We start from the raw sequence: 60,948 nt of genomic DNA on the forward strand, positions 1-60,948 counted from the left end.
GGTTGGAAAGGAGGAGGGGGCAGTGGTCCGAGAGGGATGAGGACAGGGCATGTAGCACATGATTCTCGAACATGAGGTCCCAAGCAGCATTGCAGAAAGCCCGATCCAAACGCACAAGAGTAGGGGTCTCCCTTTCGTTGCTCCAAGTAAACCTCCGGTTCTGCAACTTCAGCTCCTTAAGCTGACAGTTGATGAGGGCTCTTCTGAAGAGACCCATCAGGCGGAAGTCCAGGTTGTTGTTGTTCTTATCCTCCGCTTGGTAGATAAGGTTGAAATCCCCAATGATGAGCCATTTTGAGTCGTCAGAAGGCTTGGCAGCGATAGCTTCTGAGAGAAAGGCTTCTTTCTCGGCGTGATCTGTAGGGCCGTAGACCGTAGTGAGCTTGAAGGAGGTACCACATGCGCGAATGGAGACGCTACCCAAGATCAAGTAAGTGCCGAGGTGAACGTTGGAGACCTCTACATGATCCTCGTTCCAGAGTAAGAGGATGCCGCCCCGGGTGCCGATGGCCGAACTGTGAGCGAAGGAGCGAAGACTAAGACCGCCGATATAAGAAGCCGTTTGTTGATCGATGTGGTCGAGCTTGGTCTCTTGGATGCAAGCGATATGACAGCGAGTATCGGCGAGGAAGGCGTGGACGGTGTCTTTGCGACCTTGGTCGTTTAGCCGGCGGGTATTCCAGTCAACGATGGAGAGATCAGGTCCGATCATAGTGACAACAACCAAGGTGAGGTGATAGCTTAACAGACGAACACAGAAACTTGTCCACAAAGTGATAAAGACGACGAAACGCAGCAGGAAAGCAAGGAACTAAACAGTCACGTCCTGGGCATCTAGCTCGCACCCTCCTGGACCTCCCATGGCAATGAGCGACTCGTCCGCTTCGGTCATGCTGCGGATGTTGAGCTTGAAGAGCTTGGCTAGAGCTTCAATCGCCTTGTCCGGAAGCGTGGTGCTGAACTTGTCGACGTAAGCCTTCCTCGCATCCAGCAGAGGGACTCCTTCAGTAGCAACACCCATCTTGGTGTTCAGGACATGGACGGCCTTATCCATGGCGTGCATTTTTGGCTTGTTGATCAAACGGGCACTACGCCTGGTAATAGAAGTGGGCTGCACCTTGGGCAGCTTAGGCGTCAGCAGTGCAGGCGCAGGGCACGGCAGGAGAGGTGCCTGAGGGCGCACAAAAAGGTTGTTGCCGGGGGTTGGAGCGCGTTCTTCGGCCACGGGGTCGCCAAGGACCTGCCTGGCCTCGTCCTCAGCGACGTCCCCAGTGGCGTCTTCCCAAGACTCCGGCACCACAGCCGGTGAGAGCAGCGTAGACCGAGCCGCGTGTAGGAGTGGCGAGGCGGGGAGCGCTGCCGAGTCGTCCATCACGTCTTCCAGCCAAGCGCTGGGGAGGGGAGGCTCGATGTGCGCTTGTGGTGGGGGCGAGGCGAGCCGCGAGAAGCCCATGGTGAAGGCCGGCGGCAACACCTTGATAGCGGGCGTCCAGTCCGTGCAAGCCGCGTCACATGCAATGACGGAGGAGAGATTCATCCACGCCGGGGAGTCTCCGGCCAGGCTGCTAGGAGCAGAATTGCGCTGCTCGGTGATGTGGCGACGGTGACCAACATGGTGGCCAGAGGAACGACCCGAACTGCGGCCATGGGAGCGACCCCTCCCTCCGTCACGGTGATGGCCCGCAGACTTGGCGCGGGAGGAGCGAGAGGAGTTGCGACGTGAGGACTCGCGGCGAGGTCCCCAGCGTTCCTCGTCATCGTCGTCTTCCCGGTGGTCGCAGCGAGATCCGTGCCATGAGCGGCTGCGACGACGATCCTTCGTCTCCACAGAGCGTGAACGGCGTCGTTCCGTGGCCCTGGAGAGGGAGCGATGAGACGCGCGTCGTTCTTCCTCCCGTGGCCGTGCGTGAAGCGGTTTGTCATGCTCGTCACGAGCGACAGAGGGGGCCCGCCCAAAACGATCTTCGTCGTCGTGGCGTCTATGGTAGGCTGGGCTGACTTAGCCCAAAGCTGGGATGGGGGCCGGAAGGATGGAACCCGAGCCCTCACCAACGGGCCGGCCGTCAATGGTGCCCAGGTTGCATTGCGGCAGGGAGTGCGAAACGGGCCTGAAGTTGGTGAGCGGCTCACCGCCGTCCAAGACCGGAGCTCCAGTGAAATCCTCCACGCGGTCGACATGGAGTAGGACGCGGAACGAGACGCCTCTCTTCCATTGATCAGGGCGATCCTCCTCGATGCGGACCTTGGAGGAGAGGCCACCCGCACCCTTGTTCACCAGCGTGCACCACAGCACCTTGGGGATGCGATGAGGAGAAGGCGTCCATGCCCAAAGGCCGAAGGAGGAGGTATCCTCCATGGTGGTGAAGCCGTCGTCGAGGCGTTGGACCGCGCACTTGCGGCCCACGAGTTGGTCCACCACTTCCGGCCTCCAAGCGAAAGGAGGGAGGCCGTCTACGACCACGTGGACGCGGAAGTGGAGGTCGGCGTTGTAGGCGTGAGAGACGGCGCGCCACGGCCGGAAGTGGATGTCGAGGCCGTCGAGCTTGAAGTTGCAACGCTCCGTACGCATGACCTCGTCGCGCAGCTCGGCGGAGGAGAACTTCACGAGATACTGCTCCGGGAAGTGAGAGCTCACCATCAGTTCCGACGCCCGCAGGCGGAACTTGCGGCGGAAGACATCGTCGACATCGGTGCGGTCCGTCCCCGACGGCGCAGCGATAACCTACGCCACGATGGCGGTGCTCTCCAAGTCCAGGCGCTCGCGGTCGAGGTCGTATGAAGTCGCGATGTAGCAAGTGTCCTCCTCCTCGCGCGTGGAAGGGAGGCCGAGGAAGGACATGGTCGCCGAAGGTGGAGAGGACGCGCACGGCTGCCGCGTCCTGCTAGCTGGAGGAGGGTGCTGCTTGGAGCGACGGCTTCGTGGGCGGGAGCAAGAGGCGACCAGGTGGCTAGAAGAGGTGCAGCGGAAGCAAACCTTAGCCCCAGCCTTTGTAGACGAAGGAGATGGAGGGCCGGCGCCTCGAGCAGAGGAGAAGAGACGACGGCGGCTCCCTCTGAGTGGGGCAGCGACCCTTCGGGCCTCACGTCGCGTGCGGCGGGACATAACTGTAGTCCATCCATCTTAGAGGAGGTGGGCCTCCTGGGAGCTGTCGGACGTCGATGGAGGCAGGTTGAACCGCACAGCTTTGCGCGGGCCTTTCCGCGCCGGAGCCCCTGGAGCAGAAGGGGCACGGAGGATCCCACCGGAGCGGTAGATGACGCCGGGGTGGGCGACGAGACCGCGCGGCACCAGGCGGGCACAGAAGCGCAGATGGCATGCATCGCGCTCCCAGCGCGACGGCTCGTCGAGAGGGATGCGCCCGGCGATCACACTCCGGAGCCGATGAGGTGCCCAGCCATCGCCCGCCGGCGGTCGGAGGCCAACCGAAGGAGCAGACACAGAAGATCTTGGACCGGGGTGACTCGAGGTCGGAGAAGACGAGGGACCCAAAAAAGTTGGAGAGACACCTGGTGGGAGGAAGGGCGGAGGAGGAGGGAGGTGGTGTGGCATAGGAGCAGTGCTGGGAGAGGCGCCGGGGGAGAGCAGCAGCGGGGCGCCGCCGCGCCGTGCGAGCGAGTCGGAGGAGCGTCGAGCTCCAACGGTCATATTTCCTCCTCGTTTTCAGATAACATCCGGTTTACCACTGCCACATACGTGCACTACTTCATGTATGGATCAGTTTGCACGTGCATGCATGCATTGGAGGTCAAGCAGACGCGTATCCATGCATGGCTGAATAACCACATACTCATGTACATGTATGTATTTGGTATTCATACACCAGCCGGCAAGCGCAAATACGTATCCGAATACCCAAACATGACCCAACAAGCTGGCAGGTGCTATCCAACAACGTTTTCGCGGTGCCGCTTTCTTTCTTCCAGAGAAGAAAGAAAGGCGATCTCACCTCCTACCATCAAGGCGCCTTCCTCCGCCGCCGTCCTCCGGCGGCTCCCCTCCGCTGACGACCTCGGTCGTTGGTGGTGAGGGGGGTCGCCAGATCCACGCGTGTCGATTGTTTTGTTTTTTAGGTTTTGGGTTGTTGATCGTCATGGCTTCGGCCGTGGTGATGGCAGCGCCGACTAATAAATCTTCAAATCCTTCCCCAATGAGGTGAGGTGATCCGCTTTTAGGGTGGATTTGGAAACCAGACTGTTCATGTAAGGATGGTGCAGCGGCGGCGGTATCCTCGCGGTGGGCATGTGTCCTCGGGCTCCGCCGTTGCGACGGCGTTCACTTCAGCGCTGGCGTGGAGCTTGGGAGGTAGTTCAGGAGCGGATGCAGATTGTGGTCGGCATTGACGGCATCTGGAAGATGGTGGATCTGGGTTCGTGGTTTGTGGCAGGCGGGTATGGTTTCCTCCTCTAACGTCTTAGTTGGTCCGAAGTGCCAGATCTGCAGTTTGACGGCGTGTCCGGGGTGTTGCCCCGGTCTGATTCGTTCAACGGCAATGGCTTCGCCTTTATTAGCGAGCCACCTTGGAGGTCCGTAAAGCTGCATATCAGCGATGGAGCCGCGTCGAGCTCGGGTGTGGAGGTGATCCGTCATTTTCTCCTTTGGTGGCTGCTATGTTGGTGCCAGAGGCAGGTGACGGGTGTTGGTGTCAAGCTTAGAGGATTCTTCAGTCTTGTTTGTAATTTTACTTCTTGGCTGGTGTTCCTGTGTGCAAAGGGTAGCATTCTGCTGTTTTTAGTTTTATCAGGTCGGTATATACATGGCTTGTACTATGATTCTTATGATATAAATAAGACACGTATTATCATGAAAAAAAAGCTGATGATCATTGATTGATGGATTTCTGATGCTATATAATACATAGCACGATTCTTTTGCGGCACGTTCGGCTGATGAACCTTCCAACCGGTAGCCAGCTAGCTGGATTTGGCAAGCGTGTACACGCACGATATTATGTTTCTTTGGTTGGAGCAGACTTGTGAGCCAAGAAGAGCTATCGAGAAGATAAGGAAACTGAACGAAACGAAAATATAGAAATTAACTGTTCTAAAAAAAAGAATATATAGAAATTAACTTGTTTCTTGGCAAAGAACACCGGAGGACGCGTGCGGCCAAGCCTACGCTCAGCCCGATATCAAGCCTATATAAAAGCAACGGCACCCACGCCGCAGGAGGGAGACGCACACGCACGACCGGGCAAAGCCCTCGCCCTCGTTCACGCACGCACGCATCAGTTTCATGACGGTGTTGGTGTGTTTGTATTCCATGGTGGGTGTTGATGTGTTTGTTCCAAAAATCTACATCAGTCCTGTGGTAAATCATGATCGTCACATGTCTAGTGCCAACGAGGCTAGACAAAATTATGGCTGGGCGACGGCGAGGCCAGGTCACTATATTCCATCAATCTTATCTATCTATCTATCTATCTATTTATCTATACGTATACTAATTAGGCACTTCCTAGAAATTCTCACATTAATTAAAAAAATAGAGCCGTTAATCTGGTGGGGCCAAATTATTACGGTCTAGATTAGCCCATATAGAAGAAAAAATATATTTAATTTGGTAACGTCTAAGATTAAATAAAGAGTCCTTCTCATACGGCTGAGATTAAATAAAGAGCCCTTCCATTACAGCCTCATCCATGTAAGTCACGTATGGCTCATCCTGTGTTTTTAAATTCCCACATTAATTAAAAAATTAGAGCCGTTAATCTGGTGGGGCCAAATTATTACGGTCTAGATTAGCCCATATAGAAGAACAAAAATAAACCATTTATTCAAATTATTACCGTCTAGATTAGCCCATATAGAAGAAAAAAATATATTTAATTTGGTAACGTCTAAGATTAAATAAAGAGTCCTTCTCATACGGCTGAGATTAAATAAAAAGCCCTACGGCCTCATCCATGTAAGTCACGTATGGCTCATCCTGTGTTTTTAAATTCCCACATTAATTAAAAAATTAGAGCCGTTAATCTGGTGGGGCCAAATTATTACGGTCTAGATTAGCCCATATAGAAGAACAAAAATAAACCATTTATTCAAATTATTACCGTCTAGATTAGCCCATATAGAAGAAAAAAAATATTTAATTTGGTAACGTCCAAGACTAAATAAAGAGTCCTTCCAATACGGGTGAGATTAAATAAAGAGCCCTTCCATTACGGCCTCATCCATGTAAGTCACGTATGGCTCATCCTGCGTTTTTTAAATAAAGAGTCCCTATCATGTACGACATCATCCCATGTAAATCATATACGCCACATCGTATTTTTTTTCATCATGCAACTAAAACGAATGACCCAACACTTCTAATAAATCTAGACCAAGTAAAAAAACTACACGTCAGAATACAAAGATGCGTCCAATATATGGCATAGTCGTCGAACACAAAGATATGCACCCCGCCGCCGGAAGCTGCTATTGGTTGCTGTTCTACCGTTTCTCACCACCGCCACAAAAGTTCTGGCACAACCGTCAAACACATGGATGCGCTGCGCCTTGCCGCGGAAAGCTGCTTCTGGTTGCCGTTTCGCAGTTCCACACCGTCGTCACCAAGTTCTATCACCGTGAGCTTAGCTGCTCGCCTGATGGAGTTTCCGCTTTGCCGCTGCAGCCAGACGAGTTATTACGTGTATATATGCACTGATCCATGCATTTTTTAAGCTTTTTGTGGTCTGCTTACTGACACAGTGTTCGAGCCCCCAAATAGAGAAAGAGGGCTATGTGAAGTGAAGAGAAGTCTTCTACGGCCAGGAGCAACTCAGAGCAGCATATTAAATGGATTGCTTCAGGCCTCCCTAAAAAAATGTTTGTTTCAGGAAGAATTTAATCAAACACGAGAAAGGAATACTGCCAATTGGACTAGAGGCATGCAGCAACCAATCAGAGCAAAGAAAATAACAGCAAAGAATAATTTGTTGGATTTGTACAGCTTTCATGGAAGAGTAATTCGATGTTGCCGAGTTAAAATCTAATTAGACATTAGTTGTAAAGTAGATTGTGAGAACCGTGCCAAGTATTTAGCTATAATTTTAATGTTAAATCTATGATTAATTAGTGCATAACCACTAATTAAGATTATTGTAAAAGTTGACAGTTTGATTTTAACAATAAATTTGTAGTATGCTTTCCAGTAGTATAAAATATGTTTGATTTTGAATTAGGGTTTGGAAGCTACAATGGAAATCCTTTTTCTCTTGCTACAGTTTTGAATAATAATATATTTCCTATCAGTTTCAAGGAAGAATTACATTGTGTTAGAAGGATCAAAGTTCTAGATATTTTCCGCTAGATATCATGGTGGATATCATTTTCTACTAATAGTTAAACATACGAGGAGATACAAAATAAATAGTACAAGATCATGCTTAACTCCGTGTGCTGGTGTGTAACAAAAGTTGGTGCTATGTTTGTTTGACAATCTTTGAATAGTTTCTTAAGTGAGTTTGTCTCAAAGGTTTGGACAATGGAAGTGTGAGGTTATTCCTTTTGCTGATCCCAGGTTTAAGCCAAGTGCATGAAGGGTTTTCCATATGCTTGAGGCCCCGTGAAGAAATACCACGTTGTTAGGGTCGTGGAGGCCAAGTGGTACATGACGTTCACGTACAAGGCCGTGTTCAAGGTAACGCTGATGGACATCATTTTATTAGACATGTTGCAATATTGACAAGCACATGAACTGGCTTAGTACACTCCAACATGCAAATTAGGACACTCAATTATGCCCCAAAAAGGACGCTCGACATACAATAAAAAATACCACTTTCACATTGTTTTGATGCCTCTCTCATAGTATGGTCTACATTTTCTCTCAGGGAAAAAGTGCAATACATGTAAGTCGAGGTATGTACTCATTGTTGCTCAACAGTTTCCATAGCTGTGGCCTTCATTGATATGCATTTGCCACAAAAGAAAGTATATACATTAACTGATTGGAGGCACCATACGAATCATTACGTTAATCCACATCATTAGAAATATTGTAACCGTTTGATATATATAATTAATCTATCTTAACCCTACGATTTACGTTGTTGTGGTAAAAGGTAAAGAAAACCTGACATGATCGGAAAGGACACTACCTCATATCTGTGCATAAAAACAACTTGACTCGATCCAGTCCGTCCTATCAGGCGAACAACGATTTCTCAAACAGAAAAAAAAAACAGATGAAGAGTATCCTCCACAAAAAAAGAAGATAAATAATGTCCTTTCTTGACAGTCACCCACGTACGTATCTTGTTGACTGGAAAGTCACGTGCATGTTTCATGGACTCTCCCGATTGATTTTGAAAGAGAAAAATAAACACAATGCTAGACTCCTTCCCCCTCGACTCATGCCTAATCGATGGGTCGTCGTTAGATGCCGATCTCTCCTATCTTCCTCGCCCAACAGAGGTAATAAGGAAAATCGCGAGTCCCAGCGTTGATTACTGATCGCCAATCTCCATGATTTGACCTCTTCCTCTCTCACGCACTTAGGTTGTTTTTTTAGAAATGAAGGAGGACCCCGGACATGCATGCAGCCACTTTATTAATTATTCACATAATACCTTACAAAGTCATATAACAGTAAGACTAAAGCCACCGTCTAGGCAACATCTGTCGCTACTCCTATCCAGTTGATGTAGGGATGCTAATAGTCTGGGCCTAATACCAAACAGACCTCGCAGCCAAACCTAACATCTAAGACCTGAGGTCCCAACCAGGACACCTGCCGGGTATGGGGCACCCACCAGTCCGGCGCACTCCTCAACCTGGACGCCTGCCGGGTATGAGACCGCCGCAGCCACCTGCCACCAATCCCTCTTCAGAGCTGTACTGTTGAATCTACCGTGCCAGGTCTCTCTGCCATCGACGCCACCACGGCGCCAGACAGCGTCGTCCTCCTGTGCGAGTCCATCCTCGTACATCGGGTGCCGAGTCTCCACTGCGCCACGCCGCCGAGATCCGCCGTCATCAATTTGTAGGATGAATCACTGCTCCACCAAGAAAGCCGCCAACTGGACCCTCGATCCCGTGTACGCCTCCAAGAATGACGCCCCCAAGGAGGAAACGACACCAACGCGCCGCTGTCATCCGATCTACTGATCTAGGGTTTCCCCCGGAGGTAGCAGATAGCCGTCTTGAACTTCTCCTTGGTGATGCCTTCAAGAAGGAAACGCCGCATAACAACGCCGTCACCGCCGGCCTTGCCCAGGTTTTCACCCAGATCTGAACAGAGGACCTCCATCAAGCAACTTGTACACGAACCGCTGCCATCGCTGCTGGGGACTGGACGGAGAATCCAGGCCGCCGCCGCCTGACTGGCCATGGCACCACCATGGTGCCTAGGCCGACGTCATCAGGCCCACCATGCCCGCCTATAGACGCTCACCAGATCCGCTGGCCCGCCGAAGCCCATCTGGGTACGGCGAGATCTGCGATCTGGGCCGCCGCTACAGGGGCTCCTCTGCCACGGTATCGCGCCTGCGCTGACGCCAATGTCACACTCGCCGCCGGGAATCCGCCGCTCCACGCCGCCGGTGCCCCGCAGTTCGGTGCGCCGCCGCCGCCAGGGGAAGACGCGGCCACCACGCGAGGGGGAAAGCCTCGCCGCCGCATCACTGGCCAGGCTACGGGCGTGGCCTCCGGCGGCGGCAGGGAAGAGAGGACGAGGGAGGAGGCCTTTGGGCCGGCGGCGGCAGATTGCCCCCCGTGTCTCCTAGGTTAGGCGACACGGGGGCAGGGGGTGTATGTCGATTAAGCTAAGCTTGTATGTCGCCTGTCTCGAAGGCAAGTCGTGGTCAATATCAATATCAATAAATGGTCAATCAAAATCTCTTTCTGCAGCACGATGGAGCGACAAGCGGTAGATGTTTTCCTCTATGCAAATATACTTTGATGATTTGATCAATGATGATTCCGGTGGCATAATCCACGAAGCAAAGGCAAGATTCAATTTCTTTGTTTTGCTAATATGCTAAGGTCAATTCCATGAATGTTGATTCATGCTGTGCGATTAAGCGAGCAGCAGAGGGCGTTCTTCCTATTCCCCAGGAGGTGCCACACTGATGCTTTTGCAAAAACTTTTTCCTATCCTTCTACAGACGGGAGACATACTGCTTGGCTCCTTCTATCCAATATCTGCTAGGGCATATCACTAAATTTGAGGTTACATAATTGGCTTTGTATACAGCCACTGAAACCAATAAATTTTTATCTGAACTCTCTGGATTCCATTACTATCGTTCCAAATTTCCAATCAGTGTTTGGTGGATCCTATTCAATTCCTACCTTAGGTTATTATGTTGTACTGATTTTTTTTGTCAGGGTGTTATTTCCTTTCTTGCAGTTATCAGTGTTCCTGTAAGAGTTGACTATATGATGTCGTTTTCTCAAGCTTGCGTTGATTTTCTATTCGCTTCTTGACAAAATATTCCCACCGAAGCAAAGATTTTGTTCTATCAGGGATGCAGCATGGATTTGTTGGAGAAATTTATGCAAGAGTCTTGAATTCCATGATGTTGCACTGATCATATGCTGGAGCCCACTGATTAGTAGCGATGAAATTGTTAGAGGTAGAGATCTGTGTGAGAAGTTACACGATGTGAGCATCAAGTGTGAGAGACGGCAAGGATATGTGTATCATGTGCACTTTTAAAATGTATTGGCTGCATGCTTAGTTACAAAAATAAGATGCCGATTTCAGAAGGGCTTTAGTATATGTATATGTGCTTCAAGATTTCAGAGGTTGTTAATATTCATTTTCTTTCCGTGTGTCCAAAATACAAAGACGAGTCGCTAAAGAAGAACGATGGCTGCACACAAGGGCGAAGACTGTACGTGTCTGCATGTGGTCAATTGGGCAACATGAGGTTTTCCTCAACGGACGATGACGAAATAAAAACGGACGATGACGGGATATTTTTTTTAAAAGGGATCACCCCGGCCTCTGCATCAGAATGATGCATACAGCCAACTTAATTAATAAGAAAATAGGTTCAACACAAGTCTTGATATCTCAAACGAAAGAACAAAAAAAATGCTCACAAAGAGTAGGATAAAAAAGGTAAAGCCATAACCGGCTGGCATAAGAAAGACAGGAAAACTAATTGTCTATCTTATTACATGACCGTCATCCAAACCGGTTGAAAATATCCCATGCTACCATCTTCCATCGGATAGATCCAGTAACCAAACGCTCTCTGGCTTCTGTCGGAGTGAGTAGTGACCACATACGGATTAACGCAGTGGCTCGGAAGATAATCTTCAAAAAAATGAATATTTGTTGTTCTGTTAAAGACCAAATCATTTCTGCAGTTCCAGACTGCCCAAAATAAAGCACATACTCCTACGCGAATGTGTCTCGCTATTTCGGACTCTATCCCGTCGAGCCACGTCCCAAATAACGTGCTGACAGTATTTGGAGAAGTAATGTTAAAGGCTATGTGAACCGTCCGCCATAATTTTTTTGCCAACGGGCAGTCAAGAAAGAGGTGTTTGATGGATTCATCCCGATCACAAAAACTACATCTTGTAGATCCTGTCCAGTTGCATTTTGTCAGGTTATCCTTAGTTAAAATGACTTGTTTATGTACAAACCACATAAACACTTTAACTTTCAAAGGTACTTTGACATTCCAAACATGTTTCGAACTAGGAATGAAGTTAGAATTGATAACATCCAGATACATGGATTTAACCGTAAACTCTCCAGTCCTAGTAAGCTTTCAGCACAACTGATCGGGCTGTTGAGAAAGCTGAACATCCATCAGTCTACTCACAAGATGGAGCCAGGCTTCCCAACGGTTTCCGGTTAGCGTCCTCCTGAGGTGAATATTGAGAGGGATGGACTGAAGTACTATCACAACGAAAGCGTCTCTTCGTTGAACAATGCTATAAAGGGAAGGATATTGAAGCACGAGGGTTGTTTCCCCTAGCCATGTATCCTCCCAGAATCTCGTAGTGGTACCGTTTCCGACTATAAATTTTGTCCTATTAAAAAAAACTGATTTAACTCTCATCAGTCCTTTAAAAAAAAGGCGAGTCAGTCGGCCTCACCGTCTCCTGGGACAAAGTTTTGGAATGAAGGTACTTACTAAGCAGAATCTGCGTCCATGTGGCCTCCGTCTCAACGGATAACTTATACAGCCACTTACTGAAAAGACATCTGTTTTTCACCTCAAGATTTTCAATACCCAGACCCCCCTGGTCTTTGGGTCTACAAATAATATCACATTTGGCGAGTCTGTACTTTCGCTTCAGTTCATCACTCTGCCAGAAGAAGCGGGATCGATAGAAGTCCAGCCTTTTCCGAACTCCAACTGGTATCTCGAAAAAGGACAAGAGAAACATGGGCATACTCGTGAGCACCGAATTAATAAGAATTAATCGGCCTCCGTATGACATCAGCTTGCCCTTCCAGCAGCTTAGTTTCTTCTCAAATCGATCCTCAATACACTTCCATTCTCTGTTTGTCAGCTTACGATGGTGAATTGGTATACCCAAATACGTGAAAGGTAAAGCCCCCAATTCGCACCCGATGAAACGCTCGGTGGCTCTATACAATTTAAATACCACCTTGGGTAACACAAAATTAACGAATTGACAAAAAGGGTGACGTATGAAAAACTATGAAAGCTTTTGTCCTTTAATATTATTAGGTAAAGATCTCTATGTTTGGTTGGCAAGTGGCAAAACTAGCTAGTACCAGTCACCCAAGCTGCACTCGTGTACGTGAGCGTGCCACATATGGAAACGAGCGCTGCTATGCGAACGCCAATATTGCGGTTGCGGCCGACACGATGCAGCCACCATCGGATGCAGTTGGCCAGCACTCCTGCCGCGTTCGATTCGAGTGTTGTGTGCATATCGGCCTAGAAACGTTGTGTGCATGGCAGTTTCGTATGGAGTATGGAGTACTCATTATGGTTTAGTACGAGGAAGGCTTTGATGAGATCAAAGGAGAGTCTCGTGTCGCGGAATCAGTAGCCGAAGTATGCTGCTTCACCGCCATCTTTCAGGACTCCACTAGGGCTTGGACTTCATGCGTAGTTATCGTCGAAGCCTCGAAAACGACGATCGCCAACGCGGATCCACTGGACTTCCTGGCCCTGGGCACCGGAGATGGCAGAGGCGGGAGATCAAGACTTCCGAATAGAGACGACGAAGGTGTGGGAGGTCGGGGCGTTGGACGACAAGTGCTGGTCAAGCAGGGCAAAGCCCTATGTATCGACCTCGCCTCACATTGACTTTGTTTCTTGCTCTCGTGTAGAGCGACAAATGGAGGACGTGAACAATAAGCTACTGACCCGACCCTTGCATTCTTAATTACATGAATGGACCTCTGGGAAAATTTAAGCAAAGCTAAACAAGCTATTCGTGAAACTCGCGTGCACGTCTATTAAGCTCATTAATTCTAACGAGCTAGAATTACTGCTAAGGTCAATTCAATAATTAACCAGCACTAGCTGAAGCATGCCGAGCAGCTGAGCGCTCGTTCAGGTTGCGAGCAAAAAGCTTTTGATGACGGTCCACACTATATTACTAGTTGTGATATACCACTCCTAGTTGCATAATATATTTGTGTAATTTACATCTATTATGCTGGAAAATGTACTACTCCCTTCGTTTCATAATGTAGTGCGTATAATTTTTTAAAAAAGTTAAACTTTGCAAACTTTAATTGAGTTTATAGAGAAAATTATTTATATCTACAATAGTAAATATATAAAATATGAAACTACATTCTATGATTAATCTAATGATATACATTTGAAATTGTAGATGTAAATATTTTTCTCCACAAACTTGGTCAAAGTTTGTGAGGTTTGACTTTTCAAAAAATCTGTATACACTACATTATGGGACGGCGAGAGTAATACATTGTGAAAATATAGTTTTTTCTTTAATTATCTGCCATGTTTTTTATTGATAAGGGTTTAACATCGTGGGGTACAAATAAGATAATGAAAAAAATAGTACTCCTGCTGAAAACTGCAGACAGCAAACAGGAGCTAATCTGCTTTCTTTATGGGCCAAGTTTGAACATTTGGGCCCATTCATGGCAGTGGTCCATTTAGGCAATACTACGCAGCCGGCCGCCACGTGTTGCGCACTAGGCGCTTCCTTTGAAAAAAATTTCCGCACGCATTTTTTGCTTTTAAACGGTCTTTTCCAGGTTTTTTTTATGTTTTGGTTTTTCACCGGTCTTCCTTAACATTTGGACCAAAAAAAGTTCGAAAAAAAAACTTGCGCGAAAAAAATCGTTTTCTTATTTTTTTTCCTTTCGCGAGAGTCACGGTTTTGCTTCCACGAGAGGCACAGTTTTGCTTTCGCGAGAGTCACGGCTGTGCCTCTCGAAAATGGGAAAAAAAGGTGTTTTTAGTTTTTTTCCTTCCGTGAGAGTCACGGTTTTGCTTCCGCGAGAGGCACGGTTTTGGTTTCGCGAGAGTCACGGCGTGCCTCTTTCAGAAAGGGAAAAAACCCGTGCTCCCGATTCGGTTTTTTCGTCTGGTTTTTTCATGAAAAAAAGTTCGTCAAAACCTATAAACACGGGGTCTAGTTTTGAAGATCTCGACACGAGGAATCCAACGGTGGAAACAGTTCAAGATTTGGACTCACGGTTTAAGAGATAAAACATTTTAAATAAACGGATCTATGAAAAAAGAGAAAACTACCAGGTTGCGACAAGCAAGGTTTTGGTTACCAGTCGAAATTTCAAGATTTCCCATGGTTACCGCGTATTTTCGTGCCCCTGGGTAAATCCCCATACCAAGCAAAAAATACCAATTTTTTGAATTTTTTAAATTTGAACGCTCGATTTATAGTAAAGTACATAGCATCTAATTAATGCCATGAGAGTTGGTTCTGACGTGTTGGTAGCAACCTAGTTTCTGTTTTGAAAGGTCTCTGGTTCGAATGTTTGTTCATTCACTTATTTGAATTTAAAATTCAACTATAAAATTCGTTCGAAATATTCTCGGTATTTCTTGGTAACCGTGGTAACCACATTTACCAATCCCCCTCGGTAAAATTGGCTCATTCGGTAACCAAAACCTTGGCGACAAGTGATGCCCATGTAGCGCGCCACTTGTCGCAACCTGGAAAGGTGGGATTGATCTTTGCAATGAGTACACCTCAATTAGTGATTTCGGCCGCGTGCTAGCTACATTTCAACGGTGTACCCTATTCAGCGCCCGCTGCGCCCGTTAATGTGTAAAACGCAAACCGGCGCACTCCCCACTCTGAGTTGGGCCGGCCCGTTTAGTTTTTTCTCTGTTGTCAAACTACAAAAACGGGCGTGCGTGGTGGGTTCGGGGTGAATCGTACCCTCGGTCTCCCGGTACGTGGTATGGTGGTAGACTGTAGTAACCACCCGGGGTCACAACGAGTGATGTGATTACTTCTCCCTTCTCTTTTTTTTTTTCCTTTCCTTTATTTTTTTCACAACAAGATGTAGAAACAGAGCGCACAGCACGGCTGATCGCCGGCCTGCTCCCGCGGAAAAGGATACCATGGCGATGCTTCCAGATGGTCCATAGGAGCAGCAGCCGCACCGTGCCCCAGTGAAGAGCCGGCGCCGAAGCATGTGGACGGGCCTCCCAGATGGAGTCGCAGTTCACACCGGCCTCAATACCAACGGCGCGCCAAAGGTGAGCGACACGGCAGCAATCAAAAAGGAGGTGATTTGTTGTTTCAGAGGCCCTGCAGCAAAGCTCACACCTGTCCTCATGCCGGATATGCTTCTTGAGCAGATTCGCCTTGGAGTGGACACGGTCACGAGCCACCAGCCACCCGAACAGACGAACCCGCGGTGTCGCAGCAGTCCGCCATATAGACTCATGCACAGGACATCGCTCGCCGGTGAAGGTAAGCAGCCTGTACACCGAGGAGGAAACAACATTACCATCAACAGACCTGATGAGGGGGCGGTCGTCATCAACTCCGGCCGTAAGGCAGGGGGGGGGGGGGGGGGGACGCAGCCAGGAAGCATGGCCAGCTCTTGCGCTGCGACGGCCGAAAGGCGAGGGGCCAGGTGGTCACGGAACCCATCTCTGCACATAGCAGCAGCAGTGGCACCGGCGTCGCGTGCATGTGAGAAAAGCGCAGGGAACCGCCTGTTCAGAGGGCCGCCGTCGGCGCACCAGTTGTCAAGCCAGAAGGCTGTCCGAGCCCGTCCCCGGGTGTGACGCAAGATAGGTCGCGGTAGAGGGCGAGCAGCGTCGCTAGAGTTCTCCAGACGGCCGACGCGAGGGCGCGTTTGTCGTCCACGCTGTGGTATTCTCGCCAGAACCACACCGCCCAGGCTGAACTGCGGGGCTGGTGGAGTCGATGCAGAAGCTTGACAAGCAGACTGGCATTTTGGGCTGCCAGGTCGCGCACCCCAAGGCCTCCGGCATCCTTTGGCCGGCGCACGTCCTTCCAAGCGACGAGACAGCGGGCGCCCGAGCAGGATGACTCCCCTGACCAGAAGAAAGCCCACCGTAGCCTGTCAATATCCTCCCTGACACCAACCGGCAGGAGCAGCGCGGACATGGCATAAGCAGGGAGGCTGGTGATGACCGCATTGACGAGGATGAGTCTGCCGGCGGGGGAGAGCAGCGGCGCCTTCCAGCCAGCAAGATACTTGTCCACTTTGAGGATGAGCGGCTTGAAATCCATCCTTCCGAGCTTACGGGTGGATAGAGGCAAGCCAAGGTAGCTTTGCGGGAAGGAGGCGACCTCGCATCCAAGGGCAGAGACGGCGAGCTGAGCACCTTCCTCGGTCATGTGCAGGGGGGCAACGGTACTTTTGGCGAAATTGATCTTGAGCCCAGTGGCGTACGTTGGAGAAGAGGTCGAGGGCCAGACGCAGCTGGGTTGCGTCCCCCGGGGTGCCTCTCACCAAGATTAGCGTGTCGTCCGCGTATTGCAGGACGAGGCACGACATGTCATCGCGGAGGGGGTGGTGCAGCTTGTCTTCGCGACACATTCGCTGAATGAGGCGTTGCAGCACATCAGCCACCAGGATGAAAAGGTAGGGGGACAAGGGGTCTCCTTGGCGCAGGCCTTGCTGGCAAGAGATCCACTTCCCAGGGACACCATTTAGGAGCACCGCCGAGCGGGCAGACTCCAGCGTCGCCTCAACCCAACCAATCCAGCGTTGCGAGAAGCCACGGGCTGCAAGGATGTCGAAAAGGCTGCTCCAAATCACCGAGTCGAAGGCCTTTGCGAAGTCCAGCTTCACCACAAGGGTCGGAGCCTTGCGTTTGTGGCAGACTTGGGTGATCTCAGACGCATAGAAGAAATTTTCAGCGATGCATCTCCCTTTGATGAACCCAGTCTGATCGAGTTCTTAATACTTTTCGTGCTACAACAATTGACTATTGCCTAGTTGCTACAGTGAAGCCCCGGGTGCGGCAGTGAAGCCCCGGTTGCCTGAACCGGCGCATAAAGCGCTGTATAGGAGCTACCCAATTCAGGAGTATCCCTAGAAAACAATAATTGCACCGTGTGTTCTATAAAAGCTACAATTCCGCCGCTGCCAACACCTAGCTCCACCTCCACGTGGGAGAGTGGCCAGCTGCCGATGGACTTGCCGCCCATCCCGACGATCTCCTGTTGGAGGTCTTCCTCCGCCTCTTCAACCGAGACGATCTCGTGTATGCCTCTGCCGCCTGAGCCTCCTCCCGTCCCCTCGTTGCCGACCTCTCCTTCCTTCGGCGATTTCGCATGCTCCACCCTGTCGACCCGCCTTACCCCTCCGCATTGGCCGCCACTGCGGTCGCCCTTGCCGCCGACTTCCCTTCCGGCTTCCTCCCTGCCCCAGCCCACGTGTGGGCTGTACGGGACGTCCGCGGTGGTCATTGGATTATATTATTCAAATCTTTAAATAGCCAAAATGGCTGATTTGCCAGGCACCACACCATGGAAAACAGTGTTCGACGGTTTAAGATTCTTATCTGTCAACCCTATACGACGGATGGTGTTATAATATAAGATGTTGATACTGCTGCCTCCGTCCATGAGCACCTTAGTGAACTTATAACCTCCAACCTGAGGCGCCACCACCAACGCCAAATGACCCGGATTGTCAACCCGGGGAGGGTGATCCTCTCGGCTCCAGACAATAGGCTGCTCAGACCATCGCAAATAACGAGGCACTGCCGGTTCAACCGAGCTCACCGCTCGTTTATGAAGCTTCTGATCGCGTTTGCATAAGCTGATGGTGAAAACGTGGTACTGTCCACTATTCAACTGCTTTGGGTGACTTTGGTACCCTGGATGTTGCTGCTGCGGTCCTTGTTGGTTATAACCACCCTGGTTGCTCTGATTGCCTTGATTGCCATGTCCACCCTGATTGCCTTGGAATCCTGAACCGGAGTTGCCTCCTCCATAACCTGGCCCATAGGACCCGGATCGTGAACCGCCGGATGGCCCATGATCATTCCGGAAGAAATCTGAATTTTTGAATTCTCTCATGATATAACAATCTTTCCAGAGGTGCGTGGCCGGTTTGTCCTGCGTTCCATGCTTCGGGCAGGGCTGGTTCAATAGGTAATTCAGGCGCTCCGGATTAGGACTGGGCTCTGCCCTTCTTGGGGACGGCTTTTCTTTACGACGCTGACCATTACCCTGTGTATTGGTGTTAGCCACAAAATCTGAATTATGATCTGCTTTCCGCTTACCATTATTATTGTGGCCCGTCAGGTTATGCTCCTGCCCCTTGGCGTTGCCGCTCTTCTTTCCCTTCCCCGGTTTGTCATCGTCAGACTCGGGGTCCTTGGTACTATCAGAATCAGCATACTTAACCAGACCAGCCATAAGTGTTCCCATGTCATTGCAGTGACGCTTGAGCTGTCCCAACTTCAACCTATCAGAATCAGCATACTTATCAGAATCCATGACTCGTGTTCCCATGGCTATCAGAATATTTCGTGCGAGCTGTGCCTAATTACACCGCTGATGTGCCTCCCGAGTCATGGATTGAGAGTTAAGAGATGGCTATGGAGATGTTAGATGTGGATGAAGCGGCCTGCGCGAAATATTTCGCTATGATGCTGGATGGAACAGCTCACACGTGGTTGAAAAGCTTACCAGTTAATTCCATTGGGACATGGACTGAGTTAAAAGCCCGGTTTATAGCAAACTTCAAAGACATGTGCAAGCAACCTATGTCAATTGTGGACTTGGCCGCCTGTGTCCAGGGAGAAGGCGAGTCAACAACCCGTTGGGTGTGCCGGGTTTCAGAGATCTTACATTCTTCGGATCGCATCAATGCCGACTCGGCGATTATAACGTTGGAGGGGAATTGTCGATTTCAGCCTTTAAAGTTGAAGTTGGGACGACTCAAGCGTCACTGCAATGACATGGGAACACTTATGGCTGGTCTGGTTAAGTATGCTGATTCTGATAGTACCAAGGATCCCGAGTCTGACGATGACAAACAGGGGAAGGGAAAGAAGAGCGGCAACGCCAAGGGGCAGCAGCATAACCCGACGGGCCACAATAATAATGGTAAGCGGAAAGCAGATCATAATTTAGATTTTGTGGCTAACACCAATACACAGGGTAATGGTCAGCGTCGTAAAGGAAAGCCGCCCCCAAGAAGGGCAGAGCCCAGTCCTAATCCGGAGCGCCTGAATTACCTGTTGAACCAGCCCTGCCCGAAGCATGAAACGCAGGACAAACCGGTCACGCACCTCTGGAAAGGTTGTTATATCATGCGAGAATTCAAAAATTCAGATTTCTTCCGGAATGATCATGGGCCATCCGGCGGTTCAGGATCCGGGTCCTATAGGCCGGGTTATGGAGGAGGCAACTCCGGTTCAGGATTCCAAGGCAATCAGGGTGGACATGGCAATCAAGGCAATCAGAGCAACCAGGGTGGTTATAACCAACAAGGACCGCAGCAGCAACAGTCAGGGTACCAAAGTCACCCAAAGCAGTTGAATAGTGGACAGTACCACGTTTTCACCACCAGCTTATGCAAACGCGATCAGAAGCTTCATAAACGAGCGGTGAACTCGGTTGAACCGGCAGTGCCTCGTTATTTGCGATGGTCTGAGCAGCCTATTGTCTGGAGCCGAGAGGATCACCCTCCCCGGGTTGACAATCCGGGTCATTTGGCGTTGGTGGTGGCGCCTCAGGTTGGAGGTTATAAGTTCACTAAGGTGCTCATGGACGGAGGCAGCAGTATCAACATCTTATATTATGACACCTTCCGTCGTATGGGGTTGACAGATAAGAATCTTAAACCGTCGAAGACTGTTTTCCATGGTGTGGTGCCTGGCAAACCAGCCATGTTGGCTATTTGAAGATTTGAATAATATAATCCAATGATTTATGAGCGCATGATTCCAATGGCGCAATCCAAATATATACTGGCGACTTATAGTCGAAACGAGACCGGATTAATAAGCGCCGGATTATAACTTGATCATGTACTGACAACCTGTAGTTGAAAGCCAAGCCGGGTTAATGAACACCGTTTTAAAAACATCACAAATCTTGTCAAAAGAGAGAAAACTTAGCAAAAGGCGAATAAAAACCCTTGTAGTCGAGGCTTTTCACGGGCTGCCAGGCCCAAATGCGAGGCTTTTCATGGGCTGCCAGGCCACTGAGTTAAACCGTTTTACAAAGCCTTTTAAGATGGTCCTCAATCCTTAACCAATCGCCGGTCTATCATTGACAAGTTCAGGGTCATATGCGATTGACTTGTCAAGTTGGCGGGTCATACCAGGCTTACCTGGGCGGAGTGACTTACTTAATGAAGGCAGGTTAACCCGGGGTTTTAGGTGTTTATACCAGGCTTCCAAGCCACGGCTTGATAGCCTATTGCAAGTGTAGATTTCTTTGTTCATTGCGATAGCAAAGAATCCCCAAGCAACATTTTGAGCTGTGCTCAACGGGTGCCTATGTTTGAGTTGTTCTTGACAACACTCTTTGGCCCCTAAGTAATGGCATTGCGCCAGCCAAAAGGTGTAGCTATGGTTGAACACAACCAAGCCCCCAAGTGACTTACTGTCGTGGCTTTTGAGCCTGCCAAGAGGTGTAGCTATGGTTCGAATACAACCAAGCCCCAAGTGACTTTCTTTTGTGGCCTTGAGCCAGCCAAGAGGTGTAGCTATGGTTCAAATACGACCAAGCTCCCAAGTGACTTTCTTTTGTGGCCTTGCGTCGATCAAGAGGTGTAGCTATGGTTCGAACACGACCAAGCCCCCAAGTGATTTCTTCTGGTGGCATTTCGCCGATCAAGAGGTGTAGCTATGGTTCGAATACGACCAAGCCCCCAAGTGACCCTTCTGGTGGCATTTAGCCGATCAAGAGGTGTAGCTATGGTTCGAATATGACCAAGCCCCCAAGTGACTAATAAGATAAGCCCATAAAGCAGGATACCCATGTTTGAACCGCGCATCATGGCAACAGGTCCTCTTCGGCAACCTTTAACTTTTCGCAAGAGATAAATTCTTCTTGAACCGGGATTTTGAACCGGATATTGAGAGCTTCAGAGCTTTGTGGGAGACAGATTTTCCCTTGAACCGGATTTTAAATCGGAATCTTTCTTTTTAAGCCGGAAATTTTCTGACGGCCTTTAAATTTGCACCAATATGGCGATTTAGGGTCCTGCATTAGATAACTTTGCAAGCCGGAGTAATTTCTCTTTTAAAGAAAGCAATATATAATATAAAAATATACTGGATGGATTTCACCTGATATGTTAGGCCAGAAAATATCCACCGCGGAGTTGATGATCACCACGGGCGAGTCGGCCGCGGGAGCAGACGAATGAACCGGCCGCGGCGTTGTAAATTGATGCGGACGAGATAATAGCCCACTGCATTGGAAATGACTGGGCCGCGGGTGCGGACGATGAGTCAGTCGCGACGTTAGAAACCAGTGCGGACGGGCAAGTTGTCCTCCACGTTGTAAACCGGTGCGGACGAGTGAACTGGCCGGCCGCTCCTCAGGTAATGTGACACGGAGGAAAACGCCGTTGTAGACCGTTGCCAGTGCGTGCTTTATACCCGCAATATCACAATAATTTTACCTGTATATAAAAACACCAATATGGCAGTGTAATGGTGCTCAGAAGAATAAAAATGTATTGATAAAATATATAGAAAGGATAGCACCTGGTATTTTTTGTTGGATGAACGCGGATGCTGGTGCCATATAATACTGAATAGTATATGCATGTTGAGCTTCGCTGACGTGACGTAGCGTAACATCCATGTGACCCCTTTTTTTTCTTTTTTTTTCTCTTTTTTTTGCACTCCCTGACGCGCCTGGGAAACAGGCAGTAGAGGAAGACGATGTTCTCGGCGGTTTGTGGTTTGACCGCTCCCCAATCACATAATACACTGCAAAAATTTCCAGTGGTTTCCTGCGATGTGATCCTTGCATTGATCGGCTTGCAGCTTGTAGCAGTGGTAACACACCTGACGCCGTTTTAATCTTCTTGCACTCTAAATCTCCATCCATCAAACCGTGGCAGAGGCATCGACCACAGCTCGGCGGGTCAACACCGGGCGGTTTGAGCAGCGCTGTAGCAGAGGCAGAGGCGAGGCCAATCCGGCACGAACACCTAACTACAAGGGCACAGCGAGGCGGAGCCAAACCGACGAACGGACGACTCGGGTGCACGGGCGCAACAGCCGGCGGTAAGTCGGAGTCAAGCCCAATGAGCGGGCGGCTCGGGTGCGTGGGAGTGTGAACCGGAGGCCGGAGGTGTGCGGGCCAGTGGGCGGTTTGTCGCGCGGCGGCAATCTGCAGAAAAAAGGGCCGGCAAGGCGCGCTGAACCGGCAGCGGGTTGGTGATGGCGACCCAGAGACGGCGACTCGGTCTGGGCTCGCAGCTGTGGAGATGAGGGCGTGCGGCCGGCGGCTCAGGAACGGCTGGGGTGTAGTGCTGCACGGACGGGTCACCGGTGAAACGAAGCAGCGATCTTCTTGAACCGCCGACGGTTTGCGCGGTTGCAGAGCGGATCATGAGTGATGCGGCAAGAAAAGCTCGAACCGGCGGGCGGTTTACCGCAACGGTGAGGCGGATGGACTGTAGGGTGGTTCAACCAGGCGAGGCCCGACGGCGGTTTGAACTGACCGGGCATGCAACAGTGGAGGCGATTTGGCAAAGACGCGAAGCCCTTTGGAGGCGGCGGAAGCAGGCCGTAAGCAGCGACGGCTCAACAATTTTGAGACGAGGGGAGTAGGGCGGTTCTGAACAGCGGAACAGCAGGGCGGCTCTCAGGCATGTCCGGCGACTTATCTCTAAACGGAGTCACGGTCGGTAGAGCTAGCGGATTAACCAGGCCATTGACTCGTTGGTGACAACGACTCAGAAGAGGTGTGACCAGTGGTCGAATCCGCTCGATGCCCGGCAGCTCAGAACAGAGGTCAGGCATAACCCGGCAGGGGCGTAAACCGGAGCGGAGACACGCGGGCGTAGCCTCGTGCAGCGATGAGCTGGACCGGGTCATAGACGGCCGAAGGCAGGACGGCCGCAGGGGGAGGCGGGGCCGGCAAGGGCCTCGTGGCAGAGCCATCGGCGCGGCAGAGGAGGCGAGGCGGGATACAGCCGCGGCGGCGTGGGGCACGGAGCTGGCCGTAGCGAAAGAGGGCTGCGGTGGCTACTAGGCAGCACGGCCGGCTCACGGCGGGCACCTCAACAGGAGAGCAGAGGCCGGCGGCGGGTCGGGCGCGGGGTTGCGCGGGGACAGCCCAAGATCCTCCGGCGGCTCAGAGCAAGGTCGATGCGACCGCGGAGTCTGAATCCTTCTCCGGGTCATCGCCGTAAAATCCCCAAAACCGAGCCAAGGCGGCGGATCAGCCGAAGTGGAGCAAAGCGAGTGCCGCAAAGCAGCGAACCAGCGAGGTAGATCGGAACTCGGGGAGGCAGCTGGTGAGGCGGAAGCGCCTTGGGCCCGGCCACAGCAGGAGCAACAGCGAGGCCAGCTCGTGGTGGTGAAGGTGACCCGGTGAGGCGGCTCCGCCAAGGCCAGCAGAAGCTGCGTCGGCGGAGATCGGGCTGTAGATGTGTAAACCGCCAGACGGGTCAATTGAGGAGTGACGGACCCAGCGGCGAGGCAGAGTCAGCCCGCGGGTGCGACAAGTCCGGGTCGCCGTTATCTCTGTTTCCGATTTGTAGGAGTCTTTTTAGAAAATTCTCATCTGAGTCTTTGGCGTAGTCTTCTTTCCTTCTTTTTCTTTTGCTGTTTCGACGGTTTTGATAATTCTCATGGAGAGCCGGCGTGGCTCCGGCGGTTCACCAAACGAAACCTTCAGGATCTGATAATCTTGCCAACCGACTAGAGTCATAAACCGGCTGATAATCTGATAAACTGATAAACCGGCTGATAATCTGATTATCTGATAAACTCATAAACCGGCTGATAATCTGATAATCTCATAAACTCATAAACCGGTTGATAATCTGATAATCTCATAAACCGGCTGATAATCTGATAATCTCATAAACCGGCTGATAATCTGATAAACTGGAGTCATAAACCGCCAGACGAGTCATAAAATCTCCCATGGCTCCGGCGGTTCACCAAACGAAACCTTCAGGAGTCATAAACCGGCTGGATGAACTTCGATAAAGAAATTATGATTTTGATCAAAGCTGACGTAGGTCTTTCCAAAAACCGATTTTCCTTTATCCAGAAATTTTGTGAACTTCTCGAAACCCTAGTTAAGATCCCTCCAAGAACTCAACACCACCGTGCGCCGCGCCCCACGGTGGGCGCCAACTGTCGTGGAATTGTCACGGCAGATGTCCTAGGGTGAGGACTTAGTCATGAGGCCAGCGCATCTATGTAGTAGCTTGAGAGGGGTTGAGCGGAATCGAGAGACGCAACACAAGACGAGGATTTAGACAGCTTCGGGCCCCGGGAAACATCATCCGATAATAACCCTACATGCTGTTTGAGGCTAGATCTCGTTACGCTCATGAGGGAGTCGCCGTAAACCGGCTCTCCTCTCATTGTGTCTAGCCCTAGAGATTGTTTCTTCTTGCCTCTCTCTCTTTGGGGAGCCCTGCCCCTCCTTATATATGTTGAAGGGGCGGGTTACATGTAGAGTCCAACTTGGGTTAAGACTTAAACTATTCCGAGTTCTCCTCATGGGCTTCTTAATGTCTCGGGCTTCATAATGTCTCGGGCTTCATAATGTCTCGGGCTTCATAATGTCTCGGGCTTCATAACTCCTGGCAACCGAGTTATCGCTGTCTGCCGGGTTATGACTGGTGCCGGTTTATGATTGTCTGTCGGGTTATGACTGGTGCCGGTTTATGATTGTCTACCGGGTTATGACTGGTGCCGGTTTATGATTGTCTGCCGAGTTATCATCTGACTTAACTCCTGCCGGGTTATCATCCGACTTAACTGTCTACCTTAACCGTCAGCCGGTTTATCACCTGCCGGTTTACCATCTGTCTCAGCCACCTGTCTTGACTGTCAGCCGGTTTATCACCTGCCGGTTTACCAAGTCCCAGCCGGGTTATAACTCCAGTCGGGTCATACCGCGGGGTATATCCCCGACACGTCCACTCCGCAGTACACCTATGGGAGGCACGGAGTCCCCTTCATTGAGATGGTGGTGTGCTGCCCTTTGCACCGGCGGTATCTCTTGCTTCCCGCATTCCCCGACTACCTAGCAGCTTCAGTTGACGACCCTCTCGAGCTAAAACCGTGGCGCAAGTGTGAAACCTTATTCGCTCCTCCTGGCGACGAGGATGAGTCAGCTAGAATAGAAGAGACGTCGTTCAGAGTGATCTGCATGGCGATGTGCGAAACTAAGTTGGTCGCCTTTGTCTTCTCTTCTAGCGGTGGAGAATGGCGAGCCATTGCATCGCAGGGTGTGAGCGATTTGTTTGATGACTTGCTATCATGGGTATTGGATACTTTTCCCGACTGCCGCCAATACGGCTTTCGTTGTTTCTAGTGGTCTTTCTATGAGAGTAAACAATTGCTTGTGCTTGGTATCGGGAGGAAGAAATTCTCCATCATTTAACACCCACCTGAAGTTTGAAATTTCATCGAAAATGTCACCATAGTGGAGGCAGTGGAGGACATCATTGGGATGTTTTCACTACCACACGGGACATCTAACCTCAGTTATTTCATTAGGCGAAACAATGGTGGGAGTTCCAGTCAATGGCAAAGGGAGAAGACAATATCACTCTCACAGGGTTCTTGGTACATGGTCGCTAGTTCAACTGTGAGGCATTTGCTCCTGCTTCACGGCGGAAGCTCCCTCGTCTGAGTTGATATGCTTTGCTTTAGACATCAACATACTTCAGCTTGAGAGGGTGTGTGGTTCTAAGACTGGCTACGCATATATTAACTTCCCACCATCATTGCTATCGTCATGGACGGTATAAAATGGTAAATTTTCTGCTGCGTCTTAGAGCAACTCCAATCGGGGCGACCCAAACGGACGGCGCTTTTGTCCACCTTTTGTTCGTTTGGGTCGGCCGCCCGCCCGGCGTCCGCCCTGTTTTAGATTCGGGTCGGCAGTGCGCCCAACGCGCCAACCCATTTCATGTCCGCACGCAATTTTTAAAAAAGGCCCGCAGCCATACATCATGCCAGTGGCCATGTCGTCGCCTGAAGCTCATGCCGACACCATGCCAGCGCCGGCATACAATGGCAGCTTCAAAAACACCACACAGTTCATGCTGGCGCACTCGCCAGCGGACGGCACACTTGCCAGCACACAAAAAAGGGTGGGACTTGAGTTCGACCATGCCATCGCGGCCCCGTGGTCATGCCAGCACACCTGCCGGCATAAAAAAAGGATGGCACTCGCCTCCATAGATCACTCGTCGTCGAACTTGAGATGTTGGCCTGCATCTTCTCGAACCACGGCCTCTTCCTTGGTGACACGGTGTTTGAGATCCACCTTCATGATCTCCACCCCAGTCATCATGCTCGCAAGAGCCACTTCTTTCGCCTTGGTCTTGGCATTGGCGGCCTCGATCTCTAGCATCTTGGCTTACTTCTCCGCCTCCATCTCAAGCATCTTGGCTTGCTTCTCCGCATCCATCTCAAGCCTCCTCCTTTGGATCTCCATGAAGGCATTCATTTGTTCTTCTTTGTATGGATCTCCATGAAGGCGTTCATTTGTTCTTCTTTGTATCGCCGCCGCTCCTCCTCCCTTGAGTCCTTCTTGCTCATCATGCCCTCCATGCTTGCGATCAAGGCGTTCGACGCCACATCCCGCTTGTCCTCCTTCTTGGAGTTGGTCTTCCCCCGCGGCCGTGCCTTCTCGCCGTCCCTAACCTCCTCCACGGCATGCTTCCCTCCACACGACTTGAGGGCGGCATATTGCGCCTTGAACTTCTCCTCGTCTTTGATGACCCTAAAGCAATGGGAGAGGTTGAAGCACTTGCCATTGTGTTGGACCTTGAATGCCTCCAAAGCTTGAAATGCCTACAAATGTATTTCATGCAAGCATATTGGCAAATTGTATGCAAATGAACACGCAAGCATAAATGGAATGACACAAAAGAGGGCGGCTTGCTAGCATACCATGTCTTGCATGCCGATGCCGCTCACAGGGCGGGCCTTGACGCTCTCAAGAGTGGCACAAAACTTGTTGCACTCTTGTTGGATCACCCTCTATCGCTTTGAAATGGACACCCACCCGCGCGTGCTTACTATTTGGTACGGCGGAAACTTCTTGCGCTCATGGAACTCACGGTGGACACGAATACAAAAGGTTGATGCCTTTTGTTCGGCGCTCGTCTTGGGGTCTTGCCCAATGTCTCTCCAACACTCACAAAGAAGCATGTCCTCAGCCGCCGTGTATGCCTTGGTCCGCTTGCTCTTGCGCTTCGGCTTCGCCCCGGCGGCTTGGTTGGCGAGCTCGTCCTCGAACAAAGGCTCCCCATCGATGTCGCACTCGTCCTCTTCCTCTTGCCCGTAGTCCTCCGGAAACTCGTGGTCGAGTGGGAAGCCGTCCAGGTCCAGGCCGACCTGATCATGCATGAAGGCCGCCTGATCTTGTTCAAAGTTGGACGGCGTGAATGCCCCTCGGCTGTCCTGGATTTGTGTCTCGTCGGGATCGTAGCAAGCCCCGACGGCACCGCCAGCGGCCGGCGCACCACCCTCGAAGATGATGTTCTGCATGTAGTCGTCGTCGCCGGAGGCGGGCATTCCGTCGAACAGGTTGCGTGCGCCCGGCAGCACGTCAGCTGGCATGTGCCGCGCGCGTTTCCTCGCGCCTCCGGATGACGAGCCACCAGCCACCGGTGTGGTGTTGAGGTCGATGGGCGCGGGCGCGGGCGTGGAAGGCGCCACCAAGCTCACCTCGGGCGAGCACTCCCCGGAGAGACGGGAGGCCTGCGGGTAGACGTGGAAGCCAGGCATCAGGGTGCAAGCCGACGCGCGGGGCGAGTCGGGCAGCACCATCCGAGGAAACGCGGATGAGCCGGTGCTGGCCGCGACCACGACCGCATTGACAAGGCCGTGCTGGCTAGGGTTTAACCCTAGCATATATAGCGCCTCCCTCGTTGCCACAGCGACGTGGGCGTTGGTGACCTCCTGCTGCGCGGCGGCGGCGGCCGCCGCGATGGCTTCGTCCCTCGCGTCCGCCGCGTGCCACCGACCCTTCCTCTTGGCCGACTCCCTTGCCCGCTGTTCTGGCGTCAGCGTCTTTTTCGGCTTGGGCGCGCCGGCGGTCTTGCAGGGGGCGTGAGGCTTGCCTTTGCCGGAGGGGGCGGTCGTCATGCCGGACGAGGCGAGGGAGGCGAGGCCGGCGGCGGCGTTGAGGTCGTCCTCCATGGGGGGGGAGGGGAGCGCGCGCGGGTGGGAGGGTTTTTGGGGGGAAATGGTGGAGGCTGCCACCGACCAGCGGGCCATGGGGGGGAGGGGGAGGGAAGGCGAGCGCGCGCGTTCGTCTCGTATCCGCGCCGACGCAAATCCGGCTCAAAAATGGGCCAGGAATGTGTCGGCAGGCGGACGAAAAGCGGACGCGCGTCCATTTAGGTCGGCGCGTTGGGCCGACTTTTCTATCCGCGCCGACAAACGCCCGCGGACGAAATATGTCGCCCTGTTAGAGTTACTGTTAGTTATCTCCTTCCATCCATAGTTACCGGACATCCCGTCTGATGCTCATAGTTCGTTTTTGCGATTGGTAAGTCTTGTTACATGGTATGCTAATTTTTGTGATGACACTTTGCCGTTATGACAGCCGCCACTTCCCTTGATTGCTGATCGCATTGATCGGCTGCCTGGAGAGTCTTTTCTCAGATACATTGGTAAGGGTTATTCTATCTGGTCGGCCGATCGATCGGCGTTCTTTCTTTTGGTTTCCGTAGGTTCTGTTTGTGTCGCCCATTGTTGTTCCTCCGTTCGTCATCTACGTGCCTCTACTTCATCGTTGACGTCGGCTCCACCATCTTTTTTCGCTAATGTGGCGGCTGCTTGCGAACTCCTGTGCTGGCTCATTGGCTCGGACCATGTGGCCCACCGCCACTAAGAGCATCTATAACCGGGCATCCCAAATCGGCCTCAAACGCCCGGGCGGCCCGCCCGGCCACTGAACGGTCACGAAAATGCGACTCGGCCGGGGGCCTCAAACGAGCCTCAAATGCCCAGGCTGACCAGCACCCCTCATATCCATCCCAAATATGAGACATATATGGGGTGCCTAGGCGTGCCCGGGCACGTCCGCCACATCTGATTAACGTCGGGGTCCCACGCGGAATTTTTCGGAAACCCTCCATTCTGACGGACGTCTCCTCTGTCGTCGCAGTGTGAACATCGTATGGCGCCGCTCCGGCTATTTAAGCCGGCCGGCGTCCGCCAACCCTAGTCCATCCACCTCCTCCCTCTCTACGCCGCAACCCGAGCCCATCCACCTCCTCTCCCCCGCTCTCCCCCGCTCTCCCCAAGCTCTTCTGCATAGCCATGGTCTAGTAGAAGATCACCACCTACGCTATGCTCACACCGGAGCGCCGGTACAAGATCGCAGAGGAGATTCGGGCGAGGCGCGCCGCCCGCATCGCTGCCGAACTGCCTCCGGACTCACCGGAGCCGGAGGAGGAGGAGGAGCAGTAGCCGGAGAAGGAGTAGGGAGAGCAGCCGGAGCCGGTGGAGGTGGCAGATCCGGAGGAGGACTACGCGGAGCAGCCTGCTCCGGGCTTCAACATGGAGGATGCGGAGGCGAAGTTCACCATCGCCCATGCCCCGGAGATAGCGGTGCAGCAGGCCATCCTGGAGTCCATCCTGGATGAGGCCAATGGTGGTGTACCGCCTCAGGGGTTTTTCTAGTAGGCAAAGTACAAGCCATGCTCTTGGATCATGTCAGCATGGCCAACTATTGGCACCCCTGTCCACATCAAGGCAAAGCTCTTCTTGCGTGATGGTTCACGGGCTCGGGACGCCTCCCACTACTGGAGCCTCGCCGACGGTCTTCGGCACCTGACACTGATGCGTCCGGATCTTCAATACGTTGTGCAACAAGTGTACCTCCACATGCATGCCCCGACAAACAAGCACCCAAGCCTTATCAAGTGTATCCTTTGGTAAGTCAAGGGCATCCTCCACCATGATATGTGCATCTTGGGCTCTTTGCTCCAACATCGTTGCCTATTCGAACATCGATTAGGCCGGTTGCTTAGACACACGTCGCTCCACCAACGGATATTGTGCGTTCCTGGGCGTCTCGTTGATACCTTGGTTGTTCAAGCAGTAGGCAATTGTCTCGCGCTCTAGTGTGGAGGCAGAATATTGCGTCGTCGCTAGTGTCATCTTGGAGACCCGTTGGTTTCGCTAACTCCTCGATGAGCCACACAGTCTAGTTGCCAATGCCACTATGTGCTATTACAATAACGTATTTGTCGTGAATCCAGTGCACCACCATTGGTACCAAGCACAATGGACTCGATGTGCATCTCATCCGTGAGAAAGTTGCACTGGGTGACCTTCGCATTATGCACATTCCAACAGGCAGGCAATTTGCTAGCATCATAACAAAGCGGTTATGATTCTTGTAGCGCCCCATCATTCTTTGTATTTGTTACAATAAAAACGAGTCTCACGCCTCAATACGATCGTGTGCAACTATCTAGAGATTAGTTAGCATGTTTTCGTGTGCATGTATATATTGCCGATGTGTGTGTTGCATTTCTCTCATTCTCCTAAACTCAACACTAATTATTATTATTTTTGCGGGGTGAACTCAACACTAATTATACCTGCAAAACAAAAACTCAACACTAATTACATTGCCACCGAAGTGATCAAATTACAGATCAAATTGTCACCGAAGACTACAAAAATCACAAAATATTACAGATTTGCATCCACAATGAGCAGAAGTTGAGGAAGCACTTGTCACCACAACAGAATTGTGCTCGTTCGGTGCATAAGCAACGAACTGGATGGGAGCTTGGGAGTTAAAGAGAGGGCGTGGTATCGGTGACCCGAATGCCCCCCCCCCCCACCCCCGCGTCGTCTCCTCTGAGGCGACTCGAGGGTTGCCCTAACCGCCGCCGCCACCCTCCCTCCCCCTTCCCTACCCTCCGCCGCCGCCCGAGGTGCCCTCCGACATGCGCGCGCGACACCGATGAAGGTGGCGGCGGGGATCTGGCGGCTTCACCTGCGTGGAGGGCCTAGGCAGCCGGGGCGGCAGGCGCGCCCACGGGTGTGGGTCTTCGTCCTCGGCCGCGCGGGCGGCGAACGACGGGGGACACGGTGCATGGTCGGTGGGCTGCTCCGGTGGCCCTCTGACCTCATATCTGAAGGTTGTTTCTCCTCTTTCCTCTAGCCCGCTCACAACCTGTGCTAGCGCTGGTGCTTCTTTGCCGGTCTGTTAGTAGCTGGTTGTGGTGGTGTTCGTCGGGACCGGGAGAAATCCCTGGTTGGTGTCTCCGACCACGGCGGTGGCCAGGCCGTCGGGCGCGGCTCCCCTTCTTGAAGGCACCGCCGAGATCCCCTCTTCCCACCCCTTCCCCTCCGTTCCAAGGTTAAATCCTGTAATCCCTTGCGGATTCGGTGGCGGCGGCGCTCGGCGTCGTAACCTCCCTGGGGGCGTCGTCTGGTTAGAAGGGTGTAGGTGTGTGGTGCTAGATCCGAGGTTTGCAATTGCAGCGGGGGTCCGTGTGACAACTTGGTTTCCCCTATTCGCCGGTGCTCGGCTCCCTTGAGCCTGGGTGGAAGAGGAAAGGGTTCCCCTTCCTGGCAACAGAGCCGTGGCAGCTCAATGAGCATCAGGGCCATTTCCCTCGCATCCTGTGCATGATCTGTTTCCCTGTTGTTCGCCGCAAGCTCGATGCTTCTTCAGCTCCGATGTGTCGTTTCCTGTAGCTTACTCTCTTCTTGTTTGGACACCGGCGGTCTGTGCTTAAATGCCCAGTGAGTTATGCCCGTTGCTGCGACATGGATGCGAGCAAATGTTCTGTGTCTGCTACCCCAAGATCGTGCCTTTCCTTGTTCGAGGGTGAACTCATCCCTCGCTCAACGGTGCGGCGTCCTTCGAGCCAGGACGAGGGGGTAGGGACCCTCTTCGGCGAGGGAGAAGGATGGTGTGGTATCTTTCTGGTCCAGTGCAGGAGTTTTGGCGTGTTTGTGGCCAAGGCGGTAGGCAATGCCATTGTCGCTGTTGTTTCCTTGGGTGCCGATGTTTCGAGCTTCAAGGGCAGTCCTTTCTTCAAGCGGTTCTTCATCTCTATCTAGTTTAGGTGCTTGTAGTTTGGGATTGTGTTGTAAGCTGTATCTTAAGCACCCATGTATGTTTGGGCCACTCGTGTTTTATTTTCTGTGTATGTGGCGTTGGGCTGCACTTGTTGGCTGTAATACCTGGCCGGTTGATGGCTTTGTTAATTCAAAGCCGGGCTCATCCTCGAGCCTTCGTTCTAAAAAAAAGCTTGGGAGTTGGGTGGTGGGACACCGGACTCTTCATTGGTGATATTTGCGCCAAGGTCCTTCGAGATGTCTGAATGGCAGCAACTCCCTTCTCATTCCCCCAAATCCTCTCACAGTCTCACTCCTCGCTCCCGTGTCGTCCGTCCGTAGATTCCGAATCGGAGGCGGATGGCCGGCGGCGCGGCGGACGAGCGAAAGATCCGCATGGATCCGGCCGTTCTCGAGCACCAACCTGAGTCCCCGCCTCGTCCGCTGCCGTGGCCGCATGGTGCCCGGGAAGTTTCCTCGCTGCCAATCCCAGGGGACCTCTTGCTGGACATCTTCCACCGCATTCCCGACCCAGCCGACCTCGTCTTCACCTCCGCCACATGCGTCACATTCCGCCGCCTCATCACCGACCGCTCCTTCGTCCTTCCTCCAGCAGTACCGCAAGCTCCCCGCCCCTCCTCGGCTTCGTCAACGCAAGCCAAGGCTTCCAGCCCGCCGAGCCGCCTTACCCCTCCGCGTTAGCAGCCAGAGCCGTCGCCCTCGCCTGCGACTTCTCCTTCTCCTTCGTCCCCGCCCCTGCCCACGCTGACTGCTGGGCTGTCCGGGATATTCGCGAAGGCCGCGTCCTCCTCGGCACAACCCCGGGGGTATTTTATGACGGGGACCGGTTCACGGAGATGGCAGTGTGTGACCCGTTGCACCGGCAGTACCAACTGCTTCCCCCAATCCCCGACGACCTAAGAGCTTCGGTTGAGGAACCAATCCGGCAGAATTTCTGTGAGACTTTCCTCTCGGGATGGCGATGAGGCGGCAACTACTGAAGAGACATCGTTCAGTGTGATCTGGATGGTGGAGTGCACAACTAAGCTCATTGCCTTTGTCTTCTCGTCCAACACTAGACAATGGCGAGCCATATCGCAGAGTTGGACCAATTTATTAGATGGTCTGCTAACATCCCTAAGGATTCCACTCTTCCAAAGGCGGCAGTATGCGTGTGGCTGCTTTTACTGGCTGCCAGACTGGCACTGGGAGCATGAATTGAAAATGTTGATGCTCGACACCCGGATGATGGAGTTCTCCATTGCTGAACTCCCATCCGAAGCCAAAAATCCACCCTATCTTTGTATAACTATATTTGAGTCAAGAGAAGGCAGGCCTAGAATGCTTGTTAGTCGGCCTGACATATCTAGCCGCAGTTACACTACTAGGAAAAGGCCTGCTAGTGACGCACCTGTTTTGCCTACTAATGGTGCACTACAGGTGCGCCACTAGCATCACGCCATTAGAATTTTTTACTAATGGCGCACCAGGCAGTGCGCCATTAGTACATCACACGGTGCGCCATTACTATCTGACTTAGTAATGGCGCACCACATAGAAGTGCGTCATTACTAACATTTTTTTTCAAATTTTTTTCAGAAATATTTTTTTCAAATTTTTTTTCGCTTTTTTCTTAATCTCGGGTCGCTATGGCTTAATAGCACGCTTAACTTCAGAGTTCTATCCAACCCCAGCACTAGCTCACTTAACAGGCACTTGTTAATATATGTAGCATATCAATCCTATTAAACCTTGTTGATGTCTAGGACTTTGTTCATGTTCATGAGTGTGATGAAATTTTGAAACAATATTTCAAACTTCCGTTCATATTACGTATCATATTTCGAACATTTTTTCCAAAAAAAAATTTGAAACTTTTTTTTCTGTTACTAGTGGCGCACCTAGCAAATGGTGCGCCACTAGTAAGTTTGAATTTTTTTTCATTTCCCCCCTCTAGATCTTAAAATCCCCATATATTTCGTTCTGTTAGGTTCAAATCATATGTAACTTTTCGAGTAGATGATTTTTCATATAAAAAACTTTTTAATCCGAGTTCGTATGCAAAAGTTATGCCCATTTTACAAATTCCACAGAGATTTTGCAAATAAAGTCGAAATTCATATTTGTAAATTTTCCCAACAACTAGACCACATATCACATGGGAAACTTATTTTATTTTATTTTTTTGACATTTCTATCATTTTCTTTTATTTTTTCTAAAACTGAAAAGGCAGTCCCGGGGGTGCATTTGGTGGAATTTTTGGGCAAAGTTAGTAATGGCGCATCGTGGGTGTGGTGCGCCATTACTAGTTTGTTAGTAGTGGCGCACCGAGGGTGTGGCCCTGGTGCGCCATTACTAGTTTTGAAAAAAAAAATTGTCAATAGTGGCGCACCGAGGGTGTGGTGCGCCATTACTAGTTAAACTAGTAATGGCGCACTATCCCCTGGTGCGCCATTACTAGTTTTTAAAAAAAAAATGTTAGTAGTGGCGCACCGTGGATGTGGTGCGCCATTAGTATTTGGACACTAATGGCGTACCAACACATGGTGCGCCATTAGTATATAGTAGTGGCGTACCACATGTGTGGTGCGCCATTAGTGTCCATGTTATTTATAGCCCTTTTCCTAGTAGTGTATCACTAGTAGAAAAAGGGCCTATTGTCCCGGTTCGTGAGGTCCTTCTGTCCCGGTTTGTGAACCGGGACTAAAAGGTCGTTATTAATGCCCTTGGCCTTTAGTTCCGGTTCTTACATGAACCGGGACAGAAGGTCCTCCACGTGGCCGCTGCGGCCAGCCCAGGACGGGGGGCCTTTGGTCCCGGTTGGTGACACCAACCGGGACCAATAGGCATCCACGCGTCAACATCTGGCTGGAGCTGAGCTTTTTGTTTTTTTTTGAAATGGGTTGATTTAGGGGTTTTGGGGGTTAATTTAGGTTGTTATTAGGTAGCTACTAGAGAGAAGGTGTCCTCTCTTATATCTCCGTGCTTGGTTTACCAATGCTACGTACTGCTATGCCTAAACATGGCTTAGATTGAAGTGAAGGCAACATGTGGTGCATGTCGAAAGTAATACTAATCCTAACTTGATCAAGTTTGGATTGTACTACTTTCGACATGCACCACATGCATGTTGCCTTCGCTTCAATCCAATCCCTGTTCATTTCACCCGCTGATATATAATAACTCTTCATGCGCGCATCATGCATCATCATATATAATAACAAGTCGTACTAATCATGATCATACAACTTCTACTCGTTATTAATAACTAGTCATACGATCATCATCCACATAGTCATCGAACCAACCCTACTTAATTGTTCTTAGCACATGATCATCAGTATTAGGTAGGACCGAAATACCCTCTTTAAGGTAAAATAGCATAAAACAATATAGACCCTGACTCTCCATTATGGAGAATGGAGATCATCCTGTCTCCAATTCTTGCGCTTCGCTTCCTTTTGCTTCCAAGAACCTCCTTGCGACTGTCCATACATTTTTTCCATTCTTTGATTTGCATGTCTCCACTTCTTTTAGAAATCCGGTATGGACAGTTGAGATTCGTAGGATGACCTGGTTGTATGTTCAAAACATCAAGCCTACCATTCTGATACATCAAATGAGGCACACAATCCTCTGGGATTATCTGTTGAAAAACATAGTAATAACTTCATAGTTAGCAATGATGTACTAGTTTTAGGAGTATGCAAAATATGCACGGATGTCGTAATAGTAAGAAATCTTACCAAGGTATCTCCATAGTAGTTACTGTAGTTCAACACGTGCACTAGTTGCACGTATTGACCATAATGTGGAGGAGTTTTAAAATAGATATTGTAATTCTCAAGATTAGTACAAAATCCGACCAGATGAGTTTTCTCCTTATAAGTTAACTCAGAGCCATCGGTGTAGTAGGTGTCTACCATGTTCCGCACATTGTTTGAACAATCAAAATAAGCTGTCAATGAAAATAAGTTGTCAACTATTTTGAAATGAACAATATAAATTAGCTAATAACTATGTTTGAGAAACTCACATAGCGGTAGAATTGGAGGCGTATCAACAAGGACCCAAATGTCCATATTGTCTTGCTCGATGTCAGGATCACCAAGATCCATGGTGACAAGCATACCCTCATCAAAACCATACATCTTGCATTATGCTTCCCAATTTTTGCAACCAAAATGGGTTACGCTATCAGAATTATACAGATTTACTTCAAAATCTATATCACAATGGGTCCTTTGGTGAATTTTCTTTGTTTCCATACTTTCATGGTCTTCAAAACCCATCCTCTCCAAGACGTAGCGTCTTGCATGGCATGGGATAAGCTAGCCGAATTGTAAAAGATGAAAAGTACACATTGAAATAGTTGAAGTCGTGCTTAATTACGAAAAAATAACACTTGTCGTCGTTGCGTACCGTTTCAACATCGAAGGTCTCCTCCAGCTTAATACTGAAGCGCCGATCTTCGTCCAGGTGAGGCCTGTCGCACTGACCTCGGTCGTCGTGGCACCAGTCGCACTCCCCCGGGAGACTTTCGTCGTCCGAGTACGACATTTCCTATGTTCATAATTCAAATATTAAACGTCTACAATTAAATATACGTACTAAAAAACCTAAGTTAGATCATTATTATTCATCACGGGTTGACTATCGGTTTGTCGAGTCTTTTCATGAAAACTCTCAGCTCACGTGGTGTATACATTCGACCGTTGGTGATTGTCGCTCCTCCATTTGTCCCCGAGTGCATTACACCAAAATGTCTAGCACACGGGAACAAAGGAGTGTTGGAAATATGCCCTAGAGGCAATAATAAATTGGTTATTATTATATTTCCTTGTTCATGATAATCGTTTATTATCCATGCTAGAATTGTATTGATAGGAAACTCAGATGCATGTGTGGATACATAGACAACACCATGTCCCTAGTAAGCCTCTAGGAGACTAGCTCGTTGATCAATAGATGGTTACGGTTTCCTGACCATGGACATTGGATGTCGTTGATAACGGGATCACATCATTAGGAGAATGATGTGATGGACAAGACCCAATCCTAAGCCTAGCACAAGATCGTGTAGTTCGTTTGCTCAGAGCTTTTCTAATGTCAAGTATCAGTTCCTTAGACCATGAGATTGTGCAACTCCCGGATACCGTAGGAATGCTTTGGGTGTACCAAACGTCACAACGTAACTGGGTGACTATAAAGGTGCACTACAGGTATCTCCGAAAGTGTCTGTTGGGTTGGCACGAATCGAGACTGGGATTTGTCACTCCGTGTAAACGGAGAGGTATCTCTGGGCCCACTCGGTAGGACATCATCATAATGTGCACAGTGTGACCAAGGAGTTGATCACGGGATGATATGAGTTACGGAACGAGTAAAGAGACTTGCCGGTAATGAGATTGAACAAGGTATCGGGATACCGACGATCGAATCTCGGGCAAGTAACATACCGATAGACAAAGGGAATTGCATACGGGATTGATTGAATCCCCGACAACGTGGTTCATCCGATGAGATCATCGTGGAACATGTGGGAGCCAACATGGGTATCAAGATCCCGCTGTTGGTTATTGGCCGGAGAACGTCTCGGTCATGTCTGCATGGTTCCCGAACCCGTAGGGTCTACACGCTTAAGGTTCGATGACGCTAGGGTTATAGGGAATAGATGTACGTGGTTACCGAATGTTGTTCGGAGTCCCGGATGAGATCCCAGACGTCACGAGGAGTTCCGGAATGGTCCGGAGGTAAAGATTTATATATGGGAAGTCCTGTTTTGGTCACCGGAAAAGTTTCGGGTCTTATCGGTAATGTACCGGGACCACCGGGAGGGTCCCGGGGGTCCACCAAGTGGGGCCACCAGCCCCAGAAGGCTGTGTGGGCCAAGTGTGGGAGGGGACCAGCCCCAGGTGGGCTGGTGCGCCCCCCCACCAAGGCCCAAGGCGCATGGGAGAGTGGAGGGGGCAAACCCTAGGTCCAGATGGGCCTTAAGGCCCACCCTAGTGGCGCCCCCCCTCTCCCCCCTTGGCCGCCCCCCCAGATGGGATCTAGGGCTGGCCGCACCCCTTGGGGGGGGAACCCTAAAGGGGGCGCAACCCTCTCCCCCCCTATATATACTTGAGGTTTGGGGCTGCCATACAGACACGAGAACGTCTCTCTTTTGACGCAGCACTACCCCTCTTCCTCCTCCTCCTCTCCCGCGGTGCTTGGCGAAGCCCTGCGGGATTGCCACGCTCCTCCACCACCACCACGCCGTCGTGCTGCTGCTGGATGGAGTCTTCCCCAACCTCTCCCTCTCACCTTGCTGGATCAAGGCGTGGGAGACGTCACCGGGCTGCACGTGTGTTGAACGCGGAGGCGCCGTGGTTCGGCGCTTAGATCGGAATCAACCGCGATCTGAATCGCTACGAGTACGACTCCCTCATCCGCGTTCTTGCAACTCTTCCGCATCGCGATCTACAAGGGTATGTAGATGCACTCCCCTTCCCCTCGTTGCTAGATTACTCCATAGATTGATCTTGGTGATGCGTAGAAAATTTTGAATTTCTGCTACGTTCCTCAACAGTGGCATCATGAGCCAGGTTTATGCGTAGTTTCTACGCACGAGTAGAACACAAAGTATTTGTGGGCGTCGATGTTGTCAATTCTTCTTGCCGCTACTAGTCTTATCTTGTTTTGGCGGCATTGTGGGATGAAGCGGCCCGGACCGACCTTACACGTACGCTTACGTGAGACAGGTTCCACCGACTGACATGCACTAGATGCATAAGGTGGCTAGCGGGTGTCTGTCTCTCCCACTTTAGTCAGAACGGATTTGATGAAAAGGGTCCTTATGAAGGGTAAATAGAAATTGGCATATCACGTTGTGGTTTTACGTAGGTAAGAAACGTTCTTGCTAGAAACCTATACAAGCCACGTAAAAACTTGCAACAACAATTAGAGGACGTCTAACTTGTTTTTGCAGCATGTGCTATGTGATGTGATATGGCCAAAAAGGATGTGATGAATGGTATATGTGATGTATGAGATTGATCATGTTCTTGTAATAGGAATCACGACTTGCATGTCGATGAGTATGACAACCGGCAGGAGCCATAGGAGTTGTCTTTATTTTTTTGTATGACCTGCGTGTCATTGAATAATGCCATGTAAATTACTTTACTTTATTGCTAAGCGCGTTAGCCATAGAAGTAGAAGTAATCGTTGGCGTGACAACTTCATGAAGACACAATGATGGAGATCATGATGATGGAGATCATGGTGTCATGCCGGTGACAAAGATGATCATGGTGCCCCGAAGATGGAGATCAAAGGAGCAAAATGATATTGGCCATATCATGTCACTATTTGATTGCATGTGATGTTTATCATGTTATGCATCTTATTTGCTTAGAACGACGGTAGTAAGTAAGATGATCCCTCACTAAAAATTTCAAGAGACGTGTTCCCCCTAACTGTGCACCGTTGCGAAGGTTCGTTGTTTCAAAGCACCACGTGATGATCGGGTGTGATAGATTCTAACGTTCGAATACAACGGGTGTTGACGAGCCTAGCATGTACAGACATGGCCTCGGAACACATGCAAAACACTTAGGTTGACTTGACGAGCCTAGCATGTACAGACATGGCCTCGGAACACAAGAGACCGAAAGGTCGAACATGTGTCGTATAGCAGATACGATCAACATGGAGATGTTCACCGATAATGACTAGTCCGTCTCACGTGATGATCGGACACGGCCTAGTTTGACTCGGATCATGTATCACTTAGATGACTAGAGGGATGTCTATCTGAGTGGGAGTTCATTAATCAGATGAACTTCATTATCATGAACATAGTCAAAAGGTTTTTGCAAATTATGTCATACGCTTTAGTTCTACTGTTTTAGATACGTTCCTAGAGAAAGTTTAGTTGAAAGTTGGTAGTAGCAATTATGCAGACTGGGTCCGTAAACTGAGGATTGTCCTCATTGCTGCACAGAAGGCTTATGTCCTTAATGCACCGCTCGGTGTGCTGAACCTCAGCGTCGTCTGTAGATGTTGCGAAACATCTGACATACACGTTTTGATGACTACGTGATAGTTCAGTGCGTAATGCTAACGGTTTAGAATTGTGGCACCAAAGACGGTTTTTGAAACATCGCAGAACATATGAGATGTTCCGAAGACTGAAATCGGGATTTCAGACTAGTGCCCACGTCAAGAGGTATGAGACCTCTGACAAGTTTCTTAAGCCTGCAAACTAAGGGAGAAAAGCTCAATCGTTGAGCATGTGCTCAGATTGTCTGAGTACTACAATCACTTGAATCGAGTGGGAGTTAATCTTCCAGATGAGATAGTGATGGTTCTCCATAAGTCACTGCCACCAAGCTATTAGAGCTTCGTGATGAACTATAACATATCAGGGATAGATATGATGATCCTTGAGCAACTCGCGATGTTTGACACCGCGAAAGTAGAAATCAAGAAGGAGCATCAATTGTTGATGGTTAGTAAAACCACTAGTTTCTAGAAGGGCAAGGTCAAAAGGGATACTTCATGAAACAGCAAATCATTTGCTGCTCTAGTGAAGAATCCCAAGGTAGAACCCAAACCCAAGACTAAGTGCTTCCGTAATGAGGGGAACGGTCACTGAAGCAGAACTACCCTAGATACTTGGTAGATGAGAAGGCAGGCAAGGTCGACAGAAGTATATTGGATATACATTATATGAATGTGTACTTTACTAGTATTCCGAGCAGCACCAGGGTATTAGATACCGGTTCGGTTGCTAAGTGTTAGTAACTCGAAATAAAAGCTGCGGAATAAACGGAGACTAGCTAAAGGTGAGATGACGATATGTGTTGGAAGTGTTTCCAAGGTTGATGTGATCAAGCATCGCATGCTCCCTCTACCATCGAGATTTGGTGTTTGCGTTGAGCATGATTGGATTATGTTTATCGCAATACGGTTATTCATTTAAGGAGAATAATGGTTACTCTGTTTATTTGAATAATACCTTCAATGGTCTTGCACCTAAAATGAATCTCGATCGTAGTGATACACATGTTCATGCCAAAAGTAATGATAGTACCACATACTTGTGGCACAGCTATTTGAGTCATATTGGTATAGAACGCATGAAGAAGCTCCATGTAGATGGATCTTTGGACTCAGTCGTTTTTGAAAAGATTGAGACATGCGAACCATGTCTATTGGTATATATGCATGAAGAAACTCCATGCAGATGGATCGTTTGGACTCACTTGATTTTGAATCACTTGAGACATGCAAATCATACCACATGGGCAAGATGACTGAAAAGCCTCGTTTTCAGTAAGATGGAACAAGAGAGCAACTTATTGGAAGTCACACATTTTGATGTATGCAGTCCAATGAGTGCTGAGGCATGCAGTGGATATCGTTATGTTCTTACTTCACAGATGGTTTGAGTAGATGCTGAGTGTATTTACTTGATGAAACACAAGTCTGAATTATTGAAAGGTTCAAGTAATTTCAGAGTGAAGTTGAAGATCGTCGTGACAAGAGGATAAAATGTCTGTGATATGATCATAGAGATGAGTATCTGAGCTACGAGTTTTGCACACAATTAAGACATTGTGGAAGGTGTTTCAATATTAATACCGCCTGGAACACCATAGTGTGATGGTGTGTCCGAACATCATAACTGCACCCTATTGGATATGGTGCATGCCATGATGTCTCTTATCGAATTACCACTATCGTTTATGGGTTAGGCATTAGGGACAATCGCATTCACTTTAAATAGGGCACCACGCAATTCCGTTGAGACGACACCGTTTAGAGAAACCTGAGTTGTCGTTTCTTAAAAGTTTGGGACTGCGATGCTTATGTGAAAAAGTTTCAGGCTGATAAGCTCGAACCCAAAGCGGATAAATGCATCTTCATAGAAAACCCAAAATAGTTGGGTATACCTCCTATTTCAGATCTGGAAGCAAAAGTAATTGCTTCTAGAAACGGGTCCTTTCTCGAGGAAAAGTTTCTCTCGAAACAATTGAGTGGGAGGATGGTGGAGACTTGATAAGGTTATTGAACCGTCACTTCAACTAGTGTGTAGCAGGGCACAGGAAGTTGTTCCTGTGGCACCTATACCAATTGAAGTGGAAGCTTATGATAGTGATCATGAAACTTCGGATCAAGTCACCACCAAACCTCGTAGGACGACGAGGATGCGTGCTACTTCAGAGTGGTACGTGATCCTGTCTGAGATATCATGTTGTTGGATAATACTGAACCTACGGGCTATGGAGAAGCGATGGTGGGCCCATATTCCGACAAATGGTTAGAAGCCATGAAATCCGAGATAAAATGGATCTTTAAGAAGAAGACGGACGTGGACGGTAATGTTACCGTCTATGAAGCTCGACTTGTGAAAAAAAAAGGTATTTTCACAAGTTCAAGGAGTTGACTACGATGAGATTTTCTCATCCGTAGCGATGCTTAAGTCCGTCGGAATCATGTTAGCATTAGCTGCATTTATGAAATCTGGCAGATGGATGTCAAAACAAGTTTCCTTACCAGTTTTCGTAAGGAAAGGTTGCATGTGATACAATCAGAAAGGTTTTGTCCATCCTAAGGATGCTAAAAGGTATGCTAGCTCCAGCGATCCTTCTAAGGACTGGAGTAAGCATCTCGGAGTTGGAATGTACGCTTTGATGAGATGATCAAAGATTTTGGGTTTATACAAAGTTTATGAGAAACTTGTATTTCCAATAAAGTGAGTGGGAGCGCTACAACATTTCTGATAAGTATATGTGAATGACATATTGTTGATCCGAAATGATGTAAAATTTCTGGAAAGCATAAAGGGTTGTTTGAAAGGAGTTTTCCAAAGGAAGACCTGGATAAAAGCTGCTTACATATTGGGCATCAAGATCTATAGAGATAGATCAAGACGCCCGATGATACTTTCAAAGAACGCACACCTTGACATGATTTTGAAAGAGTTCAAAATAGATCAGCAAAGAAGGAGTTCTTGGATGTGTTACAAGGTGTGAGTATTGAGTAAGACTCAAGACCTGACCACAGCAGAAGAAAGAGAAAGGACGAAGGTCGTCCCCTATGCTTCAGACGTAGGCTCTACAGTATGCTATGCTGTGTACCGCACATGAAGTGTGCCTTGCCATGAGTTGGTCAAGGGGTACAATAGTGATCTGGGAATGGATCACATGACAGCGGTCGAACTTATCCTTAGTATCTAGAAGACTAAGGAATTTTCTCGATTATGGAGGTGAAAAGGAGTTCGTCGTAAAGGGTTATGTCGATGCGAACTTTGACACTAATCCGGATGACTCTGAGTAGTAAACCGGATTCGTATAGTAGAGCAATTATTTGAAATGGCTCCAAATAGCGCGTGGTAGCATCCACAAGATGACATAGATATTCGTAAAGCACACACGGATCTGAAAGGTTCAGACCCGTTGATTAATAACCTCTCTCACAAGCATAACATGATCAAACCAGAACTCATTGAGTGTTAATCACATAGTGATGTGAACTAGATTGTTGACTCTAGTAAACTCTTTGGATGTTGGTCACATGGTGATGTGACCTGTCAGTGTTAATCACATGGTGATGTGAACTAGATTATTGACTCTAGTGCAAGTGGGAGACTGTTGGAAATATGCCCTAGAGGCAATAATAAATTGGTTATTATTATATTTCCTTGTTCATGATAATCGTTTATTATCCATGCTAGAATTGTATTGATAGGAAACTCAGATGCATGTGTGGATACATAGACAACACCATGTCCCTAGTAAGCCTCTAGGAGACTAGCTCGTTGATCAATAGATGGTTACGGTTTCCTGACCATGGACATTGGATGTCATTGATAACGGGATCACATCATTTGCTCAGAGCTTTTCTAATGTCAAGTATCAGTTCCTTAGACCATGAGATTGTGCAACTCCCGGATACCGTAGGAATGCTTTGGGTGTACCAAACGTCACAACGTAACTGGGTGACTATAAAGGTGCACTACAGGTATCTCCGAAAGTGTCTGTTGGGTTGGCACGAATCGAGACTGGGATTTGTCACTCCGTGTAAATGGAGAGGTATCTCTGGGCCCACTCGGTAGGACATCATCATAATGTGCCCAGTGTGACCAAGGAGTTGATCACGGGATGATGTGAGTTACGGAACGAGTAAAGAGACTTGCCGGTAACGAGATTGAACAAGGTATCGGGATACCGACGATCGAATCTCGGGCAAGTAACATACCGATAGACAAAGGGAATTGCATACGGGATTGATTGAATCCCCGACAACGTGGTTCATCCGATGAGATCATCGTGGAACATGTGGGAGCCAACATGGGTATCCAGATCCCACTATTGGTTATTGACCGGAGAACGTCTCGGTCATGTCTGCATGGTTCCCGAACCCGTAGGGTCTACACGCTTAAGGTTCGATGACGCTAGGGTTATAGGGAATAGATGTACGTGGTTACCGAATGTTGTTCAGAGTCCCGGATGAGATCCCAGACGTCACGAGGAGTTCCGGAATGGTCCGGAGGTAAAGATTTATATATGGGAAGTCCTGTTTTGGTCACTGGAAAAGTTTCGGGTGTTATCGGTAATGTACCGGGACCACCGGGAGGGTCCCGGGGGTCCACCAAGTGGGGCCACCAGCCCCAGAAGGCTGCGTGGGCCAAGTGTGGGAGGGGACCAGCCCCAGGTGGGCTGGTGCGCCCCCACCAAGGCCCAAGGCGCATGGGAGAGTGGAGGGGGCAAACCCTAGGTCCAGATGGGCCTTAAGGCCCACCCTAGTGGCGCCCCCTCTCCTCCCCTTGGCCGCCCCCCTAGATGGGATCTAGTGCTGGCCGCACCCCTTGGGGGGAGGGAACCCTAAAGGGGGCGCAGCCCTCTCCCCCCTATATATACTTGAGGTTTGGGGCTGCCATACAGACACGAGAACGTCTCTCTTTTGACGCAGCCCTACCCCTCTTCCTCCTCCTCCTCTCCCGCGGTGCTTGGCGAAGCCCTGCGGGATTGCCACGCTTCTCCACCACCACCACGCCGTCGTGCTGCTGCTGGATGGAGTCTTCCCCAACCTCTCCCTCTCACCTTGCTGGATCAAGGCATGGGAGACGTCACCGGGCTGCACGTGTGTTGAACGCGGAGGCGCCGTGGTTCGGCGCTTAGATCGGAATCAACCGCGATCTGAATCGCTACGAGTACGACTCCCTCATCCGCGTTCTTGCAACGCTTCCGCATCGCGATCTACATGGGTATGTAGATGCACTCCCCTTCCCCTCGTTGCTAGATTACTCCATAGATTGATCTTGGTGATGCGTAGAAAATTTTGAATTTCTGCTACGTTCCTCAACAAGGAGAAGCGACCCCACGACAACAGTCGGGATTCTTCGTCCTCTCATATATATATGGTGGAACTCTCCCTCACTAATTCCTCTCTGACATTTGCGACCGTCGGTGATGGTAGCTCCTCCTTTCGTTCTCGAGTGCATTACACCAAATTGTCTAGCACACGGGAACGAAGGAGAAGCTACCCCCACGACAACAGTCGGGATTCTTCGTCCTCTCATATATGGTGGAGACTCGACAGACTTACAGTCAACACGAAATATCGTTTAATTATCTTTCTAAAAGAGGATTTGGCTGGTCTCACCTCGATGTCAGAGGGGGCGGTGACGGGGATGACGGTGGGGATGATGGAGGGGCCGGGGGCTCCTAGATTTCTGCGAAAACAAAAACCCTATAAGCTATCAACTAATCATATGCATACGCCTTGCATAGTGCTCTCCAATTTTAGCATTCAAAGTAGGAGTAGTTTTCCAATTTGAGCATTCAATAAGCAAAATCAAATCACAAAATAAAGTAGTATTCAAATTAGGATGCATTCAATTATAAGCAAAACTACATCATCTCCATGCGTCCGTACATCGTCGAATATTATCACTAATACACCTCGAATACTATCATACATATAGCATCGCTAGTACAGCTAGAACCGTAGCGCCCGACGGGTATCGGCGCGGGCGGTGGACACCCAAAGGGACGGAACCATCACAGGATCATAGCTCCAGTGAGATCCCTGAAGAACCTGCCAGGTATTGTCGAACCTGCCCTCCAATGCAACCATGTAGCGACGGACGTGCTGGTCCTCCTCGCTGACACGATGACGTACCACCTCTGCGGTGTCCGGAAGCCTCGGCACCGTCACTGGCCCACGCGACCGCCACCAAACAAGGATCGGGTCAACGACGGGCTGGCTCCTCACCAACCTACGCCCACCGGTAGGTAGCACCTCCCAAAACCAGCCCGGCGGAGCCCAGTCCCGCACATTGCCCCTCTGATCAAGCCGGCCTCCTCCGCCGAGTCGACGACGAGGATGCGGGATAGGCATCGTCGACGTCGATGCGGGAATAAGTGCTTTAACTAAAAAAACAATCTAGTTCTATTAATTTCCTTGCTAAAAATAAACTACTTCTATAGTAAAATAAACTAGTTTTGTTAAATCAACTAGTTCAACTACTAAACAGTACAACTAACTACAACGACTTCGCTTGCATACATATGAACAAATATGATCGATCATCTATGAACAATATAAAAACATCATATGATATATGAACAAAAAAATCATATCTATGAACAAAAAATCATCTAATCATATATTTTTTACGCCGGCAGCGGTGGCGGGGGGCAGGGCAGGAGCGCGGGGGCCAGGGCTCACTGGGGGCGGCGTCGGCGACGGCGTCGGGGCAGGGGCGGCGCGGACCGGGGCGGTGACGACGCGGGGCGGCGCGGCGACGGCGTCGGTGCGCAGGGGCGGCGCGCGGCGACGGCATTGGGGCAGGGGGCGATGGCGTCGGGGCAGGGGCGATGCGGACCGGAGCGGTGACGACGCGGGGCAGCGCGGACCGGGGCGGTGACAACGCGGGGCGGCGCGGCGACGGCGTCGGGGCAGGGGCGGCGGGCGGCGATGGCGTTGGGGCAGGGGGCGGCGACGCGGCGACGGCGTCGGGGCACGGGCGGCGTGCGGCGACGGCGTCAGGGCAGGGGCGCGCGCGGCGACGGCGTCGAGGCAGGGGAGCACGCGGCGACGGCGTCGGGGCAGTGGGAAGAAGAACTGAACCGAAAATTTCACAAGTGTGGCTTATATAGACAGACCATTGGTCCCGGTTCGTGGCACCAACCGGGACCAAAGCTCACCTTTAGTCCCGGTTAATGCCACCAGCCGGGACCAAAGGTCATTTTTCAGCAGCCCAAAGTGCGGGAAGCAGAGGCCTTTAGTCCCGGTTGGTGGCACAAACCGGGACTAAAGGGGGGGCATTGGTACCGGTTGGTGCCACGAACCGGTACCAATGTATGCCTTTAGTACCGGTTGGTGGCACCAACCGGGACTAAAGGCCTTGTGCTGCCCACATCGCGGCACGAAAGTTTAGTCCCACCTCGCTAGCTGAGGGAGCTCGAGAGTGGTTTATAAGCCCCACTCCCGCTGCCATCTCGAGCTCCTCTCAAATGCAGGCTTTCGGGCCTAAACACACTGTATCTGCCTGTGGGCCTATTGGGCCTTCTGCGGGCCTGAATCCTGGCCCATGGGTGGGTTTCTAGTCGTATTCAGGCCGTGGTGGCCCAGTAGGTGGCTTTTTTTTCCCAGTTTATTTCTTTTCTTTTTTGCTTTATTTATTTTATTTTGTTTATACTTACAACAAAATACTAATTTATTTTATATTATTTTGTTTCTAATTACTTATTTATTTTATTTTATGATAATTCTTTTTGCTATTAAAGTTTCTAACAAAAAAAGTTCTTTATGAAAATTATTTTTGCTTTTAATGATTTTGAACATAAAAAACTTTGATAATTTTAGTTGCATCAATTATATATAATTTTAGTTTCAGTAATACTAGCGGTTGCTTATAATGTTTTGAACAGAAAATACGTTGATAATTTTAGTTTCATAAATTTTATTTATGTTATTAAATTTATTTTATTTTTTTCCTACTTATATATTTTATTAAAGTTTATTTTATTCTGTTTCTAATTACTTATTTATTTTTTATGATAATTGTTATTTTTCATGCATTTACGGATTATTTTGAGCTATAAGACCCTGACATTGAAAAGCACTAGAAATGAACTCTGAAAATGTTAAAAGTTGGCATGGTATCATCATTTCACCCACATAGCATGTGCAAGAAAGTAGAGAGGGTTACTGCAAAAACTGGATGCACTTCGTGTACAAAACGGATAATCTCTTTCAAAGTATCAGGATTTCATACGGAAACTCGTCTGTTACAAAGGGATTTCATTTTTTAAAACTTATTTGAAATCCTGACTTTTTGTGTGTTCAAAATGCACCATTCAAAGCCACATCATCATTTTTCAATCCTTTCCGACTTCATTTGTTATTTTTCATGCATTTACTAATTATTTTGAGCTATAAGACCCTAAAATTGAAAAGCATTTCAAATGAACTCTGAAAAGGTTGAAAGTTGGCATGGTATCATCATTTCACCCACCTAGCATGTGCAAGAAAGTAGAGAGGGTTACTACAAAAACTGGATGCACTTCGTGTACAAAACGGACAATCTCTTTTAAAGTATCAGGATTTCATACGGAAACTCGTCTGTTACAAAGGGATTTCATTTTTTAAAACTTATTTGAACTCCTGACTTTTTGTGTGTTCAAAATGCACGATTCAAAGCCACATCATCATTTTTCAGTCCTTTCTTACTGCATTTGTTATTTTCCATGCATTTACTAATTATTTTGAGCTATAAGACCCTAAAATTGAAAAGCATTTCAAAAGAACTCTGAAAAGGTTGAAAGTTGGCATGGTATCATCATTTCATGCACATAGCATGTGCAAGAAAGTTGAGAGGGTTACGGCAAAAACTGGATGCACTTCGTGTACAAAACGGACAATCTCTTTCAAAGTATCAGGATTTCATACGGAAACTCGTCTGTTACGAAGGGATTTCATTTCTTAAAACTTATTTGAACTCCTGACTTTTTGTGTGTTCAAAATGCACCATTCAAAGCCACATCATCATTTTTCAGTCCTTTCTGACTTCATTTGTTATTTTTCATGCATTTACTAATTAATTTGAGCTATAAGACCCTAAAATTGGAAAGCATTTCAAATGAACTCTGAAAAGGTTGAAAGTTGGCATGGTATCATCATTTCATCCACATAGCATGTGCAAGAAAGTTGAGAGGGTTACGGCAAAAACTGGATGCACTTCGTGTACAAAACGGATAATCTCTTTCAAAGTATCAGGATTTCATACGGAAACTCGTCTGTTACGAAGGGATTTCATTTCTTAAAACTTATTTGAACTCCTGACTTTTTGTGTGTTCAAAATGCACCATTCAAAGCCACATCATCATTTTTCAGTCCTTTCTGACTTCATTTGTTATTTTTCATGCATTTACTAATTATTTTGAGCTATAAGACCCTAAAATTGAAAAGCATTTCAAATGAACTCTGAAAAGGTTGAAAGTTGGCATGGTATCATCATTCCACCCACATAGCATGTGCAAGAAAGTAGAGAGGGTTACGGCAAAAACTGGATGCACTTCGTGTACAAAACGGACAATCTCTTTCAAAGTATCAGGATTTCATACGGAAACTCGTCTGTTACAAAGGGATTTCACTTTTTTAAACTTATTTGAACTCCTGACTTTTTGTGTGTTCAAAATGCACCATTCAAAGCCACATCATCATCTTTCAATCCATTCTGACTTCATTTGTTATTTTTCATGCATTTACTAATTATTTTGAGCTATAAGACCCTAAAATTGAAAAGCATTTCAAATGAACTCTGAAAAGGTTGAAAGTTGGCATGGTATCATCATTTCTCCCACATAGCATGTGCAAGAAAGTCGAGAGGGTTACTGCAAAAACTGGATGCACTTCGTGTACAAAACGGACAATCTCTTTCAAAGTATCAGGATTTCATACGGAAACTCGTCTGTCACAAAGGGATTTCATTTTTTTAAACTTATTTGAACTCCTGACTTTTTGTGTGTTCAAAATGCACCATTCAAAGCCACATCATCATCTTTCAATCCTTTCTGACTTCATTTGTTATTTTTCATGCATTTACTAATTATTTTGAGCTATAAGACCCTAAAATTGAAAAGCATTTCAAATGAACTCTGAAAAGGTTGAAAGTTGGCATGGTATCATCATTTCTCCCACATAGCATGTGCAAGAAAGTCGAGAGGGTTACTGCAAAAACTGGATGCACTTCGTGTACAAAACGGACAATCTCTTTCAAAGTATCAGGATTTTATACGGAAACTCGTCTGTTACAAAGGGATTTCATTTTTTAAAACTTATTTGAACTCCTGACTTTTTGTGTGTTCAAAATGCACCATTCAAAGCCACATCATCATCTTTCAATCCTTTCTGACTTCATTTGTTATTTTTCATGCATTTACTAATTATTTTGAGCTATAAGACCCTAAAATTGAAAAGCATTTCAAATGAACTCTGAAAAGGTTGAAAGTTGGCATGGTATCATCATTTCACCCACCTAGCATGTGCAAGAAAGTAGAGAGGGTTACTGCAAAAACTGGATGCACTTCGTGTACAAAACGGACAATCTCTTTCAAAGTATCAGGATTTCATATGGAAACTCGTCTGTTACAAAGGGATTTCATTTTTTAAAACTTATTTGAACTCCTGACTTTTTGTGTGTTCAAAATGCACGATTCAAAGCCACATCATCATTTTTCAGTCCTTTCTTACTGCATTTGTTATTTTCCATGCATTTACTAATTATTTTGAGCTATAAGACCCTAAAATTGAAAAGCATTTCAAATGAACTCTGAAAAGGTTGAAAGTTGGCATGGTATCATCATTTCATCCACATAGCATGTGCAAGAAAGTTGAGAGGGTTACGGCAAAAACTGGATGCACTTCGTGTACAAAACGGACAATCTCTTTCAAAGTATCAGGATTTCATACGGAAACTCGTCTGTTACGAAGGGATTTCATTTCTTAAAACTTATTTGAACTCCTGACTTTTTGTGTGTTCAAAATGCACCATTCAAAGCCACATCATCATTTTTCAGTCCTTTCTGACTTCATTTGTTATTTTTCATGCATTTACTAATTATTTTGAGCTATAAGACCCTAAAATTGAAAAGCATTTCAAATGAACTCTGAAAAGGTTGAAAGTTGGCATGGTATCATCATTCCACCCACATAGCATGTGCAAGAAAGTAGAGAGGGTTACTGCAAAAACTGGATGCACTTCGTGTACAAAACGGACAATCTCTTTCAAAGTATCAGGATTTCATACGGAAACTCGTCTGTTACAAAGGGATTTCATTTTTTTAAACTTATTTGAACTCCTGACTTTTTGTGTGTTCAAAATGCACCATTCAAAGCCACATCATCATCTTTCAATCCTTTCTGACTTCATTTGTTATTTTTCATGCATTTACTAATTATTTTGAGCTAGAAGACCCTAAAATTGAAAAGCATTTCAAATGAACTCTGAAAAGGTTGAAAGTTGGCATGGTATCATCATTTCTCCCACATAGCATGTGCAAGAAAGTCGAGAGGGTTACTGCAAAAACTGGATGCACTTCGTGTACAAAACGGACAATCTCTTTCAAAGTATCAGGATTTCATACGGAAACTCGTCTGTTACAAAGGGATTTCACTTTTTTAAACTTATTTGAACTCCTGACTTTTTGTGTGTTCAAAATGCACCATTCAAAGCCACATCATCATCTTTCAATCCTTTCTGACTTCATTAGTTATTTTTCATGCATTTACTAATTATTTTGAGCTATAAGACCCTAAAATTAAAAAGCATTTCAAATGAACTCTGAAAAGGTTGAAAGTTGGCATGGTATCATCATTTCTCCCACATAGCATGTGCAAGAAAGTCGAGAGGGTTACTGCAAAAACTGGATGCACTTCGTGTACAAAACGGACAATCTCTTTCAAAGTATCAGGATTTTATACGGAAACTCGTCTGTTACAAAGGGATTTCATTTTTTAAAACTTATTTGAACTCCTGACTTTTTGTGTGTTCAAAATGCACCATTCAAAGCCACATCATCATTTTTCAATCCTTTCTGACTTCATTTGTTATTTTTCATGCATTTACTAATTATTTTGAGCTATAAGACCTTAAAATTGAAAAGCATTTCAAATGAACTCTGAAAAGGTTGAAACTTGGCATGGTATCATCATTTCACCCACCTAGCATGTGCAAGAAAGTAGAGAGGGTTACTGCAAAAACTGGATGCACTTCGTGTACAAAACGGACAATCTCTTTCAAAGTATCAGGATTTCATATGGAAACTCGTCTGTTACAAAGGGATTTCATTTTTTAAAACTTATTTGAACTCCTGACTTTTTGTGTGTTCAAAATGCACGATTCAAAGCCACATCATCATTTTTCAGTCCTTTCTTACTTCATTTGTTATTTTCCATGCATTTACTAATTATTTTGAGCTATAAGACCCTAAAATTGAAAAGCATTTCAAATGAACTCCGAAAAGGTTGAAAGCTGGCATGGTATCATCATTTCATGCACATAGGATGTGCAAGAAAGTTGAGAGGGTTGCGGCAAAAACTGGATGCACTTGGTGTACAAAACGGATAATCTCTTTCAAAGTATGAGGATTTCATACGGAAACTCGTCTGTTACAAAGGGATTTTATTTTTTAAAACTTATTTGAACTCCTGACTTTTTGTGTGTTCAAAATGCACCATTCAAAGCCACATCATCATTTTTCAATCCTTTCTGACTTCATTTGTTATTTTTCATGCATTTACTAATTATTTTGAGCTATAAGACCCTAAAATTGAAAAGCATTTCAAATGAACTCTGAAAAGGTTGAAAGTTGGCATGGTATCATCATTTCACCCACATAGTATGTGCAAGAAAGTAGAGAGGGTTACTGCAAAAACTGGATACACTTCGTGTACAAAACGGACAATCTCTTTCAAAGTATCAGGATTTCATACGGAAACTCGTCTGTTACAAAGGGATTTCATTTTTTTAAACTTATTTGAACTCCTGACTTTTTGTGTGTTCAAAATGCACCATTCAAAGCCACATCATCATCTTTCAAACCTTTCTGACTTCATTTGTTATTTTTCATGCATTTACTAATTATTTTGAGCTATAGGACCCTAAAATTGAAAAGCATTTCAAATGAACTCTGAAAAGGTTGAAAGTTGGCATGGTATCATCATTTCCCCCACATAGCATGTGCAAGAAAGTCGAGAGGGTTACTGCAAAAACTGGATGCACTTCGTGTACAAAACGGACAATCTCTTTTAAAGTATCAGGATTTTATACGGAAACTCGTCTGTTACAAAGGGATTTCATTTTTTAAAACTTATTTGAACTCCTGACTTTTTGTGTGTTCAAAATGCACCATTCAAAGCAGACTGATTTTGAATGGTGCATATTCAACACACAAAAATTCTGTAAAGATCGCCAACCCTAACATAAAAAAATGAGCATAGATGCGCTTATAGAGAAAATTCAACCTAAATTCATAATAAATTTCTATGAATTTTAGAGAAACTCACTCTAAATTTAGATCAAATTCCCTGTATAAGGGCATCTATTTTCATTTTGAGAGGAGCTCAACAAGGCAGAGAGGGACGGGCTTATAAACCGGTGTGAGCGCCCTTCAGTTGGCGAGGTGGGTCTAAACTCTGGCCGCAACAAGGACCAACCCTTTAGTCCCAGTTTGTGGCACAAACCGGGAATAATGGTCATGGGCCAGGGGTGAGGCGCATTGGTCCCGGTTCGTGCCTTGAACTGGGACCAAAAGGTCCAGACGAATCGGGACCAGTGGCCCACGTGGCCCGGCCGGCCCCCTGGGCTCACGAACCGGGACTAATGCACCCCATAGGTCCCGGTTCGTGCGGAACCGGGACTAATGGGCTGGCCAGGCCTGAACGAAAGCCCTGTTTTCTACTAGTGTATACTTACCATTTGGAGGAAAAATGGTGGGAGCTCCAGCCAGTGGCAGAAGGAGAAGATAATCTCACTCCCACTGATTTCTGGGAACATGCTCAGATGTGCAAAAGGGACGTACTTCCTCCTGGATCATCCCGGAAGCTCATCGTGCGAGCAAGGCAAATGCACACTGGACATTGAAACATTACAGCTCAAGAGAGTGTGTGCTTCGACGGTGCATGGCCACACATATAGCAACTACCCACCGTCGTTCTCATCACCAAAAGTATCAAGTGGTAAACTTTCTGTTGCTTTGTAGTTATTCCCTGCCTTTTATTGTTATCCCACAGCTTTGTCTGATTCCTGATAGTTAGTTATTGTGATCTCTTTTTTGTTTACACATTTCATAGTTGTTAGTACTTCTGTGCTTGTGGCAAAGATGATCAAGGCTCACGAACATGATTGTGATTTATTTGCTAGTCTGTTCTAAATGCTACTTTATGGTAATCAGACAAGTAAGAGTGGATCTTGAACGCCATGAGTACCATTTTAGGAGCATTGTGGATTTGTACAGAACACCATATCAAAACAATTATTTTGGAGAAATAGCGTTTTTTTGTCAAGCTAATGGAGAAGGAATACAGCTTTGGATTTATGTTCATCCCTAGATTATTTCACCGTGGAAACATTTTTTTCCTAGTAGCAGGAGTTGGTTTATCTCAATGTGTTGGCTTCAGATAAGATATAAGGAGGCATAGCTGGTATGGTTGCAAATAAAAACCCAAGCAATTGCTACCACTAATGCATCGGTTTGTATATTGTGAGGATAATTGAAGGGTTGAGCTTGATTAATTTCTGAAGGGAGTACTATCCCACCCAGCAATGGTGTTGCGATTCAAATAGCTAAAAGTTTGTGCTGAGAAGCTATTTGATTTGAAATAAGCTTCTCGAGATAAATTAGAGGTAGGTGTTTGTACATCGTTTAAAATTTTGACCTTCTCACCATCCTTCAAGGCACTGCCGAATGCAAGTAGTTTGTTGGTTGTTGTTACTAAGACCTTTGAGTTTTTTTTCCTTTACTTGACTTGGAAAGTTGGTATAATATTTGGTAATTTATAAAGTCCTGCAACATGAATCTATCCTTTGTTTTGTGACTTTTAAGTTCCTGCATGATTCATTTCTAATTGACCGCGCCTATGTTTTTACACTTGTACTGCAAATTAGGATGCTAAACAAACAAAAGTGAGTGTTTGAGGTCGATATTAGTAACTGAACCATGGGGAAAAAGAATTCCGAAGGTTTATTTTCCATGGATCATGTGTGTCAGTTTGTTTTAAGCCCTAGCATTTTATCACATCTATTCTGATAGTTTCTTTATGTGTTTCCTTCAAGCGATTTGCTAAGTGTATCCAGTATCGAGAGCTGCTGTAAACAAAAAAGCTTCTGAATACACACACACACATTTTGGCTGTGCATAATTTTGAGTTATTGGACAGATATTGAGGAGGTGGTGCTGGAACAAGGCGTGGAGGCCTGCAAGCTGAAGGGCCCATGGATGGCCATCAACATGAGAGTACTGATGAGGCGGATGCTGGAGGTCAAGTTGATAAGTTGAGGGTTGGAGATGGTGCCTATCAAGGTTGTGCTGCAACTTGAAAATAGACTTGTTGTATGGTCATCTATATTTGACCTGGAGTTTATCTGAGAATTGTGGTGTATCTTTCGCAAAAGTTGGCGAGAGCATCATCGATGTTTAGTTTTTGTGCAATCAATTATCAAGTTAATTAAGACTCTGTATTAAGTCAAACTCATTGTGATCTACTGATGGTGTATGCCTGCAAGTACAAGTGTGGAATGACACTAGTCAGGTAGTATTTGGAATTGAGGAGAGAAGTTGATGTTTGTACAAAGAAAGTGATTTGCATGGTTATGTATCTGCTCAGTTGTGCAAACTGCGCTGCGTTCCAGGAAGGAATCAATGCCTAGGCTAAGTGTCGTTGGACATTGAATGAACAGAGCTATAAGTAGAGCAGCTAAGAGCCGGCCTGGCCTGGCCTAGCTACATGGTTATGGTTTACTGCTTGATGAGCACAAGAATTGTGGTCTGCAACTACCTTGCTCTGTGCTGTGACAGGTTATATTAATTCAACTTCTCTAGCAGGATAAACCACCGGAAGATCGAAAGAGAACTGCTGATGATGCAGGTGTTGGTTGTCAGACCAGTTGTATCACTCCAAAATTAACCACAGGTCGGTCATCAAAAGAGTACCTTTGGCTCAGTGTGGTCTGTAATATGGTCATCCAGAACAAACATGGAGTTCATCTTATGTGCCTTGATCTCACTATGGTTGGCAAAAGCATTACCATTTTGTTTCTGTGCTACCAGCAGGCTAATCAAGATTGGCAGCACCTCAACATCAAGTTGTTGTTGGCAGTGGCACTTCCAGTAGGCAAATGATCACCATCCTTTACTTCGGGACGGAGGGAGTATGTGTTTTAATTATGTTCCCTTGCCGGAGGTTGTCTATGGTATTGCCAGTGGAAGCGTCGCAGCTACCGATTGCTTTTACAGTTTTATGTGTTTTTAAGCATTCATTTCTTTTGTCCATGTTGCGAATGCTAAGACCTACCATATGCGGTATGTCCCTCTTTATTCTCGAGTATCTACAATTTGGATACACTTTAAGTTTTGGGATATTGTAAAGGTGTTGAAGGAGCTGAGAAGGAGAGGGTGGAACAAGGCCGTGCTTCAACCTCAAGCACACAGCCAGGGTAGTGCTAATGTGGATGTTGGAGATCAGACAGCGTTGATGATTAGAGATACTGGTGATGTAACTCGAGAATCAACCACGAAGTTGGTCAGCAATACATTGCTTTTGGTTTCGTAATCCAGAATAATAGTATCTGGAGTACTTATCTTGTTCGTGTTGATACGGCAATGATTGGTGCGTTTGTTTGTCCAATTAGTTAGTGAGAGCATTAATTGCATTTTAATTTCTCAGTATGTGTTAACTAATAAGAGTATGTAACCGGTAGTCAATGTGATTGTGATCCTTTTTGTATGCCTGCCAGTAGTTTCTGTACCTGCTACTGCTACAACTAAATATCTAAATGTGTGTGGCCAAGAGGGTCTGTTAAAATTCAACTTGCAGCATTGATCAACTCTTACGGTTGCACAGTATGTAAAAAAGCAAAGTGTATGCTGTTGGCACAATAAGGTGGATCTATTCTATGTTTCTCCTGAATTAGTTGTAGAGAATTTTTTCCCTTTGATTTTGTTGCCAAAGAAGAAATTTCGTGAACAAGTTCAGAGTAGTTTTATCTTGCGGTGACGTTTTTTCCTTTGACAGTCGTCATGCATTTGGATAAAGGCCCTTCAAAATGAGAGAGTCAGGCAGCCGGATGTGTAAGCAAGAGACATGATGGGACCTTGTACATATGGACGAAGGCCCTTGAAAATGCCTCTTTGGATGACTATTATATGTGGTTTAAATGATGGAAGAAAGACAGAGAATAGTTTGTTGACTGTTCGCTATTAAGGTAGCTAGTGTTCCCCTTCTGAGTTTTCCCCCGTTTAGTGTAGAAATTTGTTATGCTATATAGTGTCTAATCTGTTAAGTCATCGAACATGAAGCTACCAATTGTTTTACAGCTTTCAGTTTCTTTTATGTATGCACTTCTCATTGTTTGCATGCCTTGGTCCATGTGATTTGTTTGAGGACCTAATATTTCATCCCAGCTTTTCTTCTTGTACCTTTTCCTGTAAGCAATCTACAGATTGCCCAGTAGGAAGACTAAGACCTACTACCTTTTTGTTGCTCTTTGCTCACAAGGTCTTGTGTATCTGCATTTTCAATAAACTTCTAATTTTTGAGATTGTTGACGGGTGTTGGAACGGGGCTGAGAGGGAGATGCTGGAACAAGGCAGTGCTGCAAGCTCAAGACCAGAGTTACCATGGTCAGAGTACTGCTGATGAGGATGCTGGAACTTAGGCAGTGTTGAGGATTAGAGATGCTGGCGAGTTTGTGATGCAGCTCTGACAGACAGTTAACCACCAGTAGTTGGTCTGTAGTAGGGTGCTTTTGGCTGTGTTGGGTTGTAATATGGTCATCTAGAATCGATCTGGAGTTCATCTTTTGTGCCTTGGTCTTTAGTAGGGGTGTGTTGAACATTTTATCTGTTTTGGTATATTCAGGTGATATTTTTGATAAACACAAAGTGTGGCTAGTGAATATATGGTTTGCCGATTAGGAGTTGGTTGGATTTGGATGATCAAAGTTCCTGGAAGTGGAATGATCTTGTTCAGTTACTCCTTTGTTTTCATTCTGCATTCTGGAAGTTGTTTAATTTTCTTATCAGAATTTCAGATCACATGTGGTGCACAATTGTTATAGTATGTGATGCCATATGCTCAGGATGCCATTGTTGACATATGTTTCTCTCTAATTCAGACCCTTCAGAGATTCGCCATCGTTGGTTTGTCCAATTTCTATTTTGACGTTGCAAAAGACCGACTTTATGTTGGGTATGACATTCACCCAATGTTCATTTCCATCTGCATCTAGTTAGAATTGAATCTAGCTAGTGTTGTTTGTTAATGCAACTTATGTGATCTTATCTTATCAGTGGCCGAGTTAGCTACACAAGGAAAAGCTGCCAGACAGTCCTTGCTGCACATCTACTCTACTCTATGTGGCCGAGTTAACTTGATTAACGTTTTTAAAAACATATTTTCATTTTGTGTCTGCTTTTCCCAAAACATTGTATATTATTTATATACATTAGGAACATCATATATACACATGTTTAAAATTTGCCAAATACATGATTAACATATATTAAAACATATATTTTTGGATGTCTATTTTTTCACACACATTCTACATTTTTTGTATACATTAGAAACATTTTTTATACACGTTTAACATTGTCCAAATACATGATTAAAATATTCTTTAGAACTTATATTATTTACATACACATTGTACAATTTTTATACATTTTTCATATATATTGCAACCATTTGTTCTATACACATTCAACATTTTTAAATGCATTATAATTTTTTTTCTCAAATATGAAAAATAATTTTCTACTTTTTCCCATATCCATTTTATAATTTTTGTATACATTTTTTGTACACATTGGAAACATTTTTCATTACATATTGAACATTTTATAAATTCAAGATTAACAATTTTTAGCTTTTATATCTAAAGTAATTTTTCAAATAGATATATTCAGAATATTATGAAATACAAGCGAAAGTAAAAAAAATAATAAAAAATGAATGCATTAATGTGAAAAAATGGAAGAAAAAAGCGCTGAAAGCCTTTGTCCACGTTGGGCCGGCCTAATGAGGCGACTACCTTCAGCGAGACGTCCTAAACATGGTAAATATTTCTTAAAAATTACGTTTCTTTGTTTAAATGTTTCAATACAAGTTCGAAAAAGTTTAGTATACATCAGAATTATATTTTTTTTACATGTTTAATATTTTGAAATAGATGATAAACATTTTGAAAAAAATTGTTTGATCATTTATTTTTTTCATAAACATTGTACATTTTTGGTATATACCAGGAACATTTTTATGCACATTTATTATTTTTTAAATATACGAGTAACATTTTTTATTATACAGTAAACATTTTATAAAAATTGTTTTCTATGTCAATTTTTTAGAACATGTCTACATTGTTGGTATACATTAAGAACATTTTTTGTACACGTATAACATTTTTGAATAGATGATTACTATTTTTACAAATATTTTTCTTTGAAGAGTACCTATTTTCATACACATTGTACATTTTTTATGTATCTTCAATATTTTAAAATACTTGATTATCATTATTTAAATACATGATCTACTTTTTCCATACACATTGTGTATTTTTTATTTACAGTTTTTGTATACATGAGAAACATTTTTTAATACATATTTAACATTTTTTAAATGTAGATTAACATTTTTCAAATGTTTTCTGTAGATTTTTTTTGTAAATATATTGAAAATATTTGGAAGTATAAAATAATTGAAAAACAAAGCAAAAATAAAATATGTGATTTTTTTTTAAGAAAAAAAAACGAGGTTGTGGCCTGTCGCGAGCTGTCTAGGCCCAATCTCACGCTCTCTCAAGCAAGGCTGCCCTATTTCTCGAGTCAAGCGAGACATAGGCGCTCCCGTAGGCGTGTGATGCGTCCATTGATCGATTACCGCTTGATTGCCCACCACTAGAGGTTTCCAAAATAGCAGTGGCAGGTTCCTGTCCATGTCTGCCACTAATTTAAGGCCATTTATAAGTCTTTTTCCAGTAGCGCGGTTACACCAATTTTTCTTGAAGATATTTAACTATAC

At 47.2% G+C, this 60,948-nt stretch overlaps 1 protein-coding gene and 1 pseudogene across 1 annotated transcript; one reads left to right on the forward strand and one right to left on the reverse strand.

Moving 5' to 3' along the window:
• Positions 1–27,044: 27,044 nt before the first annotated feature.
• Positions 27,045–28,334, reverse strand: LOC109763043 (uncharacterized). The gene is made up of 2 exons (XM_020321912.1): positions 27,624–28,334; positions 27,045–27,395 (listed from the first exon to the last, which is right to left on the reverse strand). The coding sequence occupies exons 1-2, from the start codon at positions 28,332–28,334 to the stop codon at positions 27,045–27,047; spliced, it is 1,062 nt and encodes a 353-aa protein (XP_020177501.1).
• Positions 28,335–33,002: 4,668 nt separating this feature from the next.
• Positions 33,003–56,201, forward strand: LOC109763044 (uncharacterized; annotated as a pseudogene).
• The last annotated feature ends 4,747 nt before the right edge of the window (positions 56,202–60,948 follow it).

The sequence above is a fragment of the Aegilops tauschii genome, chromosome 6 (assembly GCF_002575655.3).
Source record: "Aegilops tauschii subsp. strangulata cultivar AL8/78 chromosome 6, Aet v6.0, whole genome shotgun sequence".
Taxonomy (NCBI): Eukaryota; Viridiplantae; Streptophyta; class Magnoliopsida; order Poales; family Poaceae; genus Aegilops; species Aegilops tauschii.

Coding starts and splice junctions, on each gene's coding strand:
- LOC109763043 (XM_020321912.1), bottom strand. CDS start 28,334: ATGCCTGGCTTCCACGTCTACCCGCAGGCCTCCCGTCTCTCCGGGGAG. Junction 27,396..27,623: donor AGTTTCCGCCGTACCAAATA/GTAAGCACGCGC, acceptor ATACATTTGTAG/GCATTTCAAGCTTTGGAGGC.